The sequence below is a fragment of the Sorex fumeus genome, unplaced genomic scaffold, assembly GCF_029834395.1.
Source record: "Sorex fumeus unplaced genomic scaffold, SorFum_2.1 ptg000013l, whole genome shotgun sequence".
Lineage (NCBI taxonomy): Eukaryota > Metazoa > Chordata > Mammalia > Eulipotyphla > Soricidae > Sorex > Sorex fumeus.
The window spans coordinates 6458939-6529140 of record NW_026606070.1 but is presented as its reverse complement, the minus strand read 5'-3'; the positions used below and the strand labels follow the sequence as shown (position 1 = coordinate 6529140).

At 48.7% G+C, this 70202-nt stretch overlaps 2 protein-coding genes and 1 long non-coding RNA gene across 5 annotated transcripts; 2 read left to right on the top strand and 1 right to left on the bottom strand.

Moving 5' to 3' along the window:
- Positions 1-29190: 29190 nt before the first annotated feature.
- LOC130020719 (uncharacterized) lies at positions 29191-29469 on the top strand. Its single transcript, XR_008792017.1, has 2 exons — positions 29191-29293; positions 29329-29469. It is a non-coding gene; the product is annotated as an uncharacterized LOC130020719 (long non-coding RNA).
- A 957-nt stretch (positions 29470-30426) lies between these two features.
- HNRNPDL (heterogeneous nuclear ribonucleoprotein D like) lies at positions 30427-35446 on the bottom strand. Of its 3 annotated transcripts, XR_008792016.1 has the most exons (9): positions 34953-35446; positions 33957-34125; positions 33690-33851; positions 33149-33280; positions 32894-33008; positions 32220-32390; positions 31845-31937; positions 31366-31470; positions 30427-30684 (listed from the first exon to the last, which is right to left on the bottom strand). XR_008792016.1 is itself a non-coding variant. In XM_056111376.1 (8 exons), the coding sequence occupies exons 1-7, from the start codon at positions 35429-35431 to the stop codon at positions 31867-31869; spliced, it is 1299 nt and encodes a 432-aa protein (XP_055967351.1). In that variant the 5' UTR covers positions 35432-35446; the 3' UTR covers positions 30427-30684; positions 31845-31866. The 3 variants fall into 3 exon arrangements, 2 of the variants coding, with proteins under 2 accessions (XP_055967351.1, XP_055967352.1); XM_056111376.1 differs by lacking the exon at positions 31366-31470; XM_056111377.1 differs by lacking the exons at positions 31366-31470; positions 32220-32390.
- Positions 35447-36533: 1087 nt separating this feature from the next.
- On the top strand, positions 36534-62016 carry ENOPH1 (enolase-phosphatase 1). Its single transcript, XM_056111384.1, has 6 exons — positions 36534-36684; positions 53478-53579; positions 55176-55381; positions 56095-56227; positions 58907-59030; positions 61824-62016. Exons 1-6 carry the CDS (start codon positions 36601-36603, stop codon positions 61961-61963), a joined length of 789 nt encoding a protein of 262 aa, XP_055967359.1. The 5' UTR covers positions 36534-36600; the 3' UTR covers positions 61964-62016.
- Positions 62017-70202: the final 8186 nt, after the last annotated feature.

Sequence of the window (70202 nt, the reverse complement as noted above, 5' to 3'; positions counted from 1 at the left end):
GACCCAAAAAAAGCAAAAAAAAAAAAGACTATTCAAGGAATAACTTTTTTTGGAGAATGGAGCACACCTGGTGATGCTCAAGGATCACTCCTGGAGGGAGTTGGGGACCATATAGGGTACCATGGATAGAGGTAACTTTTTGAGTAGAGTCCTGAAGGCATGAAAGAAGAAAGTCATCCTCCTGGTTTAGGGAAGTCTACAAGACTGGATCAGTGAATTCAGGCGTGTACACAGCACTTTCAATGATCCATGGAGGCCAGCGTGGCTGAACAAAGGGAAGGAAGCAGGAGGTCACAGCAGAGCAAGCCTGCCCAGATTTTGTAAGCCGCCGCTGACAGTTTTTATCATATGATGAGACACTATGAGCGGGGATTGAATAGGAGAAGCGCATGACCTAACTTCTACTTGAACTAGCCAGCTAGTTAAGTCTAACGATCTAGATCATTCCGGATATTGCCTGGCCAGTGGGGGTGGGGGGGGGTAGTCACACACAAGAGCTGTGTGAGGCTCTTCGTTTCCTTTAACGAGAGACATACCTACAAATGAAGTGCGACTGATATTTACTCAGGTGGCAATTTTCTGGAATGACATTTTCTAGAATGACATTTCCAGTGAAGAAAAAATGTGCTGCTGGCAATTAGGGAGTCGTTAAAAATCAAATAAAACTATACCACTACTCTCAATAAAGATTAGGCTAATGTTTTCATTCATTTCAGCAATTTTCTCCTCCTATAGCTCTGCCTTTTAGATGCTCGAAGTGGAATTTTTTTTTTTAATTTTTATTAGTGAGACACCATGAGGTACAGTTGTAGACTTACAAATTTCGTGCTTGGGTTTCAATTATACAATGATTAAGTACCCATCTCTCCACCAGTGCCCATTTCCCACCACCACGGATCCCAGTATCCCTCCCACACCCCATCCCACCCCATCCCTGTGGCAGGGCATTCCCTTTTGTTTTCTCTCTCCTTTTGGGTGTTGTGGTTTGCAAAAGAGGCATCGAGTGGCAATCATGTTTGGTCTATAGTCTACTTTCAGCATGCTTCTCCCATCCTGGGAGGATCCTCCCAACACCCTTTATTTGGTGCTCCCTTCTCTAGCTGAGCTCCCTTTTCCCCTAGCATGTGTGGCTGACCTCCAAGCCATGAAGCAAAACTCCTGGTACTAATCTCGGCCACTCTTGGGTGTTAGTCTCCTACTTTATTACTCTATGTTCCCCAGATGAATGCAATCTTTCTATGTCTATCCCTCTCTTTCTGACTCATTTTGCTTAGCATGACACTTTCCACTAGTATCACTTGTATGTAAATTTCATGACTTCATCTCTTCTAACAGCTACATAGTATTCCATTGTGTAAATGTGGCAGTTTCTTTAACCAGTCATCTGTTCTTGGGCACTCAGGTTTTTTCCAGATTCTGGCTTTTGTAGAGTGCTGCAATGAACAAACAAGTGCAGATGTCACTTCGACTATACTTTTTTGCCTCTCTGGGATATATTCCCAGGAGTGGTGTTGCTGGGTCAAATGGGAGCTCAATTTCTAATTTTTTAAGAATCGTCCATACTGTTTTCCAAAAGGGGTGAACCAGTCGGCATTCCCACCAAGGTGGAATTTTGATTAGCTGAAACAGCTCAGGTTTATCTCAGGCTTTTCAGAATCCCACATTGAGGACAAAATTTTTATTTAACCTGCATTCTGTCATCTTTGTTGAGATTTTTTTTTTCCCCAGTGACCAAGTCTTTTGTCTTGGTGACTCTTGGAATCTTTTCCTCTGTTGCAGTGGCTCTGGGTTATTTGATGTTCTTCCTCCTGCATAAAAGTCCTGAGAATAATGACTTTCTTACACCGGGGCTGAGAATTAAGCCCTTTCGGGTCCAGTACATTTACTCAAAAATCACATTTTAAGGAGAGACACGTCATCAAGTCGAGGAGTGGCTTATTCTATTGAACCAGTTCTTGTTCTGGGTGTTTGGTCTACTTGAAGAGTAGAACCTTGGTAATTAGGAGCCTTCAATATTCATTTTCTTGCTCTCACCAATGACACTGAGAGGGCACGTAGAACAGGGAGAAGGGGCAAAGGCTCCCTGGATCCCCCAGTCAGACCCGATGGGCACACTGGTTTGAGAAGTGTGTGGGCCTGGAGATGTCCAATCATGTTGAAGAGTTTCCCGTTGACATCTGAGTCAAGAAATACCCTCCTGCTCACTGGTCATTCACAAACAGAGAAGCCTGTCACTGCGGGAACTGGAGGCAGCTGTTTTGCAACAGAAAGATGCCTAGGAAGTAGGACTCAATAGTGGAGAGTTAAGGAGAAGATGGAGGCTGGAATCGAAGGTCCTGATCACACCGGTGGAGCTGCCCCTGGAATGAGGCCATGTGACTCCACATCCCTCCCTTTGTCACACCCAGCTGGTCCATGTGGCTCACTCAGGGTTCTGGGGCTGCTGGTATGGCTTCGCGCTGGAGCAGGACTTCCACACAACAAGGGTCTGGTTTAACCCCCAGCTGGGGGAGGAAGAACATTCTAGAAACACAGGTGTAGGTCAGTGGATAGGTTTACGGATAAGCAATTAGGTCTTTTTCCCTCTACATTTCTTTGGCTAATCAAGAAGGCTGTCATGAGCTGAGAATAAGGAGTGAGATAAAGATTTAAGGAGGGTCTGAGTCATCATAAAGAGAAGGTACAGCACTTGGGGCTGGAGCAATAGCACAGTGGGTAGGGCGTTTGCCTTGCACACAGTCGACCCAGGTTCGATTCCCGGAATCCCATATGGTCCCCTGAGCACCGCCAGGAGAGATTCCTGAGTGCATGAGCCAGGAGTAGCCCCTGTGCATCGCCGGGTGTGACCCCCCAAAAAATAATAAATAAAGAAGGTATAGCTTTCACACTGCCTTACTTACACACTGCCTTATTTACACATCACCATACTTCCACACTGCCACCCCCAGTTTGATCCCTTTCATACAGCACCAGGAGTGGTGCTGGAGCAGAGAGCCAGAGAGCCAGGAGTGAGCCCTGAGTACTGCCAGGTGGGGCCCAAAAATAGGAAGGAAGAAAGGAGGGAGAGGAAAATGGAGGGGAGAGGGAGAGAGGGAGGAAAAGGCCAGAGAAAGAGTAGAGCAGGTAAGGCACCTGCCTTGCACACTACTGAACTGGCCTCAATCCCCAGCATCTCATATGGTCCCCCAAGCACCACTAAGAGTGATTCCTGAGCATAGAAATGGGAGGAACCCCCGAGCAAATTGTGAGGGAAGGGAGAGAGGGAGGAAGGGAGAGAGGGAGGGAGCGAGGGAGGGAGGGAGGAAAAGGGCGGAAAGAAAGAAAGGAGGGAGGGAGGAAGGAGGAAGTAAGGAAGGAGAGAGAAAAAAGGAAAAGAAGGGAAGAAGGAAGGAATGAGGGAAGGAAAGAAGAGGGAAAAGAGGAAGGAAGAAGGGAGGGAAGGAAGGGAAAGATGTAAGGATCTTGGGGAAGTTGTAAGTGCAAATTAGCATGCCCGGAGAATCCAAGACACCTTAAAATTGTTGCTCAGGACAGAACTCAGACCTTTCTGGATGCCACCAGGGGTCTGCTTCAAGACCTGAGAATCTCTTCCAGAAACCTCCCACCCGGCATCACCCATCGTCTTCTTTGGGTGTCATCATGTAATGGTGACAATCCATCTTCTCTCCATTCAACCAATTCCTGTTTCACCACCTTGACTCTGCGGACTCACAAGAAATCTAGGGCCAACCTTGCTCATCCCTGAACTCTGCCCAGGGAAGGGGGGAAGAGGACCTTGGCCAGCAAATGCATGTGACGTGACATGGCCCCACCCCAGCATCACCAAGTCCTCACTCAGCACAGCCCATGGCGGACACCTGCCCCCAACAGTCGAATTTTCTCTCTTGGGAATTGAAGTTAGGATCCGGTTCACTGCACAGTTGGCTGTGGGGCTGGAGCGAGGGAAAAGTTTTATATTTTAGTGCAAGTCTGCCTGTTTGCACCACGTGCATCAAAGAGGATGAGAAGATAGGTTTGGGGTAAAGGAAGAGAGGAGGGGGAAGGGAGGGAGGGAGAGAGAAAGAGAGAGAGAGAGAGAGAGAGAGAGAGAGAGAAAGAGAGAGAGCAAGAGCACCAAGGATGTGTCCAAGGAACCCAGGACCAGAGACCACAGGTCCTTCCAAAGGCAGATGGCATCTGCTCAGCTCCTGAGAACATACTAGTCACAGACTCTGTTTCCTCCAAACATTGACTTTCTTCCCTTGGGCTCAGGGCAGTGCTCTTGGCTCCCCTTAAGATTCAGATTTGGGGGCAAACCTGAATAGATTTTTGTCACTGCAACCCAAGGAAACTTGATCGAGAGTAAATATTTATCAAGTGCTGTGCTGAAATCAAGACATACTTTTGTTTGTAGTGTTTTTGCCAACCTAGTCTAAAAATCAGTTCTGCTAAGGAAAAAAAAAAATGACCTGGGTCGATAATTATTTATCAGCTCCCTGCAGACTCTTGGAAGACTGCAAAGAAAAAAGCAATACAAACTACAAACCCACAACTCAGTTGTAAATGATTGTTTTAAATCTTATTTAATTTGAAAAGCAGTGAAAATCAACACAAAGCTCTCCTAGGGTTACCTTCCTAATAGAACCACACTGAGCATTTTGATTTCATGTCAGTATTTTTGCCTTCACATGATGGTTTTTATTTTCCTTAAATTTTTCTTTTTAATGTTTTTGTTTTGGGGCCATACCCAGTTGGGGTCCAGGGTATACTTCTGTCTCTGTGCACAGTCTCGGAGACCATATGTGCTGCTGGGGATCAAACCCAGGTCAGCCACATGCAGGGCAAGAGCCCTACCCACTGTACCATCTCTCTGGCCCTATGTTTCATGGCAGTTGTTGGTCTTAATTTTATGTTCATGCAGTGCCGGGGCTTGAATCCAGATGTCAAGCATGTCCCTTACCATGGAGCCACACCCCTCACTCTCTGACCCCATGCACTTGCTCCTGAATTGCAGAATTGGAGTCTAAACTCTAATTACATGAATTACATGTTCTGTGTTTGGGGGGGAGTCTCCCAACAGTGTTTGGGAGCTCAGGTTCCCCTCGACACACTCTTGGGCATTGCAGGCCTGGCAGCTCAGACTACAGTGCTCAGGAGCCACTAGGACTGTTCCTGTCATGCCAGGGATTAAATTCCGGGCCTCCTACATGCGAATCCTATGCTGCAGCCCCTATGCATTGTTAAGTTGTTCTGGTGCCTGCAACAACAGCATGTGCGTTCGCTGGTGCAGTTTCTGTATCTGAAGTCAAAGCAGCAGCCCTTGCCTGTGGTGAGCATTCTAAAGCACTGCCCACCTTGGACCTTTCTGGGGAGACTTGCCAGCCCCTGTCACTCCCATCTCCATCTTCTGGCTGTGAAAGACCTTGAAAGTGGAACCAACAAAAAACACCCAAGGAATTGGGGAGTAACTTGTGAGAAGTGGCTGAGAAGTGGATGGAGTGATTTTTTTTTTTACTGTTTTTTTTTTAAGCTTTTTGGGTCACACCTGGTGATGCACAGGGGTTACTCCTGGCTTTGCACTCAGGAATTACCCCTGGTGGTGTTCAGGGGACCATATGGGATGCTAGGAATGGAACCCGGGTCAGCCGCGTGCAAGGCAAATACCCTACCTGCTGTGCTATTGCTCCAGCTCCGGATGGAGTGATTTTATCTGTACTCAAAGCTTTAAACACATCTCACGGTGGAAAAGCCTCACTGTTCATGGTGACTTTCCACGTCTTGTCCGAGGGCCGGGGGGTCTTCATTACCTACAGATTCAGCATTATCTGGATCCCTCTCCTCTGAGATCTAGCTTTAAACCCCTTAGTTGATCAATTTGACCTATTTCTGGGAAAATCTGATTTGTATGTTTGTTAGTTTGTTTGTTTTCCTTAGTTTTATGGGCACGCACTCTAATCCAGCCAAGACACTAGTTTTATTACTCAAAGATCTGATTCTAGGGGCTGGAGCGATAGCACAGAGGGGTAGGGCGTTTGCCTTGCACGTGGCCGACCCGGGTTCGATTCCCAGCATCCCATATGGTCCCCTGAGCACCGCCAGGGGTAATTCCTGAGTGCAGAGTCAAGAGTAACCCCTGAGCATCGCCGGGTGTGACCCAAAAAGCAAAAAACAAACAAAAAAAAAGATCTGCTATCTGATTCTAGAGCATACATCCTAGGTAGCTTAGTGTAGCAAATCATTCATTCCTCTTTCCGATTGTGAACCTTCCGATGACCAAGCACTTCAAACGCTCCTACTGCACAGCCTGAGAGTCTGCAGAGAGCAGTGAGTAGCTCCTCCTCACAGATCAGCTAACGTCGAGGGTGACTGTGGGACTTGATGCAGCCATACTCCATATATCGGGATTTCCAGAAAGGTGCATCTTCTGGGCCACAGCATGGTGGCCCCGCACATTCCTTGGGAAGCCAGACAGCATCTAGCTGACTCTAGCTGCGTGCAGAGACCACAGCCCCGCTCTTCTTTCTGGAGTCAGTACTCAGCACCCTTACTGCCAACCACTTGGGAAGCAGCATTATCTTATCTGTATGAAATTCTTAGTTTTGCTTTCTTTCTGGGGGCGAGGGGTGGGGGTCGGGGCCAATCCTGGCAGTGCTCAGGGGCTATTCTTGGCTTGGGTCTCGTTCCTGGAGTTGCCTGGGTTGGGTACATGCAAGGAAAGTGCCTCAATCCCTGGCTATCTCTTCAGCCCCTCGGTAAAATTTAAGTCCACAAGAACTATATGGATAGGTATCACTCTGGAAATCCAGATGAACAGAAGTGCTGCAAGGAAAACAGGAAGTCCTCTTTATTCTACCTCAGCCTATTCTTGACTCCAAAGTATAGAAGGAAGTGTTTTAGTGGGAATGACTACTCTTGAACCTTATCTCTGTCTTCTGGTCTGCTTTCTCCAGCCCCCCCCCCTTTTTTTTTGTCTTTTTGGGTCACACCCAACATTGCACAGGGATTACTCCTGGCTCATGCCCAATATTCAGGAATTACTCCTGATGGTGCTCAGGAGTCCATATGGGATTCTAGGAATCGAACCCGTGTTGGCTGAGTGCAAGGCAAACGCCCTACCCACTGTGCTATCGCTCCAGCCCCCTCTCCAGCCCTTTTTTGGGATCTGAGGAGGGACCACACATGTGCAAGGCAACCACTCTACTGCCATACTACCTCTCTGACCCCTCTCTTTTCTTCCTTCCCTTTCCTCCCTCCCTTCCCTCCCCCCTCCCACCCTCCCTCTCTCTCTCTTTCTCTTTCTCTCTCTCTCTCTTTTTATTTATTTATTTTTTTTTTGCTTTTTGGGTCACACCCGGCGATGCACAAGGGTTACTCCTGGCTTTGCACTCAGGAGTTACTCCTAGCGGTGCTCAGGAGACCGTATGGGATGCTGGGAATCAAACCCGGGTCAGCCGCGTGCAAGGCAAACGCCCTACCCACTGTGCTATCACTCCAACCCCTCTCTCTTTTTCTTTCTCACTCTTTTTTCCCTTCTTTTTCCCTTTTCTTCCCTTTTCTTTTTTCTTTTTTCTTTTTTCTGGTTTTCAGACCACATCTGACAGCGCCAGGGCTTACTCCTGGCTTTGTGCCCAGGAGTCACTCCTGGCAGTGCGCAGGGATGTGACGCCTTTGTGATGCCAGGGACTGACGCTGGGTCAGCCGCTCGCCAAGCAAATGCCCTCCCTGCTGTCCTGTCTCGCAGCCCCGCCGTTCTCCAATGTATGGTTCTTAGGTCTCTCCACGGTACTGCAAGTCCCTTCTGAAAGAGATGCTCACAGACCCCCGGTAGCCTGAAACCGCCCCCCCCTCCCGCCGCCCCGCCCGCAGGAGCCACCTCCTGTATGCCCAACACGTGCTCCTGTGGCTCTGAGTCCCGCCCATGCCGCACCAGCCAGCCTGCAGGGGGCTGTTGCATCCCAGCTCAGCAGCCTCTGCTCGAAGTCCAGTGCTCTGCTGCCCAGCAACTTTCCAGGCCATTGAGGAGCGTTTTTTTGTTGTTGTTTCTCCGCAGAACATAATTATCAGGCGATCCCTCCCGGCTGCCTTTGCCTTTAGTTGGAGGGGGGCGCCCGGAAGGGCAGACACCACTGTTCCTTAGTCGTTCAGTTCTCCTGGGTTTGTTGTTTGGGGTTTGAGGGGCCACGCCCGGCGGTGCTCAGGGCTTGCTCCTGGTGGTGCCCAGGAGTGTGAGATGCCGGGGGTTGAACCCAGGGCCACATGCAAGGCTAACGCCCTCCCCGCTGTCCTATCATTCCAGCCCCATCCATTCGGCTCTTGGAGGACCACAAGCAGACTCTGTCTTGAGGCTAACACAAGTAGTATTACTATGAACATTCATGTGCAAGTTTTGGTACAAACATTTTTTTTCTTTTTGGGTCACACTGGGGATGCTCAGGGGTTACTCCTGGCTCTGCACTCAGAAACTACCCCTGGGCAGTGCTCAGGAGACCATATGGGATGCTGGGAATCGAACCTGGGTCGGCCGCATGCAAGGCAAACATCCTACCCACTGTGCTATTGCTCCACCCCACAAACAACATTTTTGACTGCGTGAGAGGGAAAGGGCCATCTTCTATGCTTGGTGCATGTTTCAGGGAGGAGCTCGCCATTAGTGCTGGGATCCCTGGGAACTGCTTGGGTCGGGCTGGTGTGGGGTTGCAGCTATGTCTCTCCCTGGCTGACTGTAGACTGAAGTTTTACTCAACCTCCTCAAGTTTGGCCAATTTACTAGAGAGGCTCACGGCGCAGCGGAGCTCAGGGAAGCAACTGACTTCCTGGGTTACCCATATGTTATGGAAGGGAACGACCCAGGAACTGTCAAGTGGAGAGCTGCTGAGAAAAGGGACCCTGGGAAGGGTGGACCCTCCACCCTGGGGATGCACCCCCCTCTCACACCTCCGTGTGTTCACCCACCAGGAAATGCCCCAATCTTGGTGGGACTTTTATTGGCTATTACTATTTGGCCCCCCCTTGGGCCACACATGGCTCTGATATAGCTTACTCCTGACTCTGTGCTCAGGGATCACATTTTGGCCAAAGTCTGAATTTTTCTGGTAACATCAGCGATGCTCAGAGCTTACTCCTGGCTCTGCACTCAGGAATTACTCCTGGTGGTGCTTGGAGGACCACATGGGATGCCGGAGATCGAAACTGGGTCAACCATGTGCAAGGTAAACGCCCAACTCACTGCACTTTCTCTCTGGTCCAAACTCTGAATTTTTATGGAGGCCTTTAATGTAGGTATGATTGATCAAATCATTGACTGAATGAATGATTATTTATCCTCCAACCTCTCTGTTCCTTGGGAGTCTCCAGTGGGCTCAAGCTCCCCCGTCTCTTGTCACCTCCTGTTTCATGGCTCCCAGCACTGCTACCTGGGGGCTTTCCGAAAACCATCTTGTTAGCATGTGAAGATGTGCTTGAAAGGGTTTGATATGAATAAAGATACGTTTTGTTTTGTTTATGTTTGAGGGGGCACATCCTGCAGGGTTTATTCCTGGCTTTGCACTCCAGATTCAAGCTTGGCGGTGTTTGAGGGACACATATGGCGCCGGGGATGGAACCCAGGTTGGCCTCATATAAGGCGAGTGTCCTCCCCGCTGTAGTCTTCTATGCTCACAAAGACCCTTTTTTTTTTGCTTTCTGGATCATACCTGGCGATGCACAGGGGTTACTCCTGGCTCTGCACTCAGGAATCACTCCTGGCAGTGCTCAGGGGATCATATGGGATGCTGGGAATCGAACCTGGGTCGGCTGCGTGCAAGGCAAACGCCCTACCTGCTGTGCTATCTCTCCAGCCTCAAGACCCTTTTCTAACTAAGGGGGAAATGTACTACAACGAAAGATGCTGCTATTGCTCTCGTAAGTTTAGAGCAAACAAACAAGGTTTTAAACTATGATACCTCAACAAAACTGATTTGGAAAGTACAGCTTTTTTTCTCACTCCCTGCCCCTCAGAAATAAAAATGCAAAAGGAACAAGGTCTTTGTGTGCTAGGAAGGGAGGAAGACTAAATATGTATTTGGTATTATCAAGCCTAGCTTCTTAAACTATGCCCCCCTCTCCATATGAGTTTGGATAACTGAACATGCACTGTAGCACTGTCCTCCTGTTGTTCATGGATTTACTCTAGGGGGCCCAGTAACATCTCCATTGTGAGACTTGTTGTTACTGTGTTGTTACTGATGTATCGAATACATCGTGGGTAGCTTGCCAGGCTTTGCTGAGCGGGTGAGATACTCTCGGTAGCTTGCCAGGCTCTCCGAGAGGGATGGAGGAATCGAACCCAGGTGGGCCACGCCGGCCATGTGCAAGGCAAACTCCCTACTGCTGTCTATCACTCCAGTCCTACCTAACTGAACATGAGGTTTCAAAAAGAAAAGTTTTCGAATGTACAGTGACCAAAAATTCCTTCAAAATCAAAAGTGTAATGAATCTGAGTTGTTTCTGGAAGTGATCACCCATTTTGAGGCATTGGGTTGAAAAAGGAGACATGAGAACAAAAAGTTTTAGCCCATTTACAAGTCAGCACACCACAATGTCGTTATCCCATAATTTAATGTGCTGTTTTTATGACTGAATGTTACATAATCTTCATATACTCTAAATACCCGTCCTTTTTTGGATGTACTTTGCAATTGTTTTCCCTAAGTCTATATCTTGTCTTTTCATCCTCTCCACACAAGCTTGTATAAAACAAGCGTTTCAATTAAAAACATATATTGGGGTCACAGTCATCGAACAACAAGTAGGGAGGGCATTTGGCTTGCACGTGTCAAAATCAAGTTTGATCCCTGGCATTCCAGATGGTTCCCTTAACATGCCAAGAATGAATCTGAGCACAGAGCCAGGAGTAAGTCCTGAGCACTTCTGGGTGTAGCTGAAAAAGCAAAATAAATGAATTAATTTAATTAATACACATAATTATTTATCGGGGGATTGGGTATCACCTGACAGACATCAGGGCCTATTTCTGGCTCTGTGCTCAGAGATCACTCCTAGTGATCCACAGGGGACCATATGCATTGCTGGGGTCACACTGGGGTTCACAAGGAGCAAGGCATGAACCTTAACCCCTGTACTATCTTTCCAACTCTCAAAACGTTTTCATTTTGAAGAAAGCCGATTTGCCAATTTCTTCCTTTGTGAATTGTGTTTCTGGTATCAAGTCTAAGAACTCTGTTGCCTCACCCTAACCTCTATGAAGTCTTTGTCCAGAGACTTTTACAATGAAGTCTCCGATACATTTTCAGCCAATATTTGCAAATGTTGGTAGGTTTATGTCTCAACATTTTCCATTCCTTTTCAACTACTTTTATTTCTTTGCCTATTGTATTTTATTACCCCTGCAGCATTTGTTGAGTTGAGCCCAGAAAACTTATCATTATATTTGATTCCTTTTTGTTCTTGAAAGTTCGCTCTTCTCTGGGGTGAGGCATTGGGGCTACACAGTGGTGCTCAGGGGTTATTCCTGGTTTGCTGCTCAGGAGTGACCCCTGGTGAGGCTCCCAGAAACAAGGTGGTGCTGAGGATTCGAACCAGGAGGGCGGCTACCACAGCCCATGCAAGGCAAGTACTTTCTCTCCTGAGGATCTCTCTGACCCTCAAGTTCACTATTGCTCTACAGGGTCAATCAAATCAAGAGTCAGGATGAGGGGCCGGAGCGATAGTACAGCAGGTAGGGCGTTTGTCTTGCACGCGGCCGACCCGGGTTCGATTCCCAGCATCCCATATGGTCCCCCCAGCACTGCCAGGAGTAATTCCTGAGAACAGAGCCAGAAGTAACCCTTGTGTATCACCGGGTGTGACCCAAAAAGCAAAAAAAAAAAAAACCAAAAAAACAAAAAAAAAAAAAGAAGAATGAATTGCAGCATGAGATCTCAACGGCCTCTCAGGAGTCATGTCACCTTTTCTCGGGATTCACCATCAGACTCTCTGTAACCACCTGTATCCTGGGGGTTCTTCCTCTTTCTTAGAAGGTCCCCAGATGTTCTGGGGGTTCTGGTCTTGCCTAGGGGCTTCCTTTACTGCTCTGAAGCTGAAACCCTATAAGCAAGGTATCAGCTGGCTTCTCTTTGACTTTGAGATAAGCCTTAATTCCTGAAGCTATTTCATCTCTGACGTTCCCGCCAAAACTTCACAATTCAAACCATCCTGCGTTCCTATCATCTATTAGAGAGAAAACGGGTGACAGAACTGAACTCCAGGACATACCTTGTACCTGCCTGACTCCAGTTCCATCGCTGACCAGCACAGAGGCTCCCCTAGCTCCCTGCCCTGCCAGGTGTGACCCCTGAGAGCCCTGGGTACCACCAGGTTGGTTTGGAGACACACCTGGTTATGCTCTGGTACTCAGTATGGTCCTGGGGGAACGAGGGGGGGTCAGGAAGCAAATCTGGGGCTCCTGCATGCCAGGCATGTGCTCAAACCCTTAGAGCCTGCTCCCTGGGTCAGTATTAGGGTGCCTTAGCTTTAAAAAAAATTGAACCTCAAAGGAAGAAATGAGGTGTCGGAAAGTTATTTGAAGTCAAATTTTACATGCCAATTAGAGAAAGTAGACATGTTCTCAGTACAAATATGCTAAATATCATGTAACAGAAAGAGAAGCAAACCACGTTAAAGAGATCTTACATATGATCTATTCTAAGGCTATTGTTTTGTAAATGATGAAAATGAGGCTAAGTAATGAAATGCCTTGTCCGCAGTTTCACTTACAACGTATTCGAGCTCAGAATACAACACATTTCCTAACAGCTAGCTGACACAAGTACTGAATACTTTTTTATTTTGCTTTAATGCTATTATGAAGGTAAAAAAAAAAAACGAATGTCAAACCCACTTTGTAATCTAAGTTTGAAGTAGTGCTTATCAGCCCATCTCTTTGCCTCTGTGTCTGTCTCTATATTTCTCTCAACTCTCTCTCACACGCCCACACGTCCACAACGCTTTAATCAACTCTTTCTGTTTTTTTATTATTTACATTAATAGACCATTTAATATAAAGTTTTATAAACATGAATCCAATTTTACTACAGTAAACTTGTCATTTTATTTTTATATCTCATTTTTTTTGGTCTGGGCTGGAGTGATAGCACAGCGGTAGGGCGTTTGCCTTGCAGGCAGCCAACATGGCCGACCCGAGTTCGATTCCTCCGCCCCTCTCGGAGAGCCCGGCAAGCTACCGAGAGTATCTCGCCCGCAGGGCAGAGCCTGGCAAGCTCCCCGTGACGCATTCGATATGCCAGACACAGTAAAAACAAAGTCTCCAATGGAGACGTTACTGCGCCCGCTCGAGCAAATCGACCAACAACGGGAGGGCCTTTACTTACTTTTACTTTTTTGGTCTATTTTATTTCTTTAGGCAACACTATATTACTGTTAACATTACGTTAATGTTTCAGGCATGCCGTGTTGCTTTTCCACACCATCACCTGACTATGTCATTTTTTAAATCTGTCCTATGGAAGGGTTGGAACCGAGAGTTGCCCATTTTAAAATATGTATATTTTGTACTAAATTTGGAATTTGAATATTTCTTGAAAATAGCAGTAGTGTGAATTGGCGCAGTTCTGAATTGCTGATCAAGTACATAACTTTTGCTTTTACACTTTTAACCTTCCTGTCTCTTGCTTTTTCTCCCTTCATCTGCAAAGTGAAGTTGGAGTAGCTTAATTTTAGAGTCTTTGAAGTAAAAAATGATTGGAAATATCAACCACAATGGGACATTCAGGACCGAGAGATAGTTCAGGGGTTAAAGCACTTGCCTGAAGTTTGATAGTGGCACCACATGGTCCTCTGAGGATCCCAGGGAGCAACCTCTGAGCACAGAGCTGTGAGCATCTCCCAAGCATCACCAAGTAATCCTCAACCTGCTCCCCAATTTTTAATATTTAATTTGCTTTATCAAAATACTTTTAGTTAAATACTTTGGTAAATTTAACATTTAACTTGCTTTGGGCTGGAGCGATAGCACAGCGAGTAGGGCGTTTGCCTTGCACGTGGCCAGCCCGGCCGAGCCGGGTTCGATTCCTCTGCCCCTCTCAGAGAGCCCGGCAAGCTACCTAGAGTATCTCGCCCTCAGGGCAAAGCCTGGCAAGCTACTTGTGATGTATTCTATATGCCAAACACAGTAACAACAAGTCTCACAATATTACTGGGCCTGCTTGAGCAAACTGATGAACAATGGGAGGACAGTGACAGTGACAGTGACATAACTTGCTTTATCAAAATACTTTGGGTTAGGAAAACACAAAGAAAATAGAAATCATGTGTCCCAGTCACCTTACGTTTAGGTTTTACTTCCTGTGCTATGATCTGGTTTTGCCCCTGGCTACCTGGAAAGGTCCCAGACCCCACAGGTTAAAGGCACGGACACAACACTGACCTGACCACACATGCCAGACAGTCTCAGAGGTGCTCAGACCATCCGAACTTCCGGTTTAAAGCTTCAAGTTCAGGAAGTTTCTTATTGCCTCAGCTTTGCTAATTCCTTGAATTGCAGTGCTTAGGAAAACTAGATCTTATGGTTACTTTTAATTTTTTCTTTTCTTTTTCTTTCTTTTGGCTTTTTGGGTCACACCTGGTGACGCACAGGGGTTATTCCTGGCTCTGCACTCAGGAATTATTCCTGGCAGTGCTCAGGGGACCATATGAGATGCTGGGAATCGAACCTGGGTTGGCCAAGTGCAAGGCAAACGCCCTACCTGCTGTGCTATTGCTTCAGCCCCATTATGGTTACTTTTTAATTTAATGGATACAAATCAGAACAAGCCAAACAAAGAGACAGAGAGCATTTCAAATGTTTCTAGGTAGAGTTTGTGCCCACCTAGAGCCTGTTCCCCTCTTGGAAAATTGTTGTGTCTGATTAGATTCTGCAATGGAGGCATGGCAACCAGGTGTTTTACTGGGGTTTTATTTTTTTCGGCATGGCTGGTTGAATGACGGACCACATGATCGAGCCCCAGTGTCCAGTTCCTACCCCCTACCAGAGGCCAGCAGAAGAGTTTGACACCACCTGACTTGAAGTTCCAACTCGAATCTTTTGGCCAAGCGCAAACCTAGAGCTATGGGGTTCACCACAAATCAACACTAGTTTTTTTTTTTCTTTTTGGGTTACACCCAGCAATGCACAGGGGTTCCTCCTGGCTCTGCACTCAGGAATTACTCCTGGCGGTGCTCAGGGGACCAGATGGGATGCTGGGAATCGAACCCGGGTCGGCCGTGTGCAAGGCAAATGCCCTACCCACTATGCTATTGCTCCAGCCCCAAATCATCACTAGTTTAAAATCAGATAGAAGGGCCTGAGCGATAGTACAGTGGAGAGGTTCTTGCTTTTGCATAGAGCCAGCCCAGTTCCATCCCCTCACATGGGTCCCACGTGTGATCTGCGCCCACCAGGTGTGATCCCCAAGTGCAGAGCCAGGAGTGAGGCCTGAGCATCACTGTGTGTGGCCCCAAAACCAAAAAATCAAATAAAATTAGATTAGGAACTAGAGAGAGTACAGGGGTTCAGACATGTGCCTTGCATGTGGGTGACTCCAATCAAACCTTGGCACTACTTGGTCCTCTGAGCACTGCTCGGGATGATGTGCCAATCACAGTCTCAGCCCAGCCTCTGAACACAGTAGGTAGAGCCACAAGACCACAATTCAATCCATCAATTAATTTTAAAATATCAGTTGTATTAAAAGGGCTCATGAGAAGCTAAGGTACCCCCTATTATTTGGAAAACTGCAAAAACCTGAATCAGTCTTCCAGGAACAGGGACAAAGACCAGCCAAATTCTTTCTTATATAATAATAATTGGGGTGGTGCGATAGCACAGAGGGTAGGGCGTTTGCCTTGCACGAGGCCAACCTGGCCAACCCAGGTTCGATTCCTCCACCCTTCTTGGAGAGCCCGGCAAGCTACCAAGAGTATCTCGCCCTCACGGCAGAGCCTGGCAAGCTACCCGTGACGTGTTCGATATGCCAAACACAGTAATAATTGTCACAATGGAGACGTTACTGGGCCCGCTTGAGCAAATCTATGAACAACAGGAGGACAGTGACAGTGATAATAATAATTAAGAAAAACTAAAATATAAGTCTACACAAAAACTCTTACAAGAATGTTTATAACACTTTTGTTCATAATATCCCCAAAGTGGGAGTAATCCCGTTTTCTGCCAGCTCGTAAATGGATCGGCAATGTGTCACACGGATGTGTGCTTTGTGGGTTCCCAAGAGCACCCCTGATTTACAGGATTTACAGAACTTAACATAGTTGCACTCAAGGTTAAAATGTATAACAGCAAAAATGATACAGAGCAAAGTCAATAACGAAAAAAGATGCAGAGGAAAAAGTCCAGAGGAAACCAGTTACAAGAGTCCAAGACATTTCTGTTAGTGGGGCACAAAGAGTTTAAACTCTTCAGTAATTGTGTCAAACATGCTACCCACCAGGGGATCTCATTGGAGACCACCACCAAGCCACATTATAGGACCCTTAAATTCACCTTTACATGCATTGATATATATATGTGTGTGTGTGTGTGTGTTCAACCACATATATAAGTACAAGACAATATAAATATATAGAATTGTTTTTACTTTAAGATAAAATTAATCTGACATATCAAATTATTGTGCTACTGAAATTATATGTATGTAAACTACTTACTTAAGAAACAGACAACTTACATCTATTATACTGTGCAAATATTTCTGGTTTTTTTTCTGTAATTATACTCTATTCATTCCCACCTTTTACTAAAGTTATTAACTTTTGTTTTCTCCACAGAAAAACCTAGAAAACAGTAAATAGTTACCTAATTTTTTGAGTGCACATTTGAGATTTTTTTCAAAATAAATTTTAAACTGGCAAAATAAATCTATATAGGCTAATCATTTAAAGCACTTAATATTCTATTAATTTAGTCATTTTTAGTGCAGAAAAATGAGTAAATTAAAAATTATATTTCATGACCTCATTTTTTTTTTTTTTGGCTTTTTGGGTCACACCCGGCAATGCACAGGGGTTACTCTTGGCTCTGTACTTAGGAATTACCCATGGCGGTTCTCAGGGGACCATATGGGATGCTGGGAATCGAACCCAGGTTGGCCGCGTGCAAGGCAAACGCCCTACCCACTCTGCTATTGCTCCAGCCCCATGACCCCATTTTTTAAAAAATTTTTATTAGTGAAACACCATGAGGTACAGTTGTAGACTTACAAATGTTTGTGCTTGGGTTTCAGTTATACAATGATCAAGTACCCATCCCTCCACCAGTGCCCATCCTCCCCCACCACGGGTCCCAGCATCCCTCCCACCCCCCTCCCACCCCCATCCCACCATGCCTCTGTGGAAGGGCATTCCCTTTCGTTCTCTCTCTCCTTTTGGGTGTTGTGGTTTGCAAAAGAGGCATTGAGTGGCAATCATGTTCGGTCTAGAGTCTACTTTCAGCATGCTTCTCCCATCCTGGGAGGATCCTCCGGACACCCTTTATTTGGTGCTCCCTTCTCTATCTGAGCTCTATTTTCCCCTAGCATGTGTGGCTGGCCTCCAAGCCATGGAGTAAAATTCCTGTACTAATCTCGGCCACTCTTGGGTGTTAGTCTCCTATTTTGTACTTTATGTTCCCCAGATGAATGCAATCTTTCTATGTCTATCCCTCTCTTTCTGACTTATTTCTCTTAACATGATACTTTCCATGTAGTACCACTTGTATGTAAATTTCATGACTTCATATTTTCTAACAGCTACATAGTACTCCACTGTGTAGATGTACCAAAGTTTCTTTAACCAGTCATCTGTTCTCGGGCACTCAGGTTTTTTCCAGATTCTGGCTATTGTAAAGAGTTGCTGCAATGAACAAACAAGTGCAGATGTCACTTCGACTATACTTTTTTGCCTCTCTGGGATATATTCCCAGGAGTGGTATTGCTGGGCATGACCACAATTTTTTACTAAATTGTTTTACTTAGAAGTCACTCAAGTGTCAAACAGTTATGTGTTATCTTATTTCCAAGGGTCTAAAACTTAGAAGCTCTAATTTCCAACTAATATATTGAGGATTCATGATTTGTAATTGTATAAGACTTTGACATTATCAAAACCTTTACAAATACATCTAACAGACATTTTTCTTTATTTTTGTTTTGGGGGTCATACTTGACTGTACCCAGGGCTTACTTTTAGCTCTGTACTCAGGGATTATTTCTGGTGGGTCTCGGGGGGACCACATGGGGTTCTAGAGATCAGACTTGGGTGAGCTTGTGAAGGGCAACCATCTTACCTGCTGTACTATCTCTCCTGTCCCCCAAAACAAAAATGAAAAAATATAATGACAAAACATACAAACAAAAATCCCAAAGACATTCTTCCATATGAAAAGAAAAAGCAAAAAAACCAACCAAACAAACAAACAACAAAAACACCTTGAGCAAAGTGATAAATATTTATACAGAATCAGAAACATATAAAAGAATAAAATAAGACAAGAACAAAACACGGGCTGGAGCAATAGTCCAGTGGGTAGGGTGTTTGCCTTGCATGCGGCCAACCCAGATTCAATCCTCGGCATCCCATAGGGTCCCCGAAGCACTGCCAGGAGTAATTCCTGAGTGCAGAACTAGGAGTAAGCCCTGAGCATTGCTGGGTGTGACCCAAAAAGCAAAAAAAAAAAAAAAAAAAAAAAAAAAAAAAAAGAACAAAACATGAAGGAGGAAGAAGAAAGAGAGCAGGGAGCTAACTCAGAAGGCTGGAACACATGCTTTGCATGTAGGAGGCCTGGGTTTGATTACCGTCACTGGAAGTTTCTCTGAGCACCTGTGGGAATGACCTTGGAGCATAGAGCCTTGAGCACCAGCAGGCATGTCCCTCAAACCTACTGGGCATCAGCACTGCATGACTGGCTTGGAGCACCTCCGCGTTCCCAGATACACACATACACAGGAGAGCTGCAATGTCTTATTCGCTATTGCATCCCCCTTGCAGGGTGTGGAGGGCTGGAGTCAGTCTAAGCAGTACATCCAGGAGTGTACGTCTAAGGCTCATTTGTTGCCTCCAGGGGGTGCTTAGGGCGCACCGGGAACATCCAACTAGACACAAGGTCCCATGTAGTGTCAGGATTTGAGCGTGGCCGTGCGCTAGACAAGCCTCGACCACTTGAACCATTTCCCTCCCTGTGAAAGGAGCTTTCTAGTAGGACCGTTTGGAATCCTGGCTGCAAGAGGCCAAGACACTGGACCAGTTTTTCATTCTGCTGCACCACAAACTCCATGATCTCTGAATGGAACTTTTCTCCTCAGGGCTTTTGAGAAAATTAAATAGGTTATAAGGTAAAATGTATGCAGCACGTAAAGCAGGACTAGTGCAAAATGCTACCCAGAGCCTAAAATGTAGAGGAAACTCTAGGATAGGGATTCTGACTTTCAGGGTATGTTCAGGATATTAGCACATGGAGAAAGAAATAATTGCAAGGAATAATTGCAGCTGGGAAGAGGAGATCAGGGATCTATAGGAGTGTGTGTGTGTGTGTGTGTGTGTGTGTGTGTGTTGGGTTTTTTGGGTTATACTGGTGATGCTCAGGGGTTAACACCTAGCTCTACACTCAGGAATTACTCTTGGCGGTGCTCGAGAGACCATATGGGATGCGAGGCATCAAACCTGGTTGGCCGCGTGCTAAGGCAAATGCCCTACCCACTGTACTATTGCTCTAGCTCCCACAGGATGGATTTTAAGAAAGAGATATAACATAAAGTAACAAAATAGGAGACTAACACCCAAGAATAGCCGAGATAAGTATCAGGAATTTTGTTCCATGGCTTGGAGGCCAGCCACACATGCTAGGGGAAAAGGGAGCTCATACAGAGAAGAGAGCACCAAATAAAGGGTGTTGGGAGGATCCTCCCAGGAGGGGAGAAGCATGCTGAAAGTAGACTATAGACCAAACATGATTGTCACCCATTGGCTCTTTTGCAAACCACAACACCCAAAAGGAGAGAGAGAACAAAAGGGAATGTCCTGCCACAGAGGCAGGGTGGGATGGGAGGCATGGGGGGTGGGAGGGATACTGGGATCCGTGGTGGTGGAAAATGGCACTGGTGGAGGGATGGGCGTTTGATCATTGTATAATTGAAACCCAAGCACAAACATTTGTAAGTCTACAACTGTACCTCATCGTGTTTCACTAATAAAAATTAAAAAAAGAACGAGATATATGGTAGCACTGCACTGTAGCACTGTCCTCCCATTGTTCATCAATTTGCTGGAGCAAGCACCAGTAATGTTTCCATTGTGAGACTTATTGTTACTGTTTTTGGCAGATTGAAAACAGCCATGGGGAGCTTGCCAGGCTCTCCTGTGAGGCAGGATACTCTCGGTAGCTTGCTGGGCTCTCCGAGAGGGATGGAGGAATTGAACCTGGGTCTGCCGCGTGCAAGGCAAACGCCCTACCCGCTGTGCTATTGCTCCAGTCGAGATATATGGTATGTTGTCTTTTCTTATTTGTTTTTGGGTTTTGGGCCATACCCAGAGAGACACAGGGGCTACTCCTGGCTCTGCACTCAGGAATTTCTCCTGCAGGGGCTTGTGGGACCCTCTGGGAATGCCAGGGATTGAACCCAGGTCGGCTGTGTGCAAGGCAAGCACCCTCCCTGCTCTACTATCCCTCCAGCCCCCGCTATGTTGTCTTTTCTAAGACAATATATTATCTATTTTTTCCCTCAGGTTACGAGATAGCTTACCATGAGCATTTAATATAGTCTCCCCTAATTTCAGCACGTTGGGATCTCCTTGTGGTGGCAATTTTCTTTTTGTTCTTCTGGAGTCCACATCCAGCTTCGGGGTGACTCCAGTGGAGCTCAGGGAACCACGAGGTGTTGGGATGGAAGAAAAGTGTGGGGTAAGAGAAGCATGCACTCTGGCCCTTCCAGCCCCCTCCCTGGTATGGTAGTTGTTTATTTTTTAATTTTAATTTTTGGGTATCAGGGATGGAACCCACGACCAAAATATATACACAATATGGGCCTGATACATCTCAGCAATATTCCCAGTCTCATCTTTGTCTATTCAGGTTTGGTTTGAAGTCCTCACTCTGCACACAGGCAGGCATCACTCCTGGCACTCAGGGTACCATACATAGTGCTGGGTATTGATTTATTTAGTTTTTTTAACCTAAAAATGAATTCAATAATGACTATTTTGGGACACAGACTCTCTAGGAGTGTTGGAACGTCACTCTTGGGAACTCACATCCAGGAATGCTTTCCAAAATCACCCCAGAGAACTGGCTTCACACACGATACTGCTCTTCCAACTCTAATATTATCAGTATTAGAAAGTGGACTTGGGCTGGAGTGATAGTACAGTGGGTAGGGTGTTTGCCTTGCATGCGGCCAACCCGGGTTCAATTCCCAGCATCCCATATGGTCCCCTGAGCACCGCCAGGAGTAATTCCTGAGTGCATGAGCCAGGATGAACCCCTGTGCATCACCAGGTATGACCAAAAAAGAAAAAAAAAAAAGAAAGTGGACCTTACTGTTTCTTTGGAAGAATAACACCACCATGCCTATATAATCCTCCTCTGGTTCAATCCCCTACATCTTGTATAGGCCCCCAAGCACCACCAGGAATAACTCCTGAGTGCAGAGCCAGGAGTAACTCCTAAACATTGCTGGGTGTGGTCTAAAACCAAATAATAAATAAAAATAAATCACTGTGTCACTGTCATCCCGTTGTTCACTGATTTCCTGGAGCAGGCACCAGTAACGTCTCCATTTGTCCTAGCCCTGAGATTTTAGCAAATAAATCACTGTCACTGTCCTCCTGGTGTTCACTGATTTGCTCGAGCGGGCCCAGTAATGTCTCCATCGTGAGACTTGTTGTTACTGTGTTTGGCATATTGAATACGTCACGGGGAGCTTGCCAGGCTTTGCCGTGTGGGCGAGATACTCTCGGTAGCTTGCTGGGCTTTCTGAGTGGGGCGGAGGAATCGAACTCGGGGTTGGTCACTTGCAAGGCAAACGCCCTACCCGCTGTGCTATCGCTCCGGCCCAAGCAAATAAATAAATAAATAAATAAATAAATAAATGTATATGTTGGGTGAGGCAGGGAGGTAGCGCAAAGACATGGAGCATTCATTTTACCTGTGAAAGACCACGGGTTTGATCCCCAGACCCACGTCGTTTCCCTGAGCTCTAAGCAACAGTGGGTGTGGCCCAAACCCTTCCCCCCAACCCCGCTGGCCTGCCAATTTTCATACTGGGTAGTACTGATCGCTTTTTTTTTTTCTTTTTGCGTCACACCCAGCGATGCACAGGGGTTACTCCTAGCTCTGCACTCAGGAATTACTCCTGGTGGTGCTCAGGGGACCATATGGGATACCGGGAATCAAACCCAGGCAAACGCCCTCCCTGCTGTGCTATCGCTCCAGCCCCTACTCTGCTTCTTACCAAGCAAATGTAATGGTAATTCCTCAAACACGGGAAAGTAATATGGGAAGAAAGCACTTTTCATTTCCCATGAAACCACTCAAATGTCCTAAGTAAAGGATAACAGTTCGCACTTAATTTTTTGTTTTGTTTCATTTTGAGGCCAGCCCAGTGGTACTCATTGCTGTACAATCAATCTGGCCCCAATCTATTTATTTGTGGTGAAGCAGGTTTTTTTTTTTCTTTTTGGGTCTGTGGTGTCCCTGTGCGGGATCCAGGGCATCGCCACGTGAGATTCGTGGTGGCTGCTCTTCTGCCACACTCACCCAGATGCCCCATGAACTCGGATCTCCTTGCTCCCATCATGGGTTTCTGGATGTTCGGAATTTGGGGGGCGGTCACTTCCGGTGATGCTCACAGTATAGGGTGTGGGGAGTGGACCATGGCCTCCCACACTCGGAGCCTGTGCTCCGGTCCTGGAGCCACACTCCGGCCCCAGCCTCACCGGCAGCACCTGCAGCTGGCCCCACACCCGCCCGCGGCCACCATACGGTCCTTACGGTCCATACGGTCAGGGCTGGAGTGATAGCACAGCGGGTAGGGCGTTCGCCTTACAAGCGGCCAACATGGCCGACCCGAGTTCGATTCCTCCGCCCCTCTCGGAGAGCCCGGCAAGCTACTGAGAGTATTCGATATGCCAGACACAGTAACAACAAAGTCTCCAATGGAGACGTTACTGGGCCCGCTTGAGCAAATCGACGATCAACGGGAGGGCCTTTACCTTACCTTACCTTACCTTTTTGGGTCACACCCGGCGATGCACAGGGGTTACTCCTGGCTCTGCACTCAGGAATCACCCCTGGCGGTGCTCAGGGGACCCAAGCGCCCTACCTGCTGTGCTATCACTCCAGCCCCAGAAACAGGATAGTTTTTATTGAAACTTGTTTAGAGAGATGGGAGGGGAGAGAAAGAGAGAAGACAGCACAGGCTTCTCCAGAGTGGAAATAAGCAAGCAGAGAAACAGACAAGTGCGCCAAGCGCGCAAGAGGTGTCTTTACAGGAAGAGCAAGACTTATTAGTTTTGGGCCACACCCAGCGATGGCTCGGCACTCAGGGATCACTCCTAGTGGGCTCAGGGGATCATTTGGGGTGCTGGGGATCGAACTTGGACTGGCAGCGTAGCAAGGCCTATCAGCTGTTACCGCTTTTATATTTGTACTTTAAATACTTGCTAACCATAATCTTACTACTACATCTTTTTTTCTTTTTTTCTCTTTGGGTTACACCCAGCCGATACTCAGGGGTTCCTCCTGGGTCTGCACTCAGGAATCACTCCTGGAAATGAATCACCATATGGGATGCTGGGAATCGAACCCGGGTCAGCGCGTGCAAGGCAAACGCCCTACCCGCTGTGCTATTGCTCCAGCCCCTTATTACTACATCTTAGAACCACCTTTATTTCCTACATTTTCCTTCATTTCATTTGTTGGAGAAATTTTTTTTTTCTGGCCACATCCAAAGATGTTGGAGGGGGGCTTCTCCTGGCACAGTGCTCAGGGACCACTTCTGGTGTTATGGGGACCACGTGGAGATGGGGATTGAAACTAGGGTCCCTACATGCAAAGCATGTGCTAGTCCAGTTCATTGGGCCATCTTCCTGGCTTCCAATGGTATATCCCGAGTTTAATTTTTCCATATTCCTTGGAATATTAATAAAAAGATTGGAAGTGGGGCTGGAGTGATAGTACATTGGGTTGCCCACTTGCCTTGCATGCGTTCAACCTGGGTTCAATCGCTGACATCCCATATGGTCCCAGGAGCACAAGCCAGAAGTGATTTCTGAGTTGAGTGATCCCTGAGTACCGCCAGGTGTGAGTCAAAAATAAAAATAAGTAAAATAAAAATAAAGATGGGAAGCCGTGTTGGTGGTGATGTACCCCCCGACTCAGCCTCTGTAGAAAGGCACCTGGAGGCTTTTCAAACCCTAGGAATAGAGCTTCTGTGTGACACAGTGAGCCGACTTCCTGCCACCTCTCCCCCAAGCCTAAGAACAGGAGCTTGAAGCGATATTATACGTGCCTGTATATGGCAGCACTTAGGACAAAAGCATGTAGAAACAGCCCAAACCTCCAACGACAGATGATTGGATCAAGAAACTGGCACACACAATGGAATACTTGGCAGAGATCAGGATAGATGAAATCTTGGCAGTTTGCTACAGTTTGGATGGGACCCAAGAGCATCGATGTTAAGGAAAATAAGAGGGATGGCAAATCTTGGACGATTTCACTCACCTGTGATATACAGAGAAGACGAGGGCACAGACAGATAGAACGATGACAGGTTTTTGGCCCTGGATTATACAACTGAGATTCTCAAGTTGGGGAGGGAAAGAAAAAAAAAAAAGACTAGAAGCAACTTAAGGACAGTGGTGGAGACAGGTGTGTGTGTGGGGGGGGGGGGGGCACTTTGGTGGTGTCGCATGGAGACCAGAACAGCCAGCACTGTTGCAAAGTTCCTCTAGCTAAAATAATCTACAAGGAGAATAACATTTCCCCCCTGTGTTTGAGGGCTATAGCATAGAGGACAGTAGATCCCCAAATCTCACTGAGGAGAGCCTGGGTACCCCAAGAGGGAAGCATTTTGTTTTTTTGCTGCTTTTGGGTCACATCCAGTCTTGCTCAGGGGTTACTCCTGGTTCTGCATTCAGTGACACTCCTGGGAGTGATAGTGGGACCATAGGGGGTACCAGGGATCGAATCTGGGTCTGCTGCGTCCAAGGCCAACACCAGCCCCACTGTACTTTTGTGATCTGGGCCTCATTGTTTTTTGTGACACTGGTGATCGCACCCTCTGTAGCACTGTCCTCCCATTGTTCATCGATTTGCTAGAGCAAGCCCAGTAACATCTCCACTGTGAGACTTTGTTATTACTGTGTTTGGCATATTGAGTACGTTGTGGGTAGCTCGCCAGGCTTTGCCGTGCGGGCGAGATACTCTCGTTAGCTTGCGGGGCTCTGAGAGGGGCGGAAGAATTAAACCCGGCTCGGCCGGGCTGGCTGCGCGCAAGGCAAACGTCCTACCCCTGTGCTATTGCTCCAGCCCCCAGAGCCTCCCAAATGCAAAGCATGCACTGCTACTGTGGTCTTGTAGCTAGTTTACAGGACCATGTGTGTATGTTAGAAGTATTACCACACCACACATTACCAGAGTGCCAATTTCCCCCCCCCACCCCCAAACACACACACTCCATGCCATCCTTGGGAGTCCATTCCTCAGGAGTGGGGTTTCAGGGTTTGCTTCTAATCACATTGCCTGGTTCCTTTGTCTTATAGACCATGGATGAGTGACAGCATCTGGGATGTCTTTCTCCCCCGTAAGTTGACTTCACTTGGCATGACATTCTCCAGTTTCATTCATGCAGTCACAAAAGGCAAGGTAGGTTTAATCTTTGGGGGTGCTAGGTTGCAAAGGGAGCTCCGAAACATTGCTCAGTAGACCCAGGGGCCCTTCCCGGGGATTCTGTGCTAACCATCATGCCAACAGTGCAAGGACCGGAGGTGCTGGTGCTGCTTGTGCCCTGTGGCGTCCAGAACTATCCAGGCCACCCTGGTGCTTAGGTGACCATGTGGCACCAGGGATCAAAGCGGGACTGTCACATGCCAGTTTGCCTTAAGCCCTGTGCTGTCTCTCCAGCGCCGACTTCATCTTTTCTTGTGGCTCAGTGCTGTTCCCTTAGGCACACACGTACCACACGCTCCCTGCCCGCTCCACTCTGGGGCATTGGGTCGCTTCCAAATCCTCACTATTATAAATAGTAGATGGACTGTTCTGTTCATGTATTCTTAGAAAGGCTTTAATGGACAACTGCTTATGCCCAGAAAAACTGAAAAGGGTCAGAAATAAAACAATATTCAGGGATTCTAATTGGTTATTCTGTGAATCTCTGGGTGGTGTGAAATGTCTTCACTTGGCATGGACACTGGCACAACTCCTTGAGGGGCCAGAGGGGCAGTATTGCAGGTAGGGTGTTTGCCTTGCAAGCAGCTAGCCCAGGTTCTATCCCCGACACCCTATATGGTCCCTGGAGCACTCTAGGAGTCATACTTAACTGAGTACAGTCAGAAGTTATCCCTGAGCGTTGCCAAGTGTGACCCCAAACCCAAAACAAAGGAACCCAAAACTCCTTGGGAGTCCAAGTTAAAAGAAAGCCTCACCTTTAGCAGAGAACCGCAAGTGGAATGGTAGGTCAGAATTTGCATCGTCTTGACTTGGGAGCACAGGGCAAAGAAAAACCCTTTGCTGACATTTGTATCTTGTTCTTAAAAACAGGTCCCCAGAGTTATTTGGCCTACTGTGCCCTTTTCAGAAAAACCACTAAGTGCCCTCCTGGGAATCCTCCTTAGGCGAACAAAGCATACTCCCCCCCACCCTGCCCCCCTGCCCAGATTGTTTTGGAACCCTTGCCAGTGCAGCATTGGTCAACTAGAGAAACTGCTCTAGTGTCAAGCTATGAACAAAACAATACTAATTGAAATAGTAATGGGAGAGCTGGAGAACTTGCTCTGTATGGCCCGGTGCTAGGTTGGGTCCCCCAGCACTGTCAAGAGGACCCCAAGTGTTCCCTTCCACCTGCCATCTCCCCAAAAGAAAGTAAGAGAAGACCAGGAAAAGTTGTTCTAGTTTTGAGAGGAAACTTCTAAATCTTGGAATATAGCTAAAGAATACATAAGAAAATACCTTAAGAAGTGAGAGCAAAGGTACAATGGGGGGGGGGGGTGTCTTTATTTCTGATGTGATAATTCAAAAGCAGGTATTTAAAAATTATATCCATAGTTATACCAAGTATCTTAAAATGTCATTCTCCAGATTATAAAACTGATGCATTCTTAAAAATGCATTTACCTTTATCTTCAGAGTTGTGGTTAAGTGTAGTTTCAAAGACTCAGAAAGTAGTAATGAACTCTCGAACTTCCAATATTTTAAAAGGCTTGATAGAAGTCACATTAAGAAATTGCTTGTTAACAAAACAGTATCTTGCTGGCACTGCACTAACTTGGGGGTGATGCAGATTATGGAAGTTCTGGCTGACAGCACTCTCCCTTTAACAGAAATGTCACTTCACGAGAACAGTGTAATTTGACAAATTAAACCATTCAGACGTTTAAGTCAAGGGAGAAAATTTTAAAAGGGTTACCCGGTCTTAGAAAAATTGCTAGCTAATATTCCACTGCCACACACTTTTTTTGTCTCTTGGTTCCCATGGTTAATTAAAAAACTATAAGAATTTTATCAGCAATCTACTGTAAATTTCAAAGGACAGAACTCTCACGAAATTGAATGTTACTTCTGATTATCCAGGCTTGTTTCATTAAAGGAGCAAGAGTCACTCAACTGCAAAAAAAATCCTAACTTCCTTCAAAAGATCACTCACAAATGAATAATTAAAACACTACTGACCAGTCTCGATGCTTAGTAATTCAAAGAAAATAACTTTAAAATTCAGGCAAAGATGCTTGATACTGTAATAGGAATGTAATACAAATTTATTAATTTTAAAACATGAACTGACATTTTCAACTAGCTTACTTCCACATTAAAAAAAAAAATGCAGGTTTCAAATAGGGTCTTGAGGTTGATCACTACCCTGAACTCAGCCAAGACACTTCAGAAAACATCTCAAGGAACTCCCCTTGAGCAGCCTCATCAGTGCCAGTTTAAATCAATTTGAACAATGTTTTAAGCCAGATGGCTTTCAAAGATTTCCCTGGAAGCCATTACAGATGGTCTCCCATAATTTCCCTCAAACTACATTTAAAATATGCATAGACATGTGTCTCTCCACCTGGAATTTGTCATTCTCAAGAAACTAACCAGTTAACAATGAGAAAACTTGTCTACAGATTTCTGAATTATGCTGGTTTTTGATAAAAACCTTCATGCTTATTTGAATTTTCTAGATCTTAACAGAGATGCTATGTTCAGTCCACTCTTTCAAACTACACCCAAATCCTACCAGCTTTCCAAAGTGACACACGCTTCTGAATGCAAACCGGGAGATTGCATACAGGTGCGTTCCCTCTACTCCTCTAACTCCTTCGGATAAAAAGCAGTGGTTCACGGCAGTGAATTCTTGCCATTCAACCAAGACTAAAATTCTGATCCCAATTTGACTTGCAATTTCAATACTAATCAGTATTAAGGGAAGACAGCATTTGATTTTGCTTAAATCTATCAAATGGCATATACAACACCTAAAAAAGTTTATATATACTTAGTGTCCTTGAGTCACCTTTTTCTTCAATGAAACTTGAAGTTGACCCTTTTTTTTTTTAAATCAATGATGCCCTTTCCTGATGTGTTAAAAACTACTTAGTCTGGTCTCTGCATCATTCCAAAAAAAAAAAAAATTCAAATAAAGTGGCTATCCACAATTATTCTGCGATATTCTATTTCTAAAAAGGCTCATGCTGTATTAACATAAATTACTAGTGTAATTAGATGACTTTTACCTGAGCCCCTTTGAGTATTTCAGAATGAGACTGACTTGCCTTGAGGTTTCAAATTTATTTCAGTTGGCCTTTGGAGTCTAAAGTCCAAAGTTCCCCCAAGGAAAAAAAGAACAGCTTTCCCCCCTACTCCAATTCTGTGTAAATGTCAATTTCTGGACAGTGTATTTCTTCAGCATCTATGTGGAGACTTGATTGGAAAAAAAAAAATTAAAAAAAATCCTTTGTTTCACCTGGAAGGGACAATGGTTCTATCAACTCATCACCTAATTGTAAACTGGTGTACCTAGGTTTCACTGTCCTAAAGGTACTACAGTCACTCAGAACTGGGAATCTCTGCTTCCCGAGATTGCATGTTTAATAAACGGAATCCCCTACACTAGCCAACAGCCTTAGCTGTAAGGTCAAATAGCAGAACTGGAGCAAAACAAGGCCAGCAACATTGTAACCTGATAGTCCACCAAGCACAGATGTCACTGGAACGAAGAAAATTGCAGGCACCATAGAAAACAAAAAGGCAGGTTCATCACACACACCAAAAATTCTACTGGGAGCTGAGGGTCAGGTCACCTTCTCTGCATGTGAACACATAAACCATCTAAGCAGCTAATATGGAACCATGGAAACAAAACTTCAGATCTAAGAACTACAGCGAACAAAATTCTAAGCTTCAATTCACCCAGGAATTGGTCAACATCCAGAGCTCAAACTGCTCAATTCTTTTTAAAGTACCAGGTCTAAATGCTGCAACGACACAAGGATACTTAGATGTACACTATTAACATACAGAAGACTTTAAAAGCTCCCACTAGTCCTGTCTATGAGTATGCGCAACTCTTCAGTACACAACTCGGCAGTGCTAACAGCATTCTAATTCACACATTCACACCCAGTAAGACCACCTCTAGAAAATACCGTCCAAGTTGGTGCTTGTTATGAGACAACACCAACAAATACAAGTAACTTACCCTGCTACTTAGTTAATAACCTTTACCCACCAAAAGTCTCTTCTGAATATTCAGATACTCTGGCACTGTAACTCCTTCCTACCACTTTTAACAGTGCTCTCTCCCCGTCTACATCTGGTCATTTTATGACATGCTCAGGGCAGTATGCTTAGCTGAAAGTTTTGTGAGCAGACCTTTAATCAAATGAACCTTAACAAATGGCTTCTGAAGACACAGATACCCTCTCCAGCCCCAACAGTTTTCCTTAATAGTCTAGGACTTGTGGTCTACTCGAAAGTTTCTGTTAATGCAACACTATTGGCTACGTCACAGAGACTTTTGTGACAAGGCCCCAGATTAACTGGAACACAAACACTTCAGAGTAAGTATGCCTGAAAGAACAGAGACAGTGTAGCTGGCTACTCATAAAGGAAGTCCCCCCCATGGACCCATACTTCCTACCAAATAAACTGTGCCCTTATTATTGCTTATTTAAAAATATACCTTGCAGGGCTATGTAGTACCTGACGCAGAAAAACAATCACATAAGGAAACATTTATTTGAGGTTTAACATGAAATCATACAAATAAAATTTGTATAAACACAAATCCACACCGAGTCATAACACAGATAGCAAAGGACAAAGTAAAAACAAAGAGAACTAACTGGAGGCTATATACAGTCGGACACAGTTGTGTCATGTACACTACAAAGTCTTTACAAAATAATCATCTTAGATCAACAGATGACCAATCTTCGATGTTGTCCTGCAAGATGGGTAACTTTAAGCATCTCCCCCTACGAACAAAAACAAAATACCAATTAGACTTGTGCCACTCTTGACAAGCTTTCAAAGGTCCACTTTCATGAACTGTTTTAAGTCCTCACTTTATTCTTTTCGACAACAATTAAAGATCACATGCATATTAATTGGCAAAATCCAGTTTGGGTAATAATTTATCCAGAATCCTCAAATATTAAATTTCAACCTAGTCAGAAAATTAGAAGACTCTGGGAACATGGCCTTCCCCTATTCCAGACTGGAATGCTGCTGGATTCAAGACCACTAGAAACATCTCTAGTAAGCCAAGTAAAATACTGTTACAGCCACAAGCTCCTAATAAGAATACTGTATTTCAAGAGCACGAATTACTTTGTGCATATGATCTTTAATTTATATCCCAGATTTAAAAGTTGTTTTGGTTTGTAGATTTCACTATTAGCTATAAAAAGAAAAAGCAAGCATTAAATCTTAAAGAATGAACACTTAAAATGAGGCTCCACAATTGAAATACAACACTAAACAGAAGACCAAAATGATTAAGCTGTAAAAAGGCATTTATGTACTTTTAACTCCTGTAAAAAACCATTTACGTTAAGTTTAGACACTTAATCTTCAAAAAGATTAAAAAGAAGCCAAAGTCTGAAGTTTTCCACTTTAATCTTTACGCTGGTACATGAAGTTGGAAGAGACCATACCACAGGACAGCGTTTTCTGGTGTATGCCTTGCGCTCTGCCCGCAACGTGCGACCCCCAGAGATAGACGTGGTCAGGGTGACACACGGCCTGCAATGAAGTTCCCGCTGGCGGGTACAAACAAGGTATAATGTCAGAGTTAGAAGACAACATTCTTGTTTTCCTTAAGTTGTACCCATTTCAGTACTTTACCTGTTAATAGTTCTAAAAAAGTTTAATTATTCCTCTAGACCACCTGGTACACAAAGCAAACAGAAAAACTCTTAAGTTTTTCTGTAATACTAAAGAAAGTGAGATAAAACTTTAAAGTTAAAGATCTATAGACACTTTAGGCAAAACAGGCTTATCAAAGCAATTACAAAATTAACAATTTAGTAAAAACAGACTACATATTATTTTGTTTTTACTTATTTTTCATTTGTCTATTGATCTTTAAATTAAATTAGACACTTCCACTGGTTTCTCGAACTCTTATACACACCTGTCTTTCTCCATGTCTTCTTTTAGTATGGCTGGTAATTATTTTGGTGATTGCCACCCCCTCGCGATGCCTTGCCATAAGTGCTCTGTTGGCCTATTTTGGAAAGACAAAGCATATTAGTTACCTGCAAAATGGCTTCATCAGATACATAAAAACACTGTAAAATTCTGCATGCTGAATATTACAACAAATTCATAAACAGTATCCATATAAAGCAATGTATCATTCTAGAAAGTTTATAACTACCACTTTAATGATCACCTTGTCTTAAAAAAAAAGTAGCCCCCATCCCTCAAATAAATAGATCTGTCAATCTCATACATTTAAACAATTCAGAATGGGATTGGTTTACGAAATTAAGTTAAATATTCTTACCACTGTAGTCTGCATATCCCTGTCCATATCCATAGTTCCCATAGTTATACCCAGTATAATCATATCCGCCATAGCCACTATAGTTTTGATCACCACCATAGGCACTATTGTAATTTCCATATCCTTGATCATAATAGTTATTAAATCCTTGGTTCCAGTTTTGGCCCTGACCTGAAACAATGCACAATGATAGTTAGGAAATAACTTCTGACCCCCAATCCTAACATAAAATGTGCCCTTGTGGCTCACTAGACAAATTTCAAAAAGGCAGAATGCATCTCTATGGGCATCTGCGCAAGACAGCATTTCTAATTACCACAAGAAAGGGGGCAGAAAGTCCAATTGTGCCAAAATCAAGCTCCCTACTTCTGCTAGACAATGCAAAACCAGGACAAAGGTGAAGACAGGCAGACTAGCTGTGAAGCCAGGACTCCCGCACAAGACCGTCTTTCATGCCAAGGTGTATTGTGTCCTTTCAACTACACTGGCTGCTCATCTTCTCAACAGTGCTGACACTGAGTGGCCACCGGAGGAGGCGAGATCAGAGATCAGAGCCCCACCCAATTCGGCCAGAGCTTCTCCCCCCTTTGTAAGCTTCAAAGTGAAATTTACTTCGAAGGTTCACACACTGAACTCTTCAAGGCTAGACAACATCAAGTGGCCCCACAGCTCACCTCGGCCGCGACCCCTAGTCCCACCACGTCCACCTGCGGCAGCACCCCTTCCTCCTTTCTGTTGCTGCTGTTGCTGCCTATACACCTCTTTGGGCTGTGCAACTTTGATTTCACACTAGAAACAAATTTTGGAGAGGGAAAACGGTGTGGTTACTGAAGCCTAATTCAACGCCACTCTCAAATCAGACAGAGGTAATTGGACCCGAGGAAACAGATCCTCCAGCCCTTCATTGAATATTGACAAAACGGTTTTACCTTCCCAGATCCAATTTGGTGGTATCTGCTTTCTAACAATTTCTTAACTGGCTCTTCATCTGTATATGTGATAAAACAAAATCCTCTCCTCTCATTTGTTTTTGTATCCATGGGCAGTTCAATATTTTCGATCTGAAATCAAGACGCACGCTCAATCCTCCATCCAGTAAGGCACTTTTCCAAGTTTCAACAAAAAACATGCTATCAGTGACTTCTGCAAGGCACCGCGCTAGCAGACATCAAGCTAAAATGTAGCAAGTTTGGAGCATGTAGCAAGTTTGGAGCTTAGCGGGAAAGCAGCCGCCCCGCCCCTCCCTCCGCCCCCCTTTTGCACACACATGCCACACGTGCCAATAAGCCCCATCACACCAAAACGCCCGTTTTGGTTAAGAAAAACCAGGTACTGGTTTTCACTAGAGCATAGAGAAGCCAAAGGAAGGGACCTGAGCATTTAACCCCCACCTCACCTGACATACAAACGTGTTCTGCACTAAACAGACCAGAGATGATTATATAAGCAAAATGGAATCACACAGCGCACCTCTCCAAAGGCTCCAAAATATTCTTTAATTTGCTCTTCCGAAGTATCTGGGCTCAATCCACCCACAAAAACCTTTTTAGGGGGCTCCTTCCCCTTTAAAGCTTTGGCCCTTTTGGGGTCTATCAATTTGCCATCCAGTTTGTGTTCTTTGAGTTCCAAAACCTAGAAGACAGAGCGATTTACTCGGGCAGCCAGCTCAACCCCGGCCGCAGACGCCAGAAAGCGCGCGGGAGAGGCACAGGCGCCCGGGCGAGCCGCGGCCCCTACCTTATCCACACTAGCAGCATCTTTGAAAAGCACAAATCCAAATCCTCTTGATCTTCCAGTGACCGGATCTGTTTTAATGGTACAGTCTACAACTTCCCCAAACCGGGACAAATACTCGGTCAGATCTTTCTTGCTCGTATCCCAGCTCAAGCCTCCGATAAACATTTTACTAGGAATAAAAGCGATTTTCTTTTCTTTTTTAAAACGTTAGCAGCAAGAACAACAAACAAACAGCAACAACAAAAGCAAAGACAGACAACGACAAACCCCAAATCACTTCGACTTCGGAAACGGACTAGGGTTTAACCGGGACAACTTGCCCTTTCTGGTCCCCATCCCACCCAACTTTAATCCATGCCTAGGTAGGGAGCAAGCAAGGAAAGAACCCCCCGCCCCCCAGCCTGTCCTCTCCAACCCGCTGGCCAGCTCTACCCCGGGGCCCTGCCCGTTGCATTGCACATTGCAGTGTCCAGTTCTGCAAAGCGGCCGTCCAGGACGTCGCTCAAGCGACGGCGGGGCCCTAAACTTAGGCCCACCGTGCAAGCCACATACACGACTGCTCCCGGGGAGAGGGGGATGGCCACGTTGACGTCCGATCCCCCCAGCGTTATTGGATTCCTTTGCAACACTCCCAGCCGGCCCTTTGCAGCCAGGGCCGCCTGCGAAGCCGCCCGGGGACACAATGAAGAGGCGGCGGCAGCTGCAGCGTGTGGTGCAGCGCGGCGGCCCCTCCCCCCGCCACGGCGCCTGCGCACTCGGGCCCTGCCGCCGCCGCCACCGCCGCGGGCCGCCAGCCCCGCCCTGCCCCCACCGCCCGCGGGCCTCCGTGTCACCCCCCCACGACTCAGGCTTCCACGGGGCCTGCCGCTGCGGCGGGCCGGGCAGCGCGTGGGCTGCCCCGGGGGCCCCGAGAGGCGAGGCGAGGCGGCGCGCGTGCGGGGTGGGGGGTGGCGGCGAGGAGGAGGAGGAGGAGGAGGAGGGCGACGCGTGCGGTACCCGTCATCCTGCTGGTTCTTGCTGGCGTTGATCTTGGAGCCCTCGGCGAATTCCTCTATGTTGCTGTACTCGTTCATGTCCTCCATGGCGGCGGCCGGGGCGTGCGGGCGCGCGGCGGTTCGCGGGGCGGCGGCGGAGGCCGAGGCAGAGCGTTGGATGGAGCTGGATTTAAAATGGCGGCGGAAGAGATCCGGCCGCCGCCTGCGCCCTCCCTTTATAGCCGCCCCGCCCGCCAATCGCGACGGCGGCTGCGCCGTGACGTGGCGCGGGGCGCGGCGCGCCCCCTGCCGGCCGGCGCCGGGGGCGAGCGCGGGGAGGAGCGGGGCGAGCTGGCGCGGCGCCCGCGGCCGCCAATGGGAGAGGCTGCGGGCGGCCGAGGAGGCGGCGGCGGCGGCGGCGGCCACGGCGGGCGCCGCGGGGAACAATGGCGGCGGCGGCGGCGGCGGCGGCACATGGGCCAGCCGGGGCGGGACCTCCATGGCGCGACGCCGGGCGCGGGCTGGAGGAGGAAATTTAAAAAAAGAAAAAGCTAGGTGGGAGGGGAAAAAAGGAGAAAAAAAAAAGCCCAACACACCCACAAATCCCGGGCAGCGCTGGCGCTGGGCACGGGCGCCCCTCCTCTTGCCTTGGCTTTGTCTCTGGCGTCCGGTCCAGCCCCCTCCTGAGCCAGGAGCCGACTGGCAACCCCGCCTTTTTGGGTTTTTTTTTTTGGTTTTTGTTTTCTTTCTTTCTTTCTTTCTCCCCCACCAGCTGCTGCGATCGATCAGCCCCCGTGCGCCCGGGCTGCTCCGATCAAAAGCGCGCCGCGCCCGCTGCCGGCGGCCCGGCTGGGCGGCGCGCACGCGTGCTCGGCCCCGAGCCGGCTGGAACCAGCCGGACAGGAAGCGCGCGGGCCGCGGCGCCGCAGCCTCTTCCGCTCTCCCGGCAGGCGCGCGCGGGCCGAGGGGGGCGCGGCGGGGGCGCCTCCCCCGAGCCCACCCCCCGCGCGCGCGCGCGCGCGCTGCCGCTCCCGAGGGCTGTCGCCGAGCGGGCGCGGAGGCGGCGGGCGGCGGGGGGGAGGGGAGGGCGCACTCACATCCCCCGGCGTCGGCACGTGCCCCGGGCCGCTCCCGCTCGCGCCGAGCCCAGCCGAGCCGACTGCGGAAAGCGCGCGCACCCGCCCCGCGCCGCCCCGGCTCCCGCGTTCGCTTCTTTGTTCCCGCCCCCGCGCGGCCCATTTTCACGGATCGGGTTCCAGGCCCCACCCCCGACCTCCCGGCAGCCAATCGGGGCCGGCGCCTGGTTCCTGCCCCACCCCCTCGCCCCGCCCTCCCCGGAACCCGGCGAGCCCCGCCCCCTCCCCCGCCCGTGCCCACGTGGTCTCCTCGGCCTTTTCCCTCCCACCCCGGATCCGGGTCGTTCGCGAGTTCTGATCCCCGCGTTTCTCGCCGGCTCCGCTCGCCCGGGCCTCCCCTCGCAGGTGGCTGCTGGGCCCCGTGGCCCCCTCGCGCCGCGCGCGGTTCCCCTCCCTCACCCCCGAAGCCCTTCCCTCCCCCCCCCTCCGGCTCCGAGGCCGCGGGAAGCCCCCGGACGGCTCCGGGGGCGCAGTTGGCGCCGCACCCCCGCACCCCGCGCTAGGCCGAGCCCCGCGGGAGCATCCGCCGGGGAAATGGTCGTGCTCTCGGTGCCCGCCGAGGTCACCGTGATCCTGTTGGATATCGAAGGTACCACTACCCCGATTGCTTTCGTGAAGGTGAGGGGCGGAAAGAGCGGGGGACTGACTTGTGCTTACATGCGATTTGCGGGGGTAAAAAAAAGTCTTGCAGATTTTGCATTAGAGACCTGGAGGCGGTTGTTGTGCGTCTTTGGCAGCCTCCACTGTGGTTCGGGAGGAGGAGGGAGATGGGGAGGGTGACGGGCTCGCTTGCACCGTCTGCACTGCTGCACGGCCCAGCCCGGGTTCGGTGCTGATGTAGGGGTAGGGGGTGGTGGCCTGGGCAGAGGGGCGCAGGTTCTCCAGTGCATCCCTGCAGGTGAGCGCCGGCCTTGTGCTGCTGGCTCGCGCCCGGCCAGGCGTTCTCCGAGGCATACGCTGCCCAAAGGGACCTTGCAGCTAGCCCTGGCGTCTGGAGCCCCCAGACGCTCCGTCCCAGCCCTGCAGATGGGGACCGCCCTGCTCCCTGTTTTGGCCCTGGGCCCCGCGCCGTGGAAGACCGCACTGAGGTTGGGAGCTTCAGGGCACAGCTAGATGACGTTCGTTTTCTTTGGAAAACTCGGGAAGGTTGACGCTGTTGGAACGCAAAGCCTTCCTCCCCGGGGCTGGAGAGAGATGGGCTAGGCGCTTGCCTTGTGCTCTGCATCCCATAGGCTCCCCCCCCTTCACCCCGGCACCGCCCTGAAGGATTCCCGAGCGCAGAGCCAGGAATGACCCCTCCCGCTGAGCAGCCGATGTGACCCAAACACCTAAAAATAATAATAATAGAAAAAGAAGTCTTCTTCAGATGTCTAGGATTTCATTTTGCAGCTCTAGCCTTCGACCTAAGCCACAAGTTTATGACTTTGTGTGATAGCAAAGAAAAAAAAAGGTGCGGTGCCATAGCCTGTTCGAACAGGTAAATGTCAAATCTTAGTCTTGCTTTTACATTTTTAAAGTCCAACAGGTAGGGCATTTGACTTACACTCGGCCAACCCTGGCGTGATCCTTTGCACCACTTACAGTACCCAGATTCCTGCCAGGAGTAAGCCCTCAGAACCACTAGGTGTGGCCCTAGAACAAAAAACACAAGCCCTTAAGAATTCTGCTAAAGGGGCAGAATAGTATAGAATGAGATATCATAGTGTGTAGGGCTCTTGTCTTGCACAGCTTACCCTGGTTGGAGCTCCAGCATCCCATATGGTCCCTCCCTGAACACTGCCAGGAATGATCCCTGAGCACAGCCAGGTGTGACCTACCCCCCAAAAAAACAACTGCTAGAGATTTTAGACGAGTGTGTTAACTAGAGGGACTTGTGTACTGTTAGCCTTTACATGTCCTTTACAAGTAAGAAAAAAAAACTTCCAACTTTTGGAAAATTGCAAAATTTTTCCAAAAACAAAAAAATCTTCCAACAATTTTGAGCAGCCTGGACCTATAGGGTTTTCTGCCCATCCCTGAGTTTAAATTCTTAAGTTTTAATTTTGAACAATTACCAGTGAGGAATAATTGTATTTTTTGTTTTGTTTGGGGGATACACCTGGCTCTGCACTCAGGAATTACACCTGGTGTTGCTGGGGGGCCACATTAGGTGCTTGGATCAAGTCCGGTCAGCAGCGGGCAAGGCAGTGGCCCCTATTTGGCTGTACTATGGCTCCGGCCCCAGGAATAATCTTGATGTAGGTTATAGTGTATCTTTTCAGACTACAGTGTAGCAAGAACAATGTTCCTTCAGAAGAAGTGAATGCCCTGCGGACTAATACTAGGGGAGTTTCTTAAATTGAGTTTGTCTTGTCCCCTATTCCATGAGCCCCCTGCCCCCCTCCCCAGTTTTAAGTCAGGGTGACATTTTTAGAAATACTCAGGACTGAGGCTGCAGATACAGTACAGGAGTAGGGTGCTTGCCTTGGCGCTGCCAACTGGCGTCCCATCTGGCTCCATTGAGCACCGCAGGGAGGAATTACTCCTGAGTGCAGAGCCAAGCACTGAGCATTGCCAGGTGTATGGCTGTATGGCACAAAAACTTAAAAACGCACAAACTCAGGATTGCTCATATGCTGATTGAATTGACTTGTGGACTGATGGCAAAGAAACTTCATTTTCTTGAAGTTCTTGCGTGTGTGGGGGGGGAGGGGTAAGGGAAGGTCCTAGTCTTTGCAGTGATCATTCTCTCCCAGTGATAACTCTTGCTTGTTTATTTTTGACACATCTGGCTGTGGTCAGGGCTTACCCTGTTTCTTTTTTTTCTTTCTTTCTTTTTTGCTTTTTGGGTCACACCCGGCAATGCACAGGGGTTACTCCTGGCTCTGCACTCAGGAATTACCCCTGGCGGTGCTCAGGGGACCATATGGGATGCTGGGAATCGAACCCGGGTCGGCCGCGTGCAAGGCAAACGCCCTACCCGCTGTGCTATCGCTCCAGCCCCAGCTTACCCTGTTTCTGCACTCAGGGGCTCAGGCATCACTTCTTTTGGGCTCTGGAGACCAAATAAGGTGCTGGCTATAAAACATGGGTCAGAGGCAAGGCAAGCGTCTCTAGCTTTACACTCTTCAGCTCCCAGGATAGTGATAGGAGAGGCCTTCACGTGGTGTGAGATTTGTACCATTCATAGAAAGTGGTTTTATGGAATAAGATACCTCAGCAAATTAGTCTTGTAATAAAACACACCTCTCCCACCTGTGTCTTATGCCAGAATATATTTTTGCACCACTCATGGTTTATAGCTTAGTGATTCGCAGAGTTTTTTGCAGAGTGTCACAGGATTCTAAATAGTTGTGTGTGTGTGATTTCTCCCCTCCTGCCTTTGGTTGACACATTTAAGGCAGGTTCCGAAAAATGCTTTGGGGTTTTTGTATAAAGGACATTTCTTACATTCTGTCTTGTAAGCTCCCTTATTCCTAATTTGCTATACACAAATTCATCAAAACTGATCTTTAGAAGAATATATTCAGAAGAACATGGGGTCTGTATGGATGATTGTGATAAATATGCAGGGTCCCTTATTAAATGGACCACTGGGAAACGTTAGGCTATACATGTTCAACAAGGTTCCTTTTGTTTTTTTTTTTAAATTTTTTAATTTTTTCTAGTTTTTGGGCCATACCCGGGGCTGCTCAGGGTTTACTCCAGGCTCTGCGCTGTAAATCACTCCTGGTTGTGCTGGGGGGAGCATATGGGGTACTTGGGGTTAAATCTGAGTTCTCATAAGTCTTATTGTGTGATTTTCAAGATTTTCATATCACACATGAGCTTTGAGTGTCTAAGTAGCGTTTTACAAATTTAATTGAAATGACAATAAGCGTTTCTATTCTAGCAAGAATATTTAGGAAGGGGCTGATCTTGTAAGTGAACATTCAAGGTCTGAACTTTTGAATAGCAGGAGAAGGGTTCAATTCTATCCTTGGCCGAGTTGGGAATTGGGAGGCGCTTGCTTCGGGCTTTATTAATCCCATTAGGAATGTGAATTTGTCTTACTTTCTGTGGCCTGTTGAATGGAAGCAAGTAATTGAGGAGTTGTAATTTACTGGGGCTACCCTGCAGAGCTACTGCTGGCTGTACAGGGGACCAGAAGGTGCAGCCTAGCTCCTGGATTCTTTTTTTCCTGAGTATTTCCAGTTGGATTTGCATATGAGGCATATTTGCATATCTGACCAGGTAAGACAATACCAAGGGTCCAGCCACAGACTCTGTGTGGGAAGGCAGTCTCAGGACAGACCTTTCCATGCTCACAACATGCAAATGGACATGCAAATAGTTTTACTGTACTCCCTTAGGCTGCTGGCAAAAACTGGTTTTACTTCCTCCCAGTTAGGTCTCATTTTCTGTGAGTCAAAGAATTGTTAAATTTCTAGAGGCAGAAGACCTCTTCACCAGGACGGACCGACCTCTTCATCTAGGTAAATTAAATGAGTCAGTTGCTGCCCGCTGAGATGTTCTGTGTAGCCCTCAGCACAGCCGGTGGGGGGAGGGGACAGTGATGGCAGAACCCAGTTTTCCTCAGGTGTCCCCGACGACTGCATCTGATTCCTGAAAGCCACCAACCCTGTTGGAACTCGGGCCTCTGTATCCGAGACACGGTGACGTCCCAGCGCTTTCTGTCAGAATCAAAACACTAGCACTGCCAGTTTTGACTGCTTATACATTGTGTATATTCATTGTTCTCAGTGGGTTTTGTTTGTTTATTTTGCTTGTGGGGTCACACCCAGTGATGTTCAGCGGTTCCTCCTGGCTCTCCATTCAGGAATTACTCCTGGCGGTGCTTGGGGGACCATATAGGATGCCAGGGGTCGAACCCCGGTCGACCATGTGCGAGGCGAACGCCCTACCTGCTATACTATCGCTCTGGCTCCTGTTCTCAGTAGGTTTTGAGAAAAATTGAAACGTCAAGATGAAATTAGAAGAAGGGTGTGAGAATATTCTTTTTTCTTCCCTTTCCTGCGGTGTGTGGATTTCCCTGCTTGGTCTTTGCCCTCCATGATGTAATACTCATTTTCTGATTTGTTTCTCTGCAATAGCATGGTTCTCTGTTGTTAACTTGTCAGGTAGCCTTCAACTATCGCTACTATTGTTACTATATGTATTTTTTTTTTTTACTTAGTCACCAGGGGTAACAGGGTTTCAATTCCTGCACCATTGATACTTCCCAGGCCGCCACCCCTACCCCACTTCCCTCCCACTTTAAGTGTATTTTTCTTGTTTTGGGGCTACACCTGGCAGTGCTCAGTGCTCACTCCTGCCTTTGTGCTCCGGGAACACTCTTGGTGGGCTCTGATCACTCTTGATCACTCAGTTGGGGTGCCAGGGTTTGAATCCGCGTCAGCTGTGTGCAGGGTCAGTGCTGCTGTACTGTCACTCTGTCCCCACAACTGTTATTTCTAAGTTTGAGGAAAAGGGTGTCTCGGTACCTACCTAGCCGGGCCTTGTATTTATGTTCTGTGAAGTTGTGGTGAACCCTTTCATTGGCCAGTGCTGAATCGCTGATTACTTTTCTGTAAGTCACTTGGGGAGAGCTCGAATGGTAATCAAGACGTGCAGTTTCCAAGACTGTCCTTCTAAACGCTTCTTTACAGCTTGTCCTTTTTGTGGTTTCTGTGTTGGCAAGTAGTATCAGGCAAACTGATACTCTTGTAACCCCAAAATTCACTTTGTTGCTGTTGCTGAATTCCCAAAGGAAGCCACTTGTACCTGGGATCTCACTGCATGCCTCACACAGGCCAGGCAAGTGCTGTGTCACTGAGATCCTCCCCTGGTCCCCTGGTTCCCCAGAATTCTTAGAGAACATACCAAGTTGGTGTCTGGGAGCCTCTGATCAGAACATTTCATCAGCTGACGAATACACACCTTGCTTGATGCGTTTCACTCTATAGTTTGCTGACACACGCTGAACCCCCCACTCATGGCCTTAAAACACTCGTGTTTTCTCTGGAGGACACATGTTTTCTTGATATCAAGAATGCCAGGGGCTTGGGTGCCATGCCCCTTGGGTTTTGTGGTTTGTGATTCTCTACTACACTTGTACCTATCCGAAAAGGATGAGGAAAGTGCAGAGGCGACTGATGTCAGGCTCAGTTTGGGTAGGTGAAAACTGCAAATGTGGAATCCCCAAATAAGGAGGATGGCTTGTACTTGAGTAGTGTTACCCAGGATGAGTTTGAAGGACAAAGTGTTTCTGGAGCACTATGATTAGTGGAAACTTTTTTTGTTTTTGCATTTTGGGTCACATCCAGCAATGCTCAGGGGTTACTGCTGGCTCTGCACTCAGGAATGACTCCTGGTGGTGCTCGAGGGACCATATGGGATGCCGGGGATTGAACCCAAGTTGGCTGTGTGCAAGGCAAACGCCCTCTCCTCTGTGCTGATTAGTGGGAACTTTTTCCAGGTCGGTTGCATTTCCTCAGCCGTGCAGTGGGCATGTAGATGCTTAAGGCTCCTCCGGGCTTCAGCTCAGGCTTTCTACTGCTCAGCCTCCTCAAAACAAACAAACGCTGTCCTCCCCTTGTTCATCGATTTGCTCTAGCGGGCTCCAGTAACATCTCCAGTTTGAGACTTGTTACTGTGTTCGGCATATCGAATATGTCACGGGGAGCTTGCCAGGCTTTGCCATGCGGGCAAGATACTCTCGGTAGCTTGCTGGGCTCTCTGAGAGGGGCGGAGGAATTCCGCCCTACTGCTGTGCTGTCACTCCAGCCCTCAGCCTCCTCCCTGGCCCCTAAAACTTCTCTTCTTAAATCATTCCTTAACCAAAACCTGATACTGGATATGAAGTTTGTATTTAAACTGTCCTCACAGAAGCCTAACACATGTCTAAAAGGGTATTAGAGCTATAAAGGCATTTCTTAGCAGTGTCAGGAGTTGATATTCCATGATTCCAAGGCAGCATTTGAAGAGTAATTAATTTTAGGATTGATGAATGTTTTGGGGGCCAGAGAGGTAGTGCAGCTGGTCACGCAGTTACTTGCCTGGGTTCAGTCCCCGCTGCCTTACAGGATCTCCTCTGAGCCCCAACCAAGTCATCCCTGAGCACAGCCGTCTGTAGCCCACCCCCCTTCCCAAGTTTTGTGTTGTGTGTGTGGTTTTTGTTTGTTTTGTTTATTGAGCCACACCCAGTGATGCTCAGGGGTTGTGTCTGCCTCTGCACTCAGGAATCACTCCTTTCGGTGCTCAGGGGACCTTATAGGATGCTGGGGTCGGGCCCTCAGTGTTGTGTCACATTTTAAGTGAATCCTGGCCGCAGTATGAAAGTTGATACGCTCCCGAAGCACCAGGCCTTAGGAATCATTCCACTCTGGAATGACGCTCCGGGAATTCTGCTGCCCGTGAGGGAACCCTGCCACCCGTGGTTTCAGAATTCAGCCCTCCGCAGATGCCTCAGCCAGCAACTGGACTAGTTGAGATCTATAAATAAACTTTACCATTGAAAAAGAAAGGTCTCGTGGCTGTCGGTTTCCAGAACCAGCCCCACTCAGGATGCCGGGCGGTGCGTGGGCGCCCTGAGGCTGTCCCCGCTCTCGGTGGCAGCGTGGTGGCTCAGTTGGAGTCTGGTTCAGTCCTTGACAGCAGCAGCAGCAGCAGCAGCTCGGGCAGAGCAGTTTCCCGATGGCCTTGCAGACTTCAGGCACGCGAGCTTTCACGTGCCCTTTCGCAGTCCTTGTTTCCTTTGCCAGTGACATTTTGTGAAAAGAGAGCACATTTCATCTTGGGAGCAACGTCATCCACATTAGCTGCACTTTGTCTAGTGGCTCTTTCCGTTGTTTCGCCGTTTTCCCGGTCAGGAGCCAGGTTGGGGATGGGAATGGAGAGGAAGGACCCTGTGTCTCTCTCCCTCCCGCGCCCCCTCTCTCCCCTCTCCAAACCCCACGTGAGTCTGAACCCAAACTGCACCCCGCTGTGGCCGGAAAGAGAAGGCCGTGGGCAGGAGGCCACGAGGACACTCTTTGAAGAGCCACCGGCCGCCTGGCCCGTCCACAGGTGCCTGGTGCCAGCGTCGCTTTCCTGGAAGGCTGTTCGCTTTCTTCAGCCAAGTGCCCTCCCTCCTCCTCCTCCCTCTTGGCAGGCTGGGATCCGAAGTGCTCACCTCAGCGGGCACAGAAGTCCAGCTCTTCCTTCCAGACGCTTCGCTCCGTGGTGTCAGGACAGGGCACCTGCTCTCTCCGTGGGAGCCGCATGGATGGGAGGCCCGGCTTCTCGCTCCGGCTTCTCCCTCCCCCTCGTCCTTCCAGGGCGGAGAGGATGCAGCATGTGGGCGGCTTTGATTTTTGGGTCACACCCAGCGATGCTCAGTTACTCCTGGCTCTGCATGCAGGAATCACTCCTGGTGGTGCTGGGGGAACCATATGGGATGCTGGGAATCGAACCCGGGTCGGCCGTGTGCAAGGAAAACGCCCTCCCCACTGTGCTATCACTCCAGCCCCTCGTTGCCCTTATTCTGAGTCTCGGTCAGCTTTCTGCAGACTCCTCTATCTTGTGCTGTTTCCGGAGAGGATTAGAAATTCAATTTTTTTTCCCCTTCCACTTTGGCCACACCCGAAGATGGTCAAGAGTTCCTCCTGGCTCTGCACTCCGGGGTGTCTCCTGGCAGGGCTTGGGGACAATATGCGGTGCCGGGATCGAGTCTGACTGGGTCAGTGGCGCGCGACACAGGCTCTCTGAGTCTACTGCTGCTCCAGCCCCTTCTCTTTTCCTGTCTGTATTCCTAGCCCTTCCCTGTGTCGCCCTTGTAGCTGCAGGACCCTGGGTCCTGTCTGCTGGGCTGGGGTCTGAACCAACGAGCCGTGCCCCTCTGGGGGTAGGACTCTGGCACCCCGTTACTGCGCGTCTCCCCCCACCCCCTCGCAGTCCCAAACAGCACAGGGGCTGTGCTGAGTGTCCTTTGGCCACCGGCCCGTCCCCCAGGTAAGAGTATAAATACATTCAAGGACGTCTGTCATCGCCAGTGGAACCCCAGACCTTTAGAGGTTACTTCCATTTGCTCAGACTCCGAAGTGAGCCTCCACGATGGCCAGCCACCGTGGTGACAGCGCAGGGTCCCTTTGCTTTGCGTTGCTCTCCGGCAGCTCGAGCCTGCCCGGCTGGGAGATGAACGACGAGCCGTGGCATCACGGCTATGCTCCCACTCTCACGTGTGGATTTGACCCGGGCGGTCCCGCTTTCGTCCACGTCAGGGACTCTGGTGAGTGACTCGGGCCTACCGGGTCATCCACTGCAGACTCTTACTCAGGCTCGGCGGGCCATGAGGGCTTCCGGGGATGGAAGCTGCTGTCAGTCAGTGCCTCACTTGCTATACAGTTGCTCCACCCCGACAAATGGGTCTGGAGTGGATGATTAGGTGAGCGTCCCCTACCTCGTCTCAACACCCAGAGCAGACTTTGAGAGTTTGGTGAACATTCTGTCTCATTTGGGGCCATATCTGGCGATGTTCAGGACTTCCTGTGCCCAGGGGTCACTCCTGGTAGTGCTTGGGGGACATACGTGGTGCCAGGAATTGGTCTATTTTCTGTAAGGTAAGTGACTGAGCTCCTGTACTGGCTCTCTGGCCTTCATGTTTTTGCCCCTGTGTGTAATAATTTTGAGCGTTGAAAAAAATACAGCCTGGGGCTGGAGTAATAGCACAGCAGGTAGGGCGTTTGCCTTGCATGCAGTAGCCGACCTGGGTTTGATTCCCAGCATCGCATATGGTCCCCCTAGCACCGCCAGGGATAATTCCTGAGTGCAGAGCCAGGAGGAACCCCTGTGCATTGCTGGGTCTGACCCAAAAAACAAAACAAAAAAACAAAACAAAAAAAAGAAAAAATACAGCCCAGTTGACCGTCCCCACTTTTGGGGGTGCCTAGAAGGCCCTCCCAGCAGTTCTCGGCCAACTGGCTGAGTGTTTGAAGCCTGGAATTCAGGGGTACAGTGATCCCACAGGCCTGTGGTGCCTAGTCTTCCGGGGCTGTACTTAGTATGAGGGAACCGGCTTTGCTTGCTTGTTGACCCCTCTCGGCAGTGCTCACAGGCTACTCCTGATTTCTGTGCACAGGTGAGGCTACTGCGCTGGGCATTATTTTGGTCACATCAGCCGCAGACCTCTTGCTCAGAAAGCCTGTGGTCAGCTCATCGCTGTCTCTGGCCTGGGAAACCCTCACTGTTCAATTTTACATATTTTGAGGTAGTAGGGATCGAACCCCGGGCCTCGCATGCCAGGCATGTGCTTTGCCACTAGGCCACATTCATGGGTCCCCAGAGGCCTATGTTTGTTTCCATTCTAAGTTCAGCAAGCTCTTCCTATGGGGTGGGGGAGCCCCCTGAGAGTTGCTCCGGAGGTCCAGGGACCCAGCTGGCGATTGTCCATCAGCTGGGCCACGGGTGCAGGGCCAGGGACACCAGGCCACCCCGTGATGCCAGGACTCAGTGCCCGTGCCCTGCCGCCCTGTATGCCTTTCACCTGTTTGAAGTTTAAAATTTCCCATCTTTCAAGCTCACCTCACATTACCTCCACTGAGGAAGACAAGGTGGTATCCTTACTGTACGAGTTTAGTTTTTGCAGACAACCTTTGATCTTCACGGTCCTGAGCTCACTTGCCGTTTAGAACGGGGTTTGCTCTTGGGTGCAGTGGGAGATGGTGGGGGGTGCCACCGACCCTCCCTCTCGAGGCTCCGTCCCCAGGGGCCCTCCTGGACCGGAAGCTCCCTGGACCCCTTCCCAGGGGATTCTTATTTCAGAAAGAGTTTTCTTTTCCGAGATTGACGTCTTAAGACAGGGGTTCTTTGTCTGCTGGGTACGTCCGTGAAGGGTTCATTTCTTCTTTTTTCTTTTCGTGGTGTCTGATCACAGACAGTAGGGCCCCCGGGGTCAGACAGCAGCGCCGCCAGGAAGCCTGGGCTGATGCAGAAACCCTGACTTACTGATGTGCACTTAACCATTACGGGCCTCTGTACCGGGAAATGGAGGAAATAATAGGACATTATTTTCCTAGAATTATTTTCCTGAGGACTGAAATGAGATCATGCAAGCCATTAATCTAGTGGTTGAGGAGATGGTGAGTGCTTGGTATCAGCGGTGATGTTAAGAGGTGACAAGATTCTGGAGGTAATGTGTATTCTGATTCGTGTGGGGACACACACACACACACACACACACACACTCCCTTTTGAGCCTGGACAAACATACACATACATACCCTCTGGAGGTAATGTGTATTCTAGTTCTCTGGACACACACACACCCCTCTTGAGCCTGGACAAACACACACACACACATACCCTCTGGAGGTAATGTGTATTCTGATTCATCTGGACACACACACACACACACACACACACCACCACCACACACGCCCTCTTGAGTCCGGGAGCTCATTATACTCCCACCACCCCTTCCCACCCCCTGCCTTTGTGGCAGGCACATTCATTCTCTCTCTCTCTCTCTCTCTCTCTCTCTCTCTCTCTCCCCTTTTGGGTGTTACAGTTTGCAATGCAGGTACCAAGCGACCATCATGTTGGATTTATAGTCTACTTTCAGCATGCATCTCCCATCCTGAGCAAGCCCTCAAGCATCATTTACTTAGTGGTCCCTTCTCTATCCCAGCCACCTTTCCCCCCAGCACGTGAGACCAGTTTATAAACTGTGGAGTGATCCTCTTGGCCCTTATCTCTACTATCCTTAGGTGTTAGTCTCCTATTTTGTTGCTTTATATTCCACAAATGAGTGCAGTAATTCTGTGTCTGTCCCTCTCTTTCTGATTCATTTCCCTTTGCATGATACTCTCCATGTCCATCCACTTACTTGCAAATTTCATCTTGATGTAGAACATTTTTTATGTGCCTTTTGGGCATTTGTATTTCTTCTTTGCAAAAGTTTCTGTTCATCTCATTTTTTTTTTCCTTATGCACAGGGGATACTCCTGGCTCTGCACTCAGAAATTACCCCTGGCGGTGCTCAGGGGACCATCTGGGATGCTGGGAATCGAACCCGGGTTGGGTGCGTGCAAGGCAAATGCCCTATCCGCTGTGCTCTTGCTCCAGCCCCTCATCTCAGTTTTTGAGGGAGTTGGATGGTTTTTTCCTTGTACAGTCCTACCAGAGCCTTAGACATCTTGGATGTTAACCCCTTATCTGATGGGCATTGGGTGAATAATCTTTTCCATTTTGTGGGCTGCCTCTGTGTCTTGGTCACCATTTCTTTTGAGGTGCAGAAGCTTCTTAGTTTACTGTAGTCCCACTTGTTGATCTTTGTGAAGCCTGTCCTCTCACCATTAAGCAACATCCCTGCATCCTATTCTGGGTATTTGTTCTTTGTTTATTTATTTTCATGGTCGTTCATGAACGATCGGTTTGAGGCTCTTCATGTTCCTAGAGCGAACAGACACCTTTGGGCCACACTAGCACGCGACAGGGACAAATGGAGACGTTACTGGCGCCCGCTCGAGCAAATTGCCGATTAACGGGAAGTTAAGTGATTTTTAAGTATTTATTTTCGGGCTTTGGGTCACACCTGGCAGTGCTTAGGGCTCACTCCTGCTGGGTATGGGGGACCACGCAAGGTGCTGGTGCTCAAACCCAGGTTGACCACGAGGCCAGTCCCCTTCCCGCGCTACTACTGCTCCAGCCCCTCTGGGTATATCTTATCTTGGGGTGTTTTTTGGGCCACACCTGGCCGTATTCAGGGATTCCTCCTGGCTCTGCACTCAGGGATCACTCCTGTCAGGACTCGGGACCATACAGGGTGCTGGTGATGGAACCCGGTTCACTGTGTGCCAGGCCAGTGCCCTACCTGCTAGACTACCCCTCCTCGCCCCTGTGCTTTAAAATCATTTACTAACTTCGGTCCCTTTATAATGATAACCTTTCTTTCTGCGGTGTGATTCATTGTAGTTAATTCAATTAGAGTTTGTCTTTAATTACAGTGTAATCTTCTTAATAGGATTTCGAAGACACTTTACAGTATCAGCAGCACATCATTTGGAACACAGCTCAGGAAGTCCGAAGGCTTCACTCCCAGGGTCCCGCTGTCTTCAGGGGGTTGGTAGATCTTGCTTATTCTGTGAAGATCTGGCCGCCCGATTCTGTGTCTCTGAGGCTCGGGGGCTCCAGGTGTGAACTAGACTTAACAACTCCTGACCCTGTTGTTGCAAATACCTAGTCAAGAGGTTGTGGCCGGAAACAAAGGCTGTGTCTGTCAGTCCCGCTCAGTTTCGGAACGGGTGGGAAAAAACGTTTTGAGAGGGGCTTTAGCAGTGGGAGGAACAGTGACAGTGTCTGTGGTGACAGGACCTGGTCTCTGAGCCCCTGGGAGACCTGTCAGCAGGGTCACAGGGCCGGTTCCCCAGAGTGAAAGTTCACACCCTCAGGGGTAAGTAACCCTGTTGGAGAGGCGGGTGTGGCCGCTTGTGTTTGTGTTTGTGGTTATGTAAGTCACTTAAGTCCCGCCTTTTCAGGTCCCTGCAAAACGAATATTGCACATGATTAAACAAACTCAGCAGGAATTACTGTGTGTCGCTCTCGTTGGTAGAGAGCCCCTTAGTATGTAGTTGTTTTCTGTGACTTTTCTTAGCACAGATAGCGTCCCTCTATTGCAGTTTAATTGTTCTCAATTCCCTCTTGGGCCTGACGTCATCATTCCGGCTAGAATTGGGGGCATACAATTCTTTAGCCGGGCTATTGCAGATGAGCACTCTTCTCTGTCGTGCTCAGTTTCTGCTAACTTTATTCTCTGGGTAAGCCTCCTTGACTTATTTGTGTTTATTTTTACTTATATGTGTTTTACTTGTGTGTTTATTTTTCTAACGTGTGGTTTGATGTAACATAAGCAAATCTGAGATTTTAATTATTTTTGTTTTTGCTTTTTGAGCCACACCTGCCTGGTGGTGCTGACTGCGCTCAGGGGCCACTCCTGGTGGTGCTCAGGGTCCGTATGTGATGTGGGTTGGCCACATGCAACTACCTCTCCGGCCGCTCTGTGATTTTTTTTTTTTTTTGGCGCCGTCTCTCCAACCTCCTAACTGTTCCGAAGGTGACTTCCCCAAACCAGACTGTGTTCCCTCTGTGTTTGTGACCTGTTTTATTTATTTAGAGAATGTAGCTTTTTTTCTTTTCTTTTTTGGGTCACACCTGGCGCGACGCACAGGAGTTACTCCTGGCTCATGCACTCAGGAATTACTCCTGGCGGTGCTCCGTGGACCATATGGGATGCTGGGAATCGAACCCGGGTGGGCCGCGTGCAAGGCAAACACGCCCTCCCCACTGTGCTATTGCTCCAGCACCTGTAGCTTGTTTTTTTTTTTTTTTTTTTTTTTGCTTTTTGGGTCACACCTGGCGATGTTACTCCTGGCTCTGCGCTCAGGAATCACCCATGGTAGTGCTCAGGGGACTATATGGGATGCTGGGAATCGAACCTGTGTTGGCCGCGTGCAAGGCAAACGCCCTACCCGCTGTGCCATCACTCCAGCCCCCACCTGTAGCTTGTTTTTAAGACAATGACTTTGCGGTTTATCCTCTGAGAGACAAACACCAGCCCACTAGTACTGCTTCTGTATGGTTTTCTGTATGAAAAAGTTAAAAATTCTCAGATGCCGTGAATCATTTGTACTGTGTGGTTCGCTTGGATGGGCTTTTCTTGCTGGATTCTGGGCTACACGGGCAGTGACCAGGGCTGACTCCTGGCCCTGTACCCTGGATCCAGTTTGGGTCATCCCCTTGCAGGGCAGCGCCCTTCCTGCTTGTACCGTCTCCAGCCCTGCAGAAGGCTTCTGAAATAATTTAAGTAGTTGAACTCCTAAATATTACCATCACTTCTTCACACCCTCCCTCCCCCTTTGAGGGTTTTTTGGCCACATCCTGCAGAGGTCAGGGATACTCTTGGCCATGCCCAGGGGTGTATGGAATGCCAGGGAGCAAGCAGGGGTCAGCCTCATGCCAGGCAAGCACTCTCTGCTGTGCCATCACTTCCGCCTCCTTACCTTTATTACCCATCTTCACAAGTAACTACTAGGGTAACAATTTAATTTGTTACTTCTGTGACCTTTTCATTGCAACAGCCATTCGCCCAGAAAGCAAAGCCATATTTGGACCTGCCCCGCTATTTATGAGGCAGCTTCTTGAATTAGACCTCAGAATTCTTTGTGGCTTTTAATGGAGCTCTTTGAGAAAGTGCCTTTCGTGGGATCTCTCTCCTCCCAGCTTCCTGGAAGGCGGGGATTCTCATGTACTAATTTTGTCGCCCTTATAAGTGCCACTAAATCAGAACAATTCCACAGGTATCTGGTGGAACGAAAATACTGTCCAGTTGTAGAATATCAGGTTGATTGCAGTATCTCTCCCCCCAGAATCATGATGTTTTAAATGTATCAGGCCTCCCATGGGTGTGTGGCCGGCAGTGCGTGGGGACTAGTTGTGGCCCCGGGTCAAACCCGGGCTGGGTAGTGCAGGACTGCATCTTAATGCCTGTGCTCCTTGGGGCGTTCCCCCTGCCCCCCAGTAATGTTTTGAAATGCATGTGGATTATAACTGAAGTTTAAATATTTATCAATCAGGGGCTGGAGCGATAGCACGGTGGGCAGGGCGTTTGCCTTCCACGTGGCTGACCTGGGTTCAATTCCCAGCATCCCATATGGTCCCCCGAGCACTGCCAGGAGTAATTCCTGAGCGCAGAGCCAGGAGTAATGCCTGAACATCACCGGGTGTGACCCAAAAAGCAAAAAATGAATATTTAACAACCACAGTTATCTCTTGAATCACATTTAAAATCTGGAACATTTCAAAGGGAGGGAGGGTCAGCATCATGGAAGGCAGGAGCCCGGCTCGCTGTGCTGTCTCTGGTCCCAGGCTTCCTTCCCGTTACCTTGCTCCTACGTCCGGGGCTCTCATGGGCATCCCCCTTTCCTCTCTGCCACGGACGTGCCTGCGGGGCGTGGCCGTTCCTGTGCCCCTGTAGTGTGTCGTTCTTGGTGCTGTGTTTGGAGCCATGCCCTACAGTGCTCAATTGAGGCTCCTCCTGGCTTTGTGTCAGGGCTCACTCCTGGCTGGGCTCTGGGGACCATGTGGGGTTCCAGGGATCAGACCTTCGTCAGCCTCGTGCAACGCAAATGTCCTCCCCTTGGAATTTCTCCCCGGCCCCACCTTTAGGTGGATGACATCCTCCCTGCCTTCCCAGACAGGGCGCGAGTGCCTGATGGATGGCGGGAGAAAGGGGGTGTTGCGTGGGCCCTGCCGAACATGCTGGACGCTCTGGTGTTCCCAGAGCACAGTCAGGAGGAGCATGGGCATCCTCTGGCAGAAAGACAGACCCGCCCGTCTCCTCCCTCCCTTCCCTTTAGGAACAGGAATAAGCTTTTATACACTTACGCAAGACTTAGGTTTAGTTCGTGGAGAATTTTGCCTGAATCTACTATTTCTGTGCTTCTGAGTCTGCAGTGATCTGGGGCTTTCCGGAAAGGCGCACGGGGCAGCAGCGTTGAGTGACTCCCGTAGGTAGGGTGGCTAGTGCGGATGGAAGTGACCTGTGTATTGTGGAGAGAGATAAATGTTTCAGGTCTCCGTTTGCAAGGACAGTCGGATGGGTTTGAGAGAGACTCAAGGGTCAGGGTGTGGGTCCCCTGAGCACCGGAAGGGAGCCTACAATTCAACACAGTACCCCGAAGGCCACAATAATCTTTCTCTGGCCTTCTTTTTTTTTTTTTCCCATTTGGGGTGTGATTCGCATTGAACTTGACTTGGGTCATCTGAAATTTAAAAAAAAACCGGTTAACTCGATAGTTAATCCTCTAGTTCTGTGCCTACTAAAACGTTTTTTGCTTTTAGCGATCAGTATTGGAGAAATCCTAATCATGGCATCCTTCTGGGCAATCTCTGAGAAATCAAAACTTTTCTGCCAGTTTCTTTGTTCTCTCTGCTTTGGTTCATTTTCTTGAAACAGTAAGAACAGTGCGATGGCCCAGCAACTTGTCGCAGGAGGAGGGGGGCGGAAGGAGAGGAAGGCGTGGGCCCATGTTTCTCGGTGTCTCCCCGCACACCACAGAGCTGACTGGGGGCAGGTTCTGCTTCGCAGGTTCAGGGGGCAGGTGTGACACGTGGTGCTGACCGCCTTGGAGTTCGTTTCTCTGACATTCAGCGAGCATCTTCTCAGGACATTAATCGTTCCTTTACAAAAGTAGGAGCTCGGCTGGATTTGCCTCCGCGTCCGTATCTCTGAGTCTTGTTTAGTTTGTTTATTTCGTGGACTCTGTCTGTTTCTCTGAAGGCCTCGGCAGCACTTCTCATTTTCCAGGGGATTTTTTTCAGTGACTTTTTGGCTCAGACTTGCCAAGGTGAGATTGTTGGCGCTCTCGTTTTCATGCACATAACTAAAGCGTCTTCTTCTTTTTTTCTTTTTTATCCAGGACATTTTATTTCCTTACATCAGAGAAAATGTTCACGAGTATCTGCAGACTCACTGGGAAGAAGAGGAATGCCAGCAGGATGTCAGCCTTTTGAGGAAACAGGTTGGGACGCGTTTGGGTTTCTTTGCTTCAACATCCACAAGCGTCCCAGAATCGAGGACGTCTGGGGCGTAGGCTTGACTCGGGCAGGAAGCTGTGCTTTGGGTTCTGGGCCTGGCAGCGGCTGACGTGGGGAGGCCACAGAACCTCCCGCACCTCTGGAGTCGCTTCCAGTTTCCTGAGACTATGATGCCTTTGCAAGCGAGGCCCTGTCTGTGTGGCAGGCATCAGGTGATGTGCCACCTCACCCAGGCTTCACTCATGCCTCTCGGGCAGCATCCTGCCGGCTGCTTCTGTGTCGGCCACTCTGGGTACCCCGGCTGGAGCGGCCCTTGTGGCCCGCGGTGTGCTGTCCTCATACGGATAATGCCCGGGCCATGCCTGATCCCTCTTGGAAACCGTCGAGTGGCCGAGATTCCCACTCCGCCAAGCTGGCTCCTGCTGTAGTTTCCCATGCTGTTTTCAGGGGACTTTGTTCAGTGGACAATGTGGCATCCTCTTAAATTTTCTTGTCACGAGTTAGGATGGGAAATAGAGTCGAAGTCTTTGGAGCATGGGTGGACGTTTCTAGATGACGTAGGATTCGCTGGAAACGCTCTTTTACCTTATTCCCTCTTTGTCTTGTCGCCACCACGGAATCGTAAAAAGTGACCATGACACTGCCACCGTCGTGGTTCCAAAGAGCTGGTGAGGCGCTTGCAGGGTGAGGAAGGTGGTGGAGGTCAGAGGGGAACCAGCCCTAGACATCGCTTTGCTGGCCGCTGTTCACAGGCTCCTAGGCATGGACTATTTTTATTTATTTTGCTTTTTTGGCACCACGTTCGTGGTACTCAGGAATTAGTCTCCGGCCCCTATGCTATTTTCTGTTGAGATTTGCTTCCTTTCTTTCGCAAAAGAAATTTCATTGAAGTTTGTTGATCCTAGTAAATGAATTCACAAGCCAGGTTTTACTATCTCATTATGTGTGGTTCTTCTCACATCCAACATGCCTCTTGCTCTAAGTGTTGGCTTTAGTGAAAAAGTAACCATTTATCAGAATCTACTCCCCCTCCATCCTCACTTCCCCCCCCCCCCCCCTTTTTGGGTCAGACCCAGTGATGCTCAGGGGTTACTCCTGGCTCTGCACTCAGGAATTACTCCTGGCGGTGCTTGGGGGACCATATGGGATGCCAGGGATCAAACCTGGGTCGGCCATGTGCAAGGCAGTGCCCTACCGCTGTGCTATTGCTCCAGCCCCTACTCCCCTTCTTTGGTGGAGGATTTAGTTGGGGATGGGACATACACCCAGCCAGGGGTCACTTCTGGCTCTGCACTCAGGGATCACTCCTGGCAGTGCTTGGGGAACCGTATGGGATGCCAGAGATGAAACCTGGGTTGTGTTGGCCTTGTGCAAGGCAAGTGCCCTATCCTCTGTACTGTTGCTCCAGCCCCAGAATCTGCTTGTTTTTTTTCCTTTTTTTAAGGAATATAGACTTTGGTGCTTGAATTTGCAACAGTTATGGGTGCCAGAGGTAGTTGCAGAAAGCTCCACTTTTCAGATCTCGCGTGGAAGTCGGCTGGAAACAAGCTCTGTCGTTGACCGCACGTGATTTCTTGCAGGCTGAAGAGGACTCGCAGCTGGACGGGGCGGTCCCCATCCCGGCCGCCGCTGCGGGCAGTGGAGCTGAGGAGCCAGCACGGATGATCCAGGCCGTGGTGGATAACGTGTGCTGGCAAATGTCCCTGGACCGGAAGAGCACTGCACTGAAGCAGCTCCAGGGCCACATGTGGAGGGCGGCCTTCACGGCCGGCCATGTGAAGGCAGAGTAAGTAGCACATAGGCCGCTGGCCTTTCACCACCAACGTTATTTTTTTATTTATTTATTTATTTTTTGCTATTTGGGTCACACCTGGCAATGCACAGAGGTTACTCCTGGCTCTGCACTCAGGAATTACCCCTAGCAGTGCTCAGGGGACCATGTGGGATGCAGGGAATTGAACCCGGGTTGGCCGTGTGCAAGGCAAATGCCCCACCCACTGTGTTATTGCTCCAGCCCCATCCACCGTTATTTTTTAATTTTCTATTTTATTTTTGCTTTTTGGGTCACACCCGGCGATGCACAGGGGTTACTCCTGGCTCATGCACTCAGGAATCACTCCTGTCGGTGCTCCGGGGACCATATGGGGTGCTGGGAATCGAACCTGGTTCAGCAGTATGCAAGGCAAATGCCCTCCCCGCTGTGCTATGGCTCCAGCCCCTCACGACCAACATTCATGTGCCCGTCTGCTTCCTGCAGCGCTGGTTGCCCAATTTGTAGAATAAAGTCTAAGATCTCAGGTTGAGAATATGACTCAGGTACCGTGCATACTCTGCATATTTGTACACACCCGGGTTTAAGCCCTGCCATCAAATAAAAAGTGAGTTGTGAAGGGTGTTGGCCGTTTGTGCACAGATAAACCTGCAGCCGCTGTCTGAACTGCGTTTCATCTGGCTGCGATGACGTGTTCCTCCATTTCAGCTTGGTGGTCTTCCTTCTAGGTTCTTTGAAGATGTAGTTCCAGCAGTCAAGAAATGGAGAGAGGCCGGAATGAAGGTGTATATCTATTCTTCAGGGAGTGTCGAGGCACAGAAATTATTATTTGGGCATTCTACAGAGGGTGATATTCTTGAGGTAAGATGACCGATGGCTTTACCTTTTTGACATTACAAAAGCATGAAATTACATGACTGAAAGCAGTACACTACAGCTGCAAGTGAAATCCGTGTTCTGATAAGCGGGTTATAAAAAGAAGTCAGGAAATTGGGAAATCCATCTTAGGGAAATATCCTGAGGTACCAGTTTTTGCATCAGAGGTTCTTAAAATTTTGTTGTGCGTGTGAATCACTTGAGTTTGTTTCTTACAAAGGACTCTGGCTCTGTCTCCTAGCAAATCTGAAGTGGTCAGTGATCAGCATTTCTGAATTTCTACCCTAAGTAATTCTGATGCTGGCAGTAGAACTATCTAATAGGAACAGCTATTTTATAAATTACTAGCTTATACACCAGCTGTTTTGCCAGTATTGGAAAATTGTCAACCCAAAGGGAATGAATAACCATTTCTCTTGGTTGCTTAAAATAACAGTAAGGGGGTTGGAGAGATAGTCCAGTGGTTAGGACACTTGCCTTGCATAGAGCCGATCTGAGTTTAATCCCTAGCATCCCCGTGGACTCACAGCCCACCCATGTGATTCTCTGCACCCCATATGGTCCCCCAAATCCCACCAGGAGTGATCCTGGAGTGTAGAGTCAGGAGTCAGCCCTGAGCACTGCACTCTCTCTCTCTCTCTCTCTCTCTCTCTCTCTCTCTCTCTCTCTCTCTCTCTCTCTCTCTCTCTCTCACACACACACACACACACACACACACACACACACCACACACCACACACACACACACAGGGATATCACCTCCTTTTTTTCTTTTTTAATCTCTCAGAGAGTAAGGTGATAGTAGATAGGACATGACAATTTGCTTTATGAGTTCATAAAAGATAGAAGCCCTTGAGTCTTAGGGTCTAGGACCCAGCTCAGTAGTTAGGGAAAGCATATATATTCTTCATGTATGTAAGCGCCCCTTACGCGCCCGGCCCCCCCCCCAAAAAAAACCCAAACCAAATACACACAAAATTGATTCTCCAGTTATAAAGGCAGATGAGAGAAAAGGAAAATAAGCAAAACTAACCTTAACTTTTGTTTTTGTTTGTTTTAGGGTCACACCTAGGGCTGCTCAGGCCTTTTTCTTGGCTCAGCACTCAGGGAATCAATCCTGGTGGGGTTTGGGAGACCATATGGGATGCCGGAAATAACCTGGGTTGGCTGCCTCCAAGGAAAGAGCCCTACCTGCTGGACTTCATTCTGGCCCTAGCTGTAACTTTTTAAAAGTTAAAAAATCAAATTAATACAACTTCATCTTTGAGCAGTTGTGAGGCTTGCTTTTACTTTGTGAAAAAGTTCTAAGAACATTGAAAGATCACGTTCCAAGAACCAAAAAAATGGTTTTATTTTAATTAGGTTAAATTAGCAAGTTTTATAGTTGGCCCCAGTTCTTATGTTTCTTGTTTGTTAGTTTAGGGTCACCCCCGTGATTCTCAGGGCTCTGCACTGAGGAGTTAGTCCTGGTGGTGCTCAGGGAACCAAATGGGATGCTGTGGATGGAACCAGGGTTGGTCTTGTGCAAGGCAAGTGCCCTACCTGCTGTACTTAGTATCGCTTTAGCCTTAACCCATTTATTTATTTATTTATTTTTTATGTAGGAGTACTGCTACTTATTCAGCCACTGATTAGCTGATTGAATTGGGCATGAACTCCACAACCCAGTTATTCTTTTTTTTTTTTTTTCAAATTAGTGAAACACCATGAGGTACAGTTACAGACTTACAAATTTTTGTGCTTGGGTTTCAGTTATACAGTAATCAAGTACCCATCCCTCCACCAGCGCCCATCCTCCCCCACCATGGGTCCCAGCATCCCTCCCACCCCCCGTCCTCCCCATCGCACCCTGCCTCTGTGGCAGGGAATTTCCCCTTGTTCTCTCTTCTTTTGGGTCCTGTGTTTTGCAAGAGAGGCATTGAGTGGCAATCATGTTCGGTCTAGAGTCTACTTTCAGCATGCTTCTCCCACCCAACCCCGTTATTTTTAAGATGACAAAGGCACATACTAATTCTCGTAGAAGGTTTTAAATGTTCTAATTAGAAAATAAGTTTTTTTGGTGCCAGAGCGATAGGCCAGCGGGGAGGGCGTCTGCCTTGCCCACGTTGACCTGGGCCAATCTCCGGCACCCCATACGGTCCCCCAAGCATCACCAGCAGTAATTTCTGAGTTAGAGCCAGGAGTAACCTCCGGGTGTGACCAAAAAGCCACCTCCAAAAAGAGAAAAAGGAAAGAAAGGTTTCTTGCTGATACATTTAACAGCTTGTCAGTGTGGAGTTAGAGAGATCTTTTCATTCTGGGATAAAGGGATATTTGGAGCATTTTATTAGGCATGAAACTCAGACTAGTAATTGTTTGGATTCAAATAGTGTTTTAAGAATAGAAAGCAGGGCATGCATAGTTGAGAATATTTTTGATAGACCCGTTTTGATAGACCCGTTCGTTCCACGCCAGTGGAAGGAAACTGTGCTGATGATAAAATGTGTGTTGGGTTGGGGGTTTTCTTATTCCAAGTGTTTGTTGTTCCAAAATCATTCTTTACTTTTGTAACCTTCCTAGGGTGCTCTGTTTGGTTGATTTTTAAGTATTTATAGAGTCACGTAGGCTGTTGTGGGGGCTGGTGACAAGTGTCTCTGATGTGGGTCTTTCCTGTCTCGTGCTCAGCTTGTTGATGGCCACTTCGACACCAAGATCGGACACAAGGTAGAGAGCGAGAGTTACCGGAAGATCGCCGACAGCATTGGCTGCTCCACCAACAACATCTTGTTCCTGACGGACGTCACTGGAGGTGAGTGGCAGCGCGTCTCATGCTGCTCCGTTCTGGAGAGGGGCTAAACCCAGCTCTGCACACGCGTTCCGTCTTAGGTGAGCACTGGAGAGAGAGTACAGGGGCTGTGCACAGCCAGCTCTGCACCGCGTATGTCCCCTGAGCACCATCGGGTTGGCCCCAAAGCCACAGGAATAAAATAAATTACGTGGAGACTCTTAAAAATAAGTTGGTGGGACTGGAGCAATAGCACGGCAGGTAGGGCGTTTGCCTTGCTCGCAGCCAACATGGCCGACACAGGTTCGATTCCCAGCACCCCATGTGGTCCCCCGAGCACCGCCAGGAGCAATTCCTGAGTGCATGAGCCAGGAGTAACCCCTGAATATCGCTGGGTGTGACCCAAAAAGCAAAAAATAAATAAATAATTTTTTTTTTTTTTTTAATCTGTAAGCATCCTGGTTTGCAGAGTTGCTCATAATGCAGCCGTTGCAGGCATTCCAGCACCTGCAACTTGAGCCCTGCCACCAGTGTGACCTTCCCGCCACTATTGGGCCCGGTTTTCCACCCACCACCCGCAAGCCTGTCCCCTGGGCAGGCACAAAATAATTCACTTTATATTGCTTGTTACAGTTAAACGGTAAGTGAAATCATCAAAATTTAGTTTAGAGAGAGATTCATGGTTAAATCTTGAAAGAGATCAACCACAAAAATTGCTCAGATAAGCCGGTCCCCAGCGGAGGACCCAGGGTGACCTCATGACGGGTCCAGCCAAGCATCCGCCCTGCCCAAGCCTGGGACCGACTTGACCGCCTCCAGGCTGAGCTCTGCAGAGTTGCTGAACTGCCGAAAATGTCAAGCACAACAGGTTTTGGGGGCTGGAAACTTTGGGCCTCCTCGGAGTGGGGGAGGTCCCCTGCCCCTGTACTTCTGGGAGCCCCGGCAGTCGCCTGCATTGCACCGCCAGGCAAGCTCAGTCAGTATTGAACTGCCCAGTTAAATATTATCGATTTTCTTTCTTTTGTTTCTCTTTTTGGGTCACACCTGGCGACGCTCAGGGGTTACTCCTGACTCTGCACTCAGGAATTACCCCTGGCGGTGCTCAGGGGACCATATGGGATGCTGGGAATCGAACCTGGGTCGGCCACATGCAAGGCAAATGCCCTACCCACTGTGCTATCACTCCAGCCCCATATTCGCGATTTCTTTCTTTCTTTCTTTCTTTCTTTCTTTCTTTCTTTCTCTCTTTCTTTGCTTTTTGGCTCATACCCACCAGTGCTCAGGAATTACTTCTGGTTCTGCACTCAGGAATTACTCCTGGCAGTGCTTGGGGGAACCATATGGGAGGCTGGGGATTGAACCCGGGTCAGCCCTCCCTGCTGTGCTATCGCTCCAGCCCCATATTCTCAATTTTCAGTCTCTGCAGTACTGACATCCCTGTCGGAGCACGCTGGATTGGATGGGCTGTAGTGTAGAAGCTGATAATTCTCGACTAACAAAAACATTTAACACCGAAGATCAGCCAGCAACACGAGCTTGGTAAAACCTCAGACAAGAAGGAGTTCTTGTCCCATAGTGAGATGCAACAGTTTTCACAAATTTTCTTTTATTGAGGTATTTTTTGATCATCCATTAGCCAGTTACCGGCAATAATCAATATAAAATAAATTATTTTGGGCCTGCTACAGGGGCAGGCTTGAGGGGTGGTTGGGAAAATGGAGACAGTGTGGGGGGGCTTGGGGTTAGAATATTGAAAGCCTGGAACGGTCGTCATGAGCAGCTTTGCAAACCACGGTGTCTAAATAAAGTGGAGGGGGGAGGGAAATTAGTGTGAAGCTGGAGAGCTAATGTAGCGAGTAGGGCATTTGCTTTCTACACAGCTGACCCGGGTGCAATTCCCGGCATCCCGTATGGTCCCCCAAGCACCGCCAGGAGTGATTCCCGAGTGCAGGCCAGGAATAACCCCTGAGCACCATTGGGTGTGGTCCAGGCCCTGCTAAGCCCCCACAAAAATTTTAGTAAAAGAAAATTTGTGAAAATTGTTCCATTTCACAATGGGGTTCTTCTAAAGTCATCGTCTGCGGGTTTGCCGGGCTGCTTGCTGCTAGTTGGGCCTTTGCTGTTGCTGATTTTCAAACACACACACACACACACACACACACACACACACACACACAGGAAGGGGAAAGGGGAGTGAGATGTACATGCCCTGGCCCCTGGCTGGCTTCGGTCCTGAGGCGTCTAAACTGGCGTCTGAGTTTCCTACTTGCTCAGCGTGACCCTGTTGTCTGCTGGCCCCCCAGATCTTCTGCTTCAGGGTTCTGTCTGTGGCCATCCGCAGGGTCAGCCCTGTACCAGCCCTTAGGCGTGTGTGACGTATGCTCGGAACACTGCGCTTGTCTGGAAGCGCCTCTCACGTCTCGACCTCCTCTTCTCTGCCTGGCTTTGGGGGCCTGTAAACCTAGTGCCTTGCACTCGGGAGGAAACGTTCCCTCCTGGGCGTGGGGGACCGCAGCCCATCAGCCCCCGTGCCCGTCTCCTGCTCCGTAGTCATTTGTGGTCCCAGGGCTGGAGCAATAGCACAGCAGGTAGGGTGTTTGCCTTGAGTTCGATTCCCAGCATCTCATATGGTCCCCCAAGCAGAGGCAGGAGTAACCCCTGAGCATCGCCCGTTGTGACCCACGAAACAAAAAACCCCCACAGTCCTGGTCCCCAGGGCCGCCCCAGACCCCACCTCTCCCTCACCCCCCGACCCGCTCCCTTGGAGCGAACCTCCCCAACCGTCCGAGGTTCTGACGCGCGTGTCCCTTTCCGCAGAGGCCAGCGCGGCCGAGGCCGCCGATGTGCACGTGGCCGTGGTGGTGCGCCCAGGCAACGCGGGCCTGACGGACGACGAGAAGACCTACTACCGCCTCATCTCATCCTTCAGCGAGCTGGCCCTGCCCTCCTCCGCCTAGCCCCGCGCCGGGAGGGACGCCGCGATCACAGCCATACGCACACACGTGTGTCCCCGTGTCCGTGCCTGTACATATATGTGTGTCCACATTGCCTTTCAGAGTCTCCTGCGTGAGAAAAAAAAGTCTCGGTTCCCAGGAAAGGAAGCTCGTGCGGGAAGATTCCTCTGTACGGACACAGGCTGGATCTTAGAAAGTGCCGGAAGCCGGAGCCCGACGGTTGTGTTAGGGCCAGAGTGTGGCTCACGGGAGAAAGGACAGTCAGCAGAGGTCGGGTGTGTTGTGTTTGTCAGCTCGTGTACAGCAATGGAAAGGTGGGTTCCAGAACTTACTATGAAGCCTTGTTATTAAAAAAAAAAAAACTGGATGTATTTCACCGTCTTCTTCCTAGTAATTGTTTGCTTCCCTCTTGTGTGAGTTAGAAGATTCCAGTAGCTGAATTTGAAAACATTAGCCTCCCCATAACCCAAAGGCAAAGCAGTTTGTTTCTGCTCCAAAAGAGAGCAAGATTGGAGAAGGAAACACATCGGAGTCTTGGCCCACCGAGACTCTCTTACTTCAGGGACTCGCCGAGGGCCGTGTATGACCCTCTCTGCGGCCACCGCCTCCCCACGAAGACCAGTGCCACAGTGACGGCGAGAAGAGAAAGATTCCGGGACCAGCACGGCCGTCCTGATCTTGCCGGGTGATAGAATAGTTGCCTTCCTAACCACTTAGCGCAGCTTGAGAATGATGTGACTTGCTGTTTAATCTTAGAAGAAAAGCTTGTCGAAATGAATCGTGACTCTGTAATATTTTCTTCTGAAATGAGAATTCTGAATTTGAGAAATGTAAATTTTATAATGGTACATTAATTTATCCTCGTTTGAATCTAATAAGATCAATTTTATGTTGCGATTAATAAAACGTTTTCTTCTTCACTCCGTGTTTTTTTTTGGGGGGGTGGGGATGCACACCCGGCAGTGCTCAGGGGTCACTCCTGGTTGGTGGCCAGGGTATGTGGGGGCTCAGACCTGGGTGGGCCGTGTGCAAGGCAAGTGCCCTACCGCTGGGACTATTGCTCTGGTCTCTCCACTCAATCATTTGTTAGTAGGTGGTTGATCCTGGAACTCTGCCACGTAACTAGCATGAACAAAAGGAAAGCTTGGGTGAAAAAAATAAGAATTTTCTCTCTTGCTTTCATGTGTGTGTGTTAATGGAATGAGTGAAACCATTGCCTGTTACTTGGTCCCTACGTATATGGTTAACCTCAGTGGTTATTATTTCACTTTGCTTGAGCACTTGGGGTATTACTGTTTCTTTCATTTTTGAGTCTCTTATATTTGAGATAAATAAAATAATCCTTGAAGGAGACAGTTCTAATTAATCTAATTACAGAAAAACTAATGACTTCTGGAGGAGTAATCTTGGGGATGCTTTGAATAAAGGAAATGGCTTCATAAATGAGTTGACAGGGAATATCGAACCGTTGATCTTGCTAATTTTTATTTCTTAGCAGCCAGTTATGAAATATAAAGAGGATGAAATACACAAAAGCAGAAGAAAGGAAATGAGTTTGTCTTATGGAAATGGAAGTCATTTGTCACTGACAGCAAAATGACAAATTCCTAATAAGCGGAAATACAGTTTCTGGAAATGCTTATGAGAAGATGCCGGAAAAAGGTGTCTGTCTCCTGAGGGTACTAACGGGACCCTGGAAAGCAAGGAAGAGCCAGACAGAGCAACACACCCTCTAGGAAGGAATTGACGGAGAAGGAGTGACCGTGGTGGAGCATTTTGGTGGTGAGGTGAAGAGGTGGCTTCCTGCTTCACGCTGTAACAAAGGCACCGAGACCGCGTGGCTTGTAGTGTTTTACTTCTAATAGTTTGGCTGATGAAGGCAGTGTCTGGAGAGGCCTGTGTGCTCATGGGCTGGGGTCTGACTTGCCCAGGACAGGAGGGAAGGAGTTTCTTGGAGACTCCTTTCTTACTTAGCCCCTTCATTCAGTTTTCAAAGACCCCCTCAGCCAAACATGTGGTTTTGTTGGGTTTTTTTTTGGTTGTGGGGAGAGACTGGCACTTATTTTAGCTTAGGACTTTAGGTCGAATACAAACATCGCAGGGTACAGCAAGAAGCCCATGTACTGTTTGATCAAAAGGGTACAGGAGAAAGGAGTAGGTGAGGACAGGTCTAGATCGAAGAATTAAGTGAAAGTTGCAGCATTGGGGTTGGAGCAATAGCTCAGCTGGGAGGGCGTTTGCCTTGCACACGGCCGACACGGGTTCAATTCCCAGCATCTCATATGGTCCCCTGAGCACTGCCAGGAGTAATTCCTGAGTGCAGAGCCAGGAGTAACCCCTGTGCATCTCTGGGTGTGACCCAAAAAGCAAAAAACAAAAAACGTTGCAGTATTGGGCCATGAGACATGAAAGGGAGGGCAAGGAGATGGATTATGTCCTGGGTCCTGAGAAACTCCCACTTCAAGTGGTGGGAAAAGAGCTTCAGAAGAAGTTGAAGTAGAAAGAAGTTTGGGGGTCCGGAGAGATAGTACAGCAGGTACGGTGTTTGCTTTGCACGTGGCTGACCCAACTTCAATCCCCAGCATCCCATGTGGTCCCCCAGCACTGCCAGGGGTAATTCCTGAGTGCAGAGCCAAATAGCCCCTGAGCATCACCAGGTGTGACCCAAAAAGGGGAAAAAAAAAAAAAGGAAAGCAGACTGGGAATTGGCGGCTGCTGGGATTCTTAGGGGTCGCTAACTTCTAGAACCCAGTGAGAAGGGGCAGGTATGCAGGTTCAATGACAGCAAACTCCAGGCCTTTAGGGGGTTAGGGGATGAGCTGGTTCTTCCCATCTCCCCGTCCCTATGGGACCCTGGAGGTCACGGCCACGAACTGCCTCCAGCTGCTACTTAAGCTCCTTAACAGCCGTGATCCAGAGACTCATGAAAAAATCTCAACCGAGCAAGCAGCTTGCTGCAGAGATTTCACCAGACCCTAATTACCTAAAATTTTAGAATTCCAGGAGTGCGCAGCTGCAAGAGTGGCCATGCGACATCTTGTGCTATTCATATCAAGCACTATCACTGTCACTGTCCTGTTCATCGATTTGCTCGAGTGAGCCCGGTAACGTCTCCAATGTGGGACTTTGTTGTTACTGTGTTTGGCATATCGAATACGTCACGGGGAGCTTGCCAGGCTCTGCCGTGTGGGCGAGATACTCTCGGTAGCTTGCCGGGCTCTCCGAGAGGGGTGGAAGAATTGAATCCGGCTCGGCTGGGCCGACCATGTGCAAAGCAAACGCCCTACCTCTGTGCTATCATATCAAGCAACACAAAATAAATAAATTAGCATCTGCCTTTTCAGCAGGTTTGAGTGGTGGCGGGAAAATTCAAAATAATGGAGGAAAGGTGTACTGGTGGTGGGACTGGTGTTAAAATATTGAATGTAATCCATTATTGTGAACAGCTTTATGAAAATAAAAAATGAAAGTAGATTGGGGGCCAGAGAGTACAGTGAGTACACCCCCCTCCCTGTTTCTATTCCCTGGATCCTAGATGGTCTCCCAAGCCCACCAGGAGTGACCCCTGGGTGCAGAGCCTGGAGTAGCACTGGGTGTGGCCCCCAGCACAAACCCAGACGGGAAAGTCGATGGGTTGTGAGAAGAAAAAAGCCAGGCAGTGAGAAGACAGCTGGAAGTGAATCCGGATAAACTCAGGGTCCTGTCCTGGAATCTCCGAGACGCGCAGAGGCTCGGTTCTGTCTGCAGAGAGCACGGGGACAGAGCTGCAGTGGTGCACGTTCCGTCTGTTGCTCTCTCTGCAGTGCTCCTGGTGTGCAGCCTCTCAGCAGAGGGGCCTGAGAAGGGGAATCTTTGATTCTAGCAGTAGTTTGGGCTTCACTGGGCCCTGGGCTCAAAGGATATTTGACCTGGAAGTCCTGATCTTGGTTGCCAAACCTAACTCCTCTCTCCCGCCCCCTTCTCCCCCTCCGCCCCCCACCGACCCTCACCGACCCTCCCCTCCGCGCCGGTTGAGAGAGCTGGGCTGGTGCAGAGATGTGCGCACAGCGTTTGCCCAGCAGGTGGCGCCGTCTCTCCAAGCAGCCTCTCAAGCGTGCGATCCTGGCCGGGCAGGGCAGATGGAGCCCAACACTAGAGAGGGGAAAATGTTAATGCTCTTTGAAAGAGTGAACGATAGCGTCTGTACCCCAAGTCACAGTAAGGAAAAAAACGTCTGGGAGCTGGAGAGAGAGCACAGCGGGTAGGGCGTTTGCCTTGCACGCAGCCAACCCGGGTTCGATTCCCAGCATCCTGTATGGGCCCCTGAGTGCATGAGCCAGGAGTAACCCCTGTGCATCGCCAGGTATGAACCAACAAGCAAACAAAAAAAAAAAAAAGAAAGGAAAAAAAGAAGAAAGAAAAAAATAGTCTGGTATTTAGAGAACCAGGTTTTCACCTGCATTTCAAAGGGATTCAAATTCCACCATCCTTGGCACTCTATAGATTGGTCCTCTGAGGACTGCCAGGAAAGATCCCTAAGCACAAAGCCAGGAGTAAACCCTGTGTCCTACTGCGGCCCCAAAACGAACAGAAAAATTGCAAAACTGGTGCTGTTTAAAATTCTGTCGCGCTTCCCACCAAGCGTACCATCCAGCGATGTCTTGACTGCGGGCCCACACCTAGCATCTGGCCCTCTGTGAGTCCTGGGGTAGGTCCACCTCCACCCTGGACCCTTAGGACACGCGCTTCCCCTGGGCAGAGGCTCCGACTGTCACAGACCTGCTCTCAGTGTCAGCCAGCAGCCCACATCTCCCCTTCTATTTCTCTGCAATAGCTTGAATGGTAGCGAATGTGTTGTTGTCATTGCCGATGACTTTTTTTTCCCGTATACTTAACTTTTTTTTTTTTCATGAGGTATTACAGTTGTCACTGTCACTGTCACTGTCCTCCCGTTGTTCATCGATTTGCTCGAGCGGGCCCAGTAACGTCTCCACCGTGAGACATGTTGTTACTGTGTTTGGCATATTGAATATGTCACAGGGAGCTTGCCAGGCTTTGCCGTGCAGGTAAGGTACTCTCAATAGCTTGCCGGGCTCTCCAAGAGGGGCGGAAGAATCAAACCAGGCTCGGCCGGCCTGGCTGCACACAAGGCAAACACCCTACCGCTGTGCTATCACTCCTGTAGACTTACAAATTTTTGTGCTTGGGTTTCAGTTATACAATGATCGAGTACCCAATCCTCCATCAGTGCCCATTCTCCACCACCAGAGATCCCACCTCCCCACCCCCGCCATCTCACCCTGCCTCTGTGGCAGGGCATTTCCTTTTGTTCTCTCTCTCCTTTTAGGTGTTGTGGTTTGCAAAAGAGGCATTGAGTGGCAATCATGTTCCGTCTAGAGTCAGTCTACTTTCAGCATGCATCTCCCATTCTGGGCGGATCCTCTCAACACCCTTTACTTGGTGTTCCCTTGTCTATCTGAGCTGCCTTTCCCCCCAGCATGTGCGGCTGGCCCCCAAGCCATGGAGCATACCTCCAGGTACTTATCTCAACTATTCTTGGGTGTGCTGATGACTTTTGGAAGGGGGCTCTACCCGGTGGTGCTCAGGGCTTCCTCCTGGCTCTGCGCTCAGGCATCATTCCTGGCAGGGCTTGGGAGATTGGGTTGTGTGTTTGTTTGTTGTTGTTATTGTTTTTTGCTTTTTTGAGTCACACCCAGCGATGCTCAGGGGTTCCTCCTGGCTCTGTACTCAGGAATTACTCCTGGCGGTGCTCGGGGGAACATATGGGATGCTGGGGATTGAACCCGGGTCGGCTGCGTGGATGACAAAGCCCTCCTCGTTGTGCTATTGCTCCAGCCCACGTGTTTGTTTTTGACAAATGCCTCTGCACTAGCAGAATTGTCAGGCACAATAAAAGTTGGGCCCTTTGAGCCCCCCCTCCAAGGGGCCACCAGATGGGCTGCTGTGACTGAACCCCATCCCCCACATCCCCCCAAATGAAGGGAAAGGGAGCCCTGCGCGTGCAGAGCCCAGGGGGAGGAGAGCAGAGGAGGCCAGAGCAGCAGAGTACGACTTGTTGTTCCATCCCTGGCCCCACAGACGGTCCCTTCTGTCCCCTCGGATTGATCCACCCAGCAGTGATCCCTGAGCACCGCTCAGGGTGTGACCTCCAAAACCAAAATGCAACAAAAGAGCAGAGAGTCCTCACCCCAAAGTGGTCTAGCCAGAACTGCAACCTTGGACTTTGCAGCTTCTAACGGAAAAGAAGTTTCCTTGTTTCGAACACCAGGTGTGGGCTGGCAGTGGAGCTGAGTTGGGGGGCACAACCTTGCAGTTTGAGGTGCTGGGTTTGAGCCCTGAGTCTGCTGGTTGAGTCATAAGACACCCAGTCTAGGGCCTGCAGGAGCCCGAGCTAACGCAACTCAAAACCAACTGCCTCGATTCTTCATGACTGAGGCTGGCCTCTCCCCTCTGCTGGAAGCCAGCTGTTTCCTCATGGCCATCACAGCTGGGAGGGACACGGTAAGCGAGGACAGCCCAGAAGTTTTCACGTGGTCCCAGAGCAGCGAAAATGTGATCCTGATTGTTGTTTGTAGGATTTTTCTTTTTTTCTTTTCGGATCACACCCGGTGATGCACAGGGGTTGCTCCTGGTTCATACACTCAGGAATTACTCCTGGAGGTGCTTGGGGGACCATATGGGATGCTGGGAATCGAACCCGGGTCGGCCGCGTGCAAGGCAAATGCCCTGCCCACTGTGCTATCGCTCTAGCTCAGGATTTTCTTTCTTTCTTTTTTTTTTTTGCACTGTGATTTGTAGTACGAATTCTGAGAGGGTTTCAAGGAACAACATTCCAATACCACCCCCCCCCCCCACCAGAATGTTCTAGTGGGCAGAGAGTGGAGTAAAACATCCTCACAGAAACAGCCGGATGGCCAATGAAAAAAAATGCACTATGTCCCGATCATCGGGGAAATGCAGATGTCAATAAGTCAGTTAGGCTGAGACACAACAACAACAACAAAAACCAAAAACAAGCAGTGTTGGTGGGGAGATGGGGGAAAACCCTCCCCCACATCGCCCTTGGGAATGTGGACTAGCTCCAACCCTTTTGGAAAACAATGCGGATATTTCTCAAAACAAAGCAAAACAGACCCAAGAATTGAGCTTGCTTCTGACCCAGAAATTCTGGCACGCGTTCTTGGCGTCTACCCCAAGGTCCTCAGACCTATTCAGAACAGACGTCAGTCCTCCTGTGTGCATTGCAGCACTTGACAACAGCCCGTGTCTGGAAGCCACCCGAGCATCCGAGTACAGCATAGTGGAGAAAGAAACTCCGGTACAAACACAATGGATGCGACTTGGAAATAAAGAAAGATGCAGCCACACGGTTTCGTTGCTTTCTCTGTGGAGGGCAGGGCCTAGGCCTTGCTTCCAGCTTGGCTCCTCGAAGCCCCGACGCCCTCCACGGTGCAGTCACCCTATCCCAAGAAAAAGAGGGACAGGGAGGAGAAAAGAAATCGGAAGTCTATTCTGTCTTCCTCAGATAAGATCTCTGCAGACTTGTTTCTGAAGCTACGTGGCAGGAAGTCAGATTTGAGGTTCATTTCAAGTCCTGTTTCCAATGCGGGTGTTTAAGGTGTGGGAGATGCCGGAAAGGATTTTTTTGTGCTCTGGAACAGGGCGTTAGGGGCGTTTGAGGGTGCAGATGGAGGAAAAATAGGGACAGTGGGAGCGCAGAGGAAGAGAGGGGCTTCAGAGAAGGCCTGTGGCTAACTTTGATTCCACACCTGGCACCAATGCATCCCCTCAACCCCCATGACCCCGGTGACCCCCGTAACTCTGCCCCCCCCCCCACACACACACTGCTGGGCTGAAGCAGTGTCACCTCTGCACTGTGAACTGCCAACCAGGAGCCCCTGTGGCCCCCAGGTCCTCCGAGTACCATGTGGGAACACCCCCCCCCCCTAAAAGAAAGAAGAGGCAAAAGTCTGAAAGAACATTTGTGCATGTGTGGTATAGGACACGGTGCTTGCTTTATTTTCCAAATACGTCCAGAACGCGCGCTATCATGAGAGTGGTCAGTGCTGACATGTCATAACGGGCCTGAGCAGAGGCGAGCGTGGGATCGTGCTTGTCTGGAATGTTTGCGGGAGCCAGTTTGTTAATCGGATATGACAAATGGGTGACACGTATGGAATTGAAATGATCATTTCTCAGCTGTGTGACAGTCAACAATTGTGCAGTAAGTATTTTAAATCGA

Bases quoted from the DNA above. Each gene is read 5' to 3' on its own strand.
- HNRNPDL (XM_056111376.1), bottom strand. From the start codon at position 35,431: ATGGAGGTCCCGCCCCGGCTGGCCCATGTGCCGCCGCCGCCGCCGCCG. The intron at 34,126-34,952 runs GTACCGCACGCG...TTTTATTCCTAG, and splicing joins AAGAACCAGCAGGATGACGG to TAAAATGTTTATCGGAGGCT. The intron at 31,938-32,219 runs GTAAGAATATTT...TTTCCAAAATAG, and splicing joins GGGATATGCAGACTACAGTG to GCCAACAGAGCACTTATGGC.
- ENOPH1 (XM_056111384.1), top strand. From the start codon at position 36,601: ATGGTCGTGCTCTCGGTGCCCGCCGAGGTCACCGTGATCCTGTTGGAT. The intron at 36,685-53,477 runs GTGAGGGGCGGA...TTTTTTATCCAG, and splicing joins CCCCGATTGCTTTCGTGAAG to GACATTTTATTTCCTTACAT. The intron at 55,382-56,094 runs GTAAGTAGCACA...TCTTCCTTCTAG, and splicing joins GCCGGCCATGTGAAGGCAGA to GTTCTTTGAAGATGTAGTTC.